This window comes from Pistacia vera, unplaced genomic scaffold (assembly GCF_008641045.1).
Source record: "Pistacia vera cultivar Batoury unplaced genomic scaffold, PisVer_v2 Contig1224, whole genome shotgun sequence".
Taxonomy (NCBI): domain Eukaryota; kingdom Viridiplantae; phylum Streptophyta; class Magnoliopsida; order Sapindales; family Anacardiaceae; genus Pistacia; species Pistacia vera.
The window spans coordinates 175,033-247,121 of NW_022195276.1; the positions used below are offsets into that span (position 1 = coordinate 175,033).

Consider the following 72,089-nt stretch of genomic DNA (forward strand, 5'->3'; position numbering starts at 1 on the left):
ATTTGAAATGTAGGGGGTTAAAAGAGATTATTCAAAAAATAATAATAAAATAATATTATATTAATATTTAAAAATGAGGGCAATTTAGTAATTTTATAACATATCTACCAATTTATTTCAACCAACCAAACACATTTCTCTAAATATTCTCAGTAATCTTCAAGATAATCTATCTTTTCATTAATATAATATTCTCAATAATACAACATTTCCTAGGCCAAACACACCCTAAAGGGGTAAATACAATTAACTCATCTTAAATTTGGTATAATTATTTATAACTTCAAAAACATCTAATTTGTCAATTTCATGTGTGTTAGATTAGGAGTCTTGTTCCTAATAGGATATTAAGTCTTAATAGGATGTGAATCCTTGTTGCTTAGGATTCTTTTCCACCTATGATTAGGTTGATTTATTACGATTCCTACTCACTTTGGGTTCCTAAAGTCTTAGTATTAGAAACTATAAATAGGTGATTTATTGGGTATTTTTTAAGTACTTCATAAAAACATTGTGGATAGTTCATAGGTATAGAGACTGAGAGATTCTTGATATTATATTTAGCTCTTGTTCTAGTGAAGTAAATTAATATTCCCATGTAGTGTCGGCATATTGTCAAACCATATAAATCTTGTTTGTCTTTTTTTTTTTTTTTTTTGGTTCTCTATTTCTTCTTCATGGTTCTTTCCTTGAGTCAAATCACGTAAATCTTGTGTGTCTTCTTTCCAAGTCCTATATGAGACTTTCTAAAAATGTTTTAATAAACTTAGTTCATATACTTAAAATGGATTAAACGAGTGATGGAAATTATACATGCATGTGTTTCACGACTCAGCAAAAGATAATTAATAAGAGTTAGTATTGGAGAGGATTAAAGAGAGAGACGTTTACTTGCCATGTGGTTTAATATAACTCCATCTTTGCTGCATGTATATTCTGTTTAAGTCAAGATTGGCCAACGCCGCTCCATAAATTCTTCAAGACTTTTATCATCTCGTCAAAATTTTACCCGAGTTTTGTGCTATGTATAATCTCCTAGATTACAACGGAAGAAGAAAAAGTATAGATCTTAACAATTAAAAGACAAGCCGACGAAAGTGCTAGGTTTTATCGTTAATTTGGCGATAAATATGAAAGAGAAAATGTCTCTACAAGAGGAACATACTCCCAACATAAAAGGTAAGCACGACCAAGAATATGATGGTGACTGATGGAAGAAAACAAATACTTTCATATGGCGCCAGCGGCCAAACCAGCAATAAATAGTTTTCTCAGTTGATGGAAAATTTTAAATGATATTAACTTACAAGCATATATATTCGATCTTTTCTAAATTAGAAAAAGGTGATAATATAAATGATATTAAATTACAAGCATATAATTCTTCTTGACACTGGAAAGGTAAGTTTTGACGTTATTAAATTGAAAGTAATTAAGGATAAAACTAAAAAGGTAAATATGTTTTTTTTTTTTTTTATCAATTAAAGTGTCACTTACGGTAATAACATATAAAAAACACACAATTTCCTTGATGTTTTCTTAAATAAAATTTTCCCTTCATTATCAAAAATAACAATTTACCTTTTCTTGTCACTGTAATATTGGTTTTTGTTAATTAACTAACATATTTAACATTGAATCTGTTGAATTAAATGGCAAAACCCCAATGGAATACCAACAGTAGGGGGCAAATAGTTATTTCTTATACTTGAGGGAGGGAATAAAATAATGAAACCTCAAGAGGGAAATTGCATTAAACTCTAAATTCTAAAGTCTTATCGAATTCCAATGTCTCCCTACCGCTTTTTAACTATGTAGAATTACTAGATTAAATGTTAATTCTGTTTGGTTCAACGAAATGGACAAGGACTTTCCATTTCTTTGGTTTGGTTAGGTCTGAGTCATCTAGCCTATGACTGGGGATTCCCCGTTCCTTTAAAAAGGAGAAGGGCATTCCTCTCAAAATTTTGGGGCATTTTAGGAATTGAAATGTCCAATTTACCCCTAGTTTATTTTTTTAATTCTCATTTTATCTTTACAGCTATTTATTTAAATTTTAATTATTTTATAATTCAATAATTGTTAAAATTTAATATCAATAACTAAAATATAATTGTTCTAACCCCAACATCTTGTCAACAAAGCCACGACCACTACCCATGGCCATTCCCGCTATGACCGTTGTCGGATGGCGATTGTTCCTCACGTTACCAATTGAAAGGAAAACAAAAACAGAGCATAAAAATAGAGAGTATCGAAGAGGAAGAAGAGAGTGTATTTACTGTATTGATTCTTAAAGAGTAAAGTAGAGATTACAACTTTTATATTAAGCTGCTACACAAACTGATTTAACAGTAATCAGTTTTACAAGAAACGGCAGCATATTAGGCAGTGTAAGATTTATTTTGACTTTTACTTTATAGTCAACATGCTCCCTCAAACGTGATTACATCGTAAATAAAGTTTTATCATCACCTGACCTCGTTCCTTGCTTCTAATTAATGAAAAAAATATTGGGAATTAAAATGGATAAATGGTAAATAACTCGAAACCTGATTACTACGCCTAAAATATTGAATTTATACTATACTTCAGGGAAGTATAGAAATTATTACCAGAGGATATACTATGCTCTTGAACGTCCCTAATAAAACTTTAATCCAGCAAAATATTCTACGGTGATGTTGGGACTTGGGAGACGTATGGGTCACGGTTTAAAACTGAAAATGAGAGTGGCGGAGAGAGAGAGAGAGAGAGAGAGATTCAGTTCAATTAGTTGGATTATTGGATACTTGACAGTGACCATTACCCAACTTCATGCCAATTGCAAGTCATAAGTCGATATAAAAGATTGGCAACAGCACGCCTAACCAGGGCTGGACCAGAACCAAGAAAAATACCCTAACATGGCCACTGTTTTCAAATATACTAGACCAAAATGATAAAACAAAAAAATAAAATAAAATAATAACAATAACAATAACAATAATAAATAAATAAATTTAGTATCGGAAATATACTATTGGTTAAAATTATTTTATTAGAAGAAAAATTTCGCATAAAGTTAAAAAAGTAAACTAATTATAATGATTTATCATGTGATTGAATTATCTAATTTAATATCAAACAAAATAATTATCTAAGTTTCCTAAAACCCACAAACATGAAATACTTGTTTTTTCTGATGCAAAAATAAATTACAATTCTTAAAAATTCAACCCAAACAATAATGTTCCCATATTTTTATTATCTTCTCTGAGCTCTTTAGTCCAATTAAATTAAACAGTACGCAGGTAGAAGATTCAGCAGAAAAGCAATGAATTTAACTAGCAAGTTGCTTTTTCACGTTTCCTTTTCGAATTCGTATTTTCAAATACATTTTGACTACAGCATATTTAGTAATTTAATAACATAAACTTNTGACAAATTTGGGATTTTGAAGTGGAAAGGTGCAAATTATAACTACATAAAATTGAGATAATAACATAACGTGGGACACTTATATATTTCAGAAATGGACAAGTCATGGGACCATCATGGTTGGGCTTACCTGCACCATCACCTTCGCCTTCGCCATCACTCGTTTACGTTCTCTTTGGGTGGATTAGGATTTAGAACACCATGTCATAATGATATTATATTCGAGGTGAAATCAGGAATTTTATTAGGGAGGGCTACAAATTTTTCTAACTAAACTATTTTTAACAAAACACGTTACAAGAACTTTTATTAATAGAAAAGAATAGGAGATTATCGTAGACTACCCCTTCACTTTTTAGATAGATTATTTTTAAAGTTTAAAACTGTATCATAAATACCCTTTACAGTATCAAATGGACCCTCAAAGTTTTAAATTTTTATCATGAAATACCCCTTTACGCTGACCCTGTCACATTGTCATTATGTTTGCAAAAAAATTTCTTATAAAACCAAATTTATCATTTTACCCTAACACTTTCTTATAAGTTACCATTTCATTCATCTACCACAAACAACAACATAACAGAGTTGGGGCAAAAGGATATCTATAATACAGTTGGAACTAAAACATGCATTGAAACCTTCTCTTGTGACGATGATAATCTGCCTGGCAAGAGCTCATAAGCCTTGCTAAAGAGTCGTTGCAAATCCTGCCGAAAACACATTACAAAATACATGTATAATTTTCCACTCCAACAAGAAGCACGAAAATAGATCTAAAACGTATAAAAAGTGCATTAAGTTTTTGCACAATACTATTCCAGCTGCTCGCATTCTAATTTAAAAGTAATTTTAAATGCACCTCAGAAATTTAAGAAACTTCAGTTATCTTCATCTATCCCCTAATTTCCCTGTATCAAGCTAAAAACATTCACCTATGTCCTAACAACCAGCGTGAAGGAACAAATAATTCCATTTTAACTAAATATCCACTCTTTTCTGCACCTTATAGGTATATTCATCCCAGCACAAAGACACGCTTCGCGACAATGATAGGATGCAAAGAGACAAATCTTAAAGGACAATGATAAGATTCAACAATAGCTTTTTAGCGCTAACATGGTTTTAGATTTATTTCCTATTTGATTAGGAGTAGGATTTTATTTTTTAAGCCTATAAACAAATAAAGGCTTCTATTGTTAGTGTTGACATGGTTAATTATAATGGAATATGAATATTGGTTTTTCTCCCCTATGGATTGTCTCTTGTTTTCTTAGTTCTTCTATTTCTTCTTTCCCCTCTTTCTGTTTGTTCTCTCTAGTCTATGCTCTCTTTATTCTCCCTATTTCTCTGTAGTCTAGTTTGTCTATCTTCTTCTTCTGCTGCTGTTTCAACAATAACATATGGAAGAATTTTTTTACAAATATTTACTAAGAACATGTCAGGATTATTGATTATTTATTAATCGGTGATGCCTATCATTGGAGGAATTACTGATTTCTTACTTTAGAATATTGAGATAATTATTCAACACAAGAATTGCTGTCAAGGTAATAGATCCGGTCGACAGTATACTAATAAGTTTTAACGACTATCACAATGCAATGATGGGTGATCCTGAACAACGAGTGATTGCAAGATTCTTGGGTGGATTAAGTAGTGACATACGAGATTAAATTTTCCTACAAACTCACCATACATCGTATGATGTTGCACAATCATTTTATGTATTGAATTGCACTTCAAAAGAAGAAAGATTGTGCTCAACCTCCACCTAACTCTGCTCCACCCCCAAATCTAGAAGGAATTTCTAATTTAATAGAACAACTCAAGAATTACATGAGTAAGTTCCCAATTAGCTTCATAAATTCATTGAGTGCTCCTAACATTAATTAATCCTATAATCATAATATCTAATAGATATGATAGCCAGTAACAAATATGTGAAGATTACAATTTCTAATATATTATTTTTTCTACTCCATTATTATTTATTTAAATAAATAACCAACATTTCTTAATATTTAGTTTTATATTGATACAACAAAGTTATTTATCTTATAAAAATAATAATAAACATATTTTACTGAATACTTACCTTAACAAAAAAATTTCATAACTTATTTAATAATTTATCATGATGAAGAAAAATAATTTTGTACATTGTATGTTATGTTATAATATGTTATGTTATGTTATGTTATTATGTTAAAGTTTGACTTTAGCAAGCTAACAATAAATTAAACATACAATTTAGATGTCAATTGTTCCGCTTTACTTGGAAATATTTCCGAGCAAAAATTGCCAACTAAATAATTTAGTGGCTAATGTAAATTGTTCTGCAACTAATCAAATAGTCCTTCGCACTTTCATAATCATCCTTATTTGGTTCTAGACCGTTGTTAAATTGGCAAAGTGAGAGTTACAAAGTGCATAGAGTAGACATTTAAGATGAAAACATACCAACATAATGCCATAAAAAATTAAGAAAAGAAGAGTACCTTCAGAGAGACAACCCCAGTTTTGATTGTTCAAAGACAGTAACGAAGTGAACAAGGCAGAGGCAGTAACACTATGTAATGGCATCAAAGACAGAGCCCCACCCAGCTCCACTGGAAGCCTGAATGAAAAACCCATACAACAATCCTTATTCAAGCTTAAAGACTACTTTAACACAACTGAACATTAAAACTTAACAAAATGGTAATAAAATAAATAAATAAACCCATAAGTACTGATCAAAAGTACCTGGAGTAGGTGCGCTTGTGAAGAGATGACAAGCGAGAAGCAGTGGTCGGCTTAATGGGAGAAGCTAGTCCGGTAAATTTACTCGCCGTTGAAGCGGACGGTGAGCGGCTGAGAAGGGTTTTAGCTGAAGCAGAAGTCAGTTGTAGGGTTCTTCTGCCACAATTGGCCGCCATGTTTCTTACTTTCTTTCACAGAACCCTCAAAACATATAGTTTCTGTTAATGGGCTGCCTCAACAAGAGGCCCATTAATACATCTCCTTATTTATTGGGCTTCAGTACCGAATTTTGGGTATGGATGAACCCTATTTTTTTGGGATTCCTCTCATATAAACAGTCCAACAGCGTTGGATCTACTTGAAGCATAACCCGAATGCAATTCTTTTTTTTTTTTTTAATATATTTTTACATGTTATAAACCGTAATAAATTTAGATAGATTTCATATTATATTGAATCCCTTTTTATTTTTATTTTTTCATAATGGTTGGGTTAGTTTGTCTATGATAATTCCTTATTTCCAAGTTTGTTTATTAAAACGCATCAGAATCAGCCCCCACAGGGCAGTGGTTATAAACCTTTAACAAATTTGGGATTTTGAAGTGGAAAGGTGCAAATTATAACTACATAAAATTGAGATAATAACATAACGTGGGACACTTATATATTTCAGAAATGGACAAGTCATGGGACCATCATGGTTGGGCTTACCTGCACCATCGCCTTCGCCTTCGCCTTCGCCATCACTCGTTTACGTTCTCTTTGGATGGATTAGGCTTTAGGACACCGCGTCATAATGATATTATATTCGAGGCGAAATCAGGAATTTTATTAGGGAGGGCTACAAATTTTGCTAACTAAACTATTTTTAACAAAACACGTTACAAGAACTTTTATTAATAGAAAAGAATAGGAGATTATGATAGACTACCCTTCACTTTTTAGATAGATTATTTTTAAAGTTTAAAACTGTATCATAAATACCCTTTACAGTATCAAATGGACCCTCAAAGTTTTAAATTTTTATAATGAAATACCCCTTTACGCTGACCCTGTCACATTGTCATTATGTTTGCAAAAAAAATTTCTTATAAAACCAAATTTATCATTTTACCCTAACACTTTCTTATAAGTTACCATTTCATTCATCTACCACAAACGATAACATAACGGAGTTGGGACAAAAGGATATCTATAATATAGTTTCAAACTTTAAAGATAATGTAGTCTATGATAAAAAGTGCAAAAGTAGTCATCGAATGATAAATTTAGAAACCTTAAGTGTAGATTATGATATCCTCCCAAAAAGAATTGTATACCTATATTAAGGACAAAACGAGTATTACCTTTCAATTTCTTCTTATCCAAAGAAACTCTAATTATATATATAAATAAAGTGAAGGAAAGTGCAATGTGAATGAAATGGATAAGAATGTCTAACGAAGGATTAATGTAAAATTGTAAATATATATGAAATAAATTTGTGGAACCATTAAGTTTATCTCACCTAAAGGCTTAAACATCAAATTTGTTCAAGAGTAATATTACACCCATAACTTTTTTTCACAAACTTTTTTTTATAATCCTGACATGATAACTCATAATTTGTCAATTGTAATTTATTAGGTGGGACTCATATGAAGCTTATTGCGAACTGTTACATTAGGGTTGTAAAGGAAATTTATGAGAAAATGTTGTGTATGTGACATTTTTCTTTGGTCAATAGCCTTTTCACATGAAACTTAATTTTTTTTTTTATTATTATTATTATTTTCTTACGTTGCCAACTATAAGAGAACAAGTTGATTAATATTATATGTAAAAGAAAAAAAGAAACTCTATTTATTTGATATGGAATAATAGAAACGAAGAATTGAAAAAAATAAAAAAGTATTAATGAATATATTAAAAATAAAATCATTACTATATGGGAGGTTTAAATTAATGGACTTTTTAATGATTTGAAGATTGTCATATTGATTTTACTCAAATAATTTGTCTACATCAAATATGAATTTCAAGTTGTTAAAGCTAATTTTATATTTAATTTGATCATTTCACATTTAAGATAAAATAATAGCAAAATTCATCCTAGTTTAATTATTTTTTCCAAAACGTTTGACCCGAGTTGTAGCCCGGGTCAGTTAACAAGTGGTTCCGTATGTGACACATCACATATGGTTTTAAAACATAATTTATAAGGGTTTGGTTGCCTTAATTAAGTTGATTGTTTTAAGTGAAATATACATGGTGAAAGACTGAAACCCAGAAGTAAACTTGTTTGAGCCCGATCAAAATGGACAATTTCTATTAAATTGAACCAGGGATTTAATGATATTGGCTGTTTATCCACGTATTCCAAACATCACATTACACTAAACAAACATCTATCTTTATGAAATTGTGTGTTCAAGGGCAGAGTAGATTGTCGAAGATATTAAAAGAAATCTGGGATGGTATAGCTCTTGAAGCTCATAAAAGCCAAGCACCGTTTATTAATTGTAATTTTCTATATACATATCACAATGTCATAGTCCCAGTAACCATTAAATTATAAACTAGAATAGACACCAATTAATGATAGTCCAACTACTCAATAACATGCAAACCTACCACACATTAAAGAGTGAATAGTACCTTCACCATTATCTTCAAAGAAGAATGCCCAATACCAAGAGCAATCCTTATTCATCACTGCTACACTGAAACTAGATGCTTGATGTTTCTGCCGAATTAAAGGCATTTCAGTCTCATTTGAGGTCAGAAATTGTCTTGCTTACAAGCTATATATATATATATATATGATAATCAACTAACCAACCAACAATTCCAACTATAAGTCTATCGCAGCTGCAAGTTCCCCGTTATATAGGACCTGTTTTAATGGCTATCGCAGCTACCAAATTAATTGTGAGGAATGGCATTGACAAGTTATGTCAGTGGTCCATCTAGACGGTTGAGTTTAATTGAATCCCAGCAGCAGAGCCTTATTGTACGCTGAACACTGTTGAATATATTGATACAACCTAGGTTTGGCTCAACTCAACTCAACACAACACAACAAAATCAAATATAAAGACGTTTCAATATGACAAATATTGTAGATGAAATGATAAACCCTTCGAACTATGCGTGTTTCAGAGTCCAATTAATAAGTATAGCAAACAGTAAATAGGTAGTTGAAATAACAAAGATTTGTCCATTCATTGTTGATTCAAATGAAAGAGTCGGGTCATAAATGATATTAGAATCCTTGATTCATGTGCAGTCGTATATTCATTGAAGGTTCTTTAGCCATACAGACGAAATTGCAATCAACGTTCAAGTTGCATACAAAAAGTGAAGTATTTTCTGTTAAAAAAAAAAATCACTTGGCCTCCCAACGGTAGTTGTGTCTCTTTCTCCATATCCCTTCTCTTGTATTTCCTTGTTAATTTAAAAGGATATTGTTATAACCCAAGCCTAATTAATCAATTCGCAACACAAACAAACACAATCAAGATTCAAGATCAAAACACACAAAAAATCAAGGCACGAATTTACCGTGGTTCATCTATCCAATCTTGGATAGACTACATCCACGTTGAGCTCCAAAATACGGATACTCACAGCACTAAAAGATTATCCAATAATTACAAGAAGAAAACCATACAAATATGCCGAAATAAAGCAACACTTAACCTAGGCCTATTCGCTCAAGAAACTCTCTACAATCTGCAAGAAACAGAGGACTTAAACCAGCCTCAAGAAGGAAACGCAACCCTCTCTCTAACCTACCCAGATTATTCCCAGAAAGCCTCAGCAAATACCCAACCTTGGTTGCTCTCTAATCTTTCGCACGAACCCTAACTTTTCAGATTAGAAAATAATGCGGCTGTTCACAACATTGTTGCTTCTTTTATATATGCCCATATCAGCAAATATCAGCCCTTGGATCTGTCTTGATCTGACGGCAGGGATTCCTTCAATTAACTTAAATGAAACGACCCCGTTTTTGGCTTCACATTATTTTTTCAGTCTTCACCTTGAAGCCAACTCTCTTCCTTTCATTTATTTTCCATTCTTCTTTTCCATTTCTGGACTTCTTTTTAGTGCAGTAAGCTATCTCATATTTCTTCTCAACTCTAAGAGAAAATGTTTATCTGATGTGAAGCAAGTTCAAGCACTGCTTGAACTTGGCTGTGGTCACTACTTTGGTTCCTATGTCTGCTAGATTCTCTTCAATAGGCACCTTCTAAAAGATTAATTTCTCCCTTTGCAATCAGGTCTCTGACGAAGTGATGCCTGACATCCACATGTTTTGTTCGTTCGTGATACACCGGGTTCTTGCTCAGGTGGATGGCACTCTGACTGTCGGAGTAAACTGTTGATGTGTCATTCAACATATCTGCTTCTTTCAGAATTCCTTGCAACCATGTTGCTTCCTTGAATGCATCTGAAATTGCCACGTACTCTACTTCAGTAGTGGAAAGTGCAACCAGTGGTTGCAATTGTGCTTTCCAGCTAACACAGTTGCCTCCCAGTGTAAAATAATAAGCAGTTGTGGACTTCCTGGAGTCTCGGTCACCTGCAAAATCTGCATCTACATACCTAACCAAATCAAGTGATGCATATCTTTTACAGAAAATTAAACCAATCTGAACAGTGCCATTAATGTATCTCATCAACCATTTTAAAGCATTCCAATATTCATTTCCAAGATTTGACATGAACCTGCTTAATAGAGATATTGCATATGCTAAATCAGGTCTGGTGGATATCATGGAATACATTACAGAACCTATGACATTAGAATAAGGGACATTCTCCATTTTCAGCCTATCCAAATCTGTTTTTGGGGATTGTGACTTACTAAGTATGAAATGCTTTGCTAAGGGCATTGTCACTGCTTTGGATTCATTCATACCAAATTTTGAAGCCAGTTTCTGTAAGTATGAGGATTGATGGAGTTTAAGGGTATTTGCACTTCTATCTCTATCAATCATCATTCCTAGTATTTTCTTTGCCTTCCCTAAGTCATTCATATCAAACTCAGTATTTAATTTGGCCTTTAAAGCATTAATTTGAGACATGGACTTACTAATTATTAACATGTCATCTACATATAACAGAAGATAGATTGGCATGTTATTCATACAGGCAAAATAGAAACAGTTGTCATACATGCTTCTAGTGAATCCATTTCCTATTATGAATGCATCAAACCTCTTGTACCATTGTCTAAGGGACTGTTTAAGTCCATACATAGATTTATTCAGTAAGCATACATAATCAGGCAGTTTATCCTTAAAACCTAAGAGTTGACTCATGAATATTTTCTCATCCAACTCACCATGCAAGAAAGCAGTTTTAACATCCAATTGGTCTATCTCTAAGTCATATTGAACAACAATTGCTACCATGATTCTAGTTTTAAATTTAACTATTAGAGAAAATATTTCAATAAAATCAATACCTGCCCTCTGAGTGTAGCCCTTAGCCACTAACCTTGCTTGGAATCTTTGTGGATCAGATTCATTTATCCCTTCTTTCAGTTTGTACAGCCATCTGCATTCCATCAACTTCTGATTCTTTGGCTTTGGAACTAGTGTCCAGGTTTTGTTTGAGTGCAATGAATCCATCTCTTCTTCTATAACAGCCACCCATTCTTTTATGTCCCTTAAACTCATTGCCTCATCATAGGTGTTAGGTTCTGATCGATGTACCTCTGAACCAGCTAGGAGTGTTGTATAGATCAGGTCAACATAGATGTACCTTGTAGGAGGTCTGATCTCCCTCCTGACTCTGTCTCTGGCTAACTGATATTGGGCCAGATTACCATGCTGATCCAATTCAGCATTGTCAGGAGGGTGATCTTCATCCTCTTGCTCTTGAGTTTGCTGTGGCTAATCTTCAAGTGGATCAGTCTCATCTGTTTGGATGTAATGATCAGGATTTGTTTCAGGCTCCACCTCAAACTGAGTTGTCCCAGTTTGTCTAGAGGTTTCAAAATCTTCTTATGAGCTACCTGCACTGTTAGTGCCAGATTTACAAGGAAAAACAGCTTCATTGAAAATCACATCCCTACTAACAATTACCCTTACCCCTGGGGCAGCCCTTTCCCACAGCCTATAACCCTTAGTTCTCTCTTGATATCCTAGAAAAACACACTTAAGAGATCTTGGCTCTAACTTTCCATCTCTGGTATGTGCATATGCAGCACATCCAAAGACTCTTAGGTGTTCAAGAGATGGTCTCCTCCCAGACCACCTTTCTTCAAGGCATTTAAAGTCTATTGAGCTAGAAGGGCTTCTATTTATAAGATAGACTACTATACCTAGTGCTTCCCCCCAAAAGGTTTTTGGTAGACTAGCTGTGAATGAAAGGCATCTAACCCTCTCTAGAAGGGTTCTATTCATTCTCTCAGCAACCCCATTCTGCGGAGGGGTTCCCCTAACTGTCCCATGCCTCAAAATTCCCTCTTCTACACAGTAAGAGTCAAACTCCTGGTTACATAATTCTACGCCATTGTTTGTCCTAAAGGTTTTCACCTTCCTATTAACTTAGTTTTCAACCAGGTTTTTCGAGCCTTTAAACTTAGTTAAGGCCTCATCCTTGGACTTAAGAAGGTACACCCATACCTTCCTACTATAATCATCCACAATGGAGAGGAAATAGCAATTCCCTCCATGTGTCCTAACCCTTTCAGAACCCCAAAGGTCTGCATGCACATAATCCAACCCTTTTTCAGCCAGATGAGTTCCCTTTTGGAAACTCATTCTGTGCTATTTTCCCAACACACAAACTTCACAGAAAGTTAATTCAGATATGGATTCCTTACCAAAATAGCCTTGTTGGCTTAACACTGTCATACCTTTTTGGCCTATGTGGCCAAGTCTCAAATGCTATTTCTCTGTAGCAGTCAGATTAGTAGATGATAAGGCAGAATTTACAGTGAATGCACAATGTTGACCACAAAGAATGTACAATTTCATTATTCTTATACACAACTATGGATCCTTTTTCTGCCTTATAACTATATCCAGCTTCATCCAATGTTCCTAAAGAAATCAGGTTTCTTTTAAGGTTAGGTATATACCTTACTCTGGTTAACATTATGACTTTACCATTATTTAACCTAATGGTTATGTTTCCTATACCTTGAACCTTACAAGAGTGATTATTATCCATGAAAACAGTTTCTAACTCTCCTTTCCTAAAGTTCTGGAACCATTGGATGTTTGGGCTCATATGAAAGGTGCATCCCGAATCTAGAATCCATTCCTTACTGCTAGCTTGGTTTGAGACAGTGAGGGCTTCTGAAATTTCAATGCCAGTGCTAGTGCTAGCTAGATTACTCTTTGTATTGTGCTATTTTTGTTTCTTTATCCAATCATAGCAGTTCTTCTTAAGGTGGCCTAGTTTATTACAATGAAAACACTTCCTAGTTTCTCCCTTAGACTTGTTATTCTTCCCTTTTTTTCTTAGTCTTAAGGTTCATGTGTTGTTGGAAATTCTTGTTACTATCCTTTCCTAGTTGTCCAGGATTTATCCTACTCTTGACAAACAAGTTATTTCCATTCATTTTCTGTATTTTTAACTCCAATTTCCTAGATCTCAGGCCAGCTATAATCAGGTCAACACTGGGAACTGTCCTAGTGTATTGTAAAGCATTTTTCACCACTAAGTACTCATCAGGCAATGAATTTAACAGTATCATTGCCAAACTAGAATCTTCTAACTCTTGATCCGTACCTTTCAACACTAATGTCATCTTAAGAAACTCATCAAGGTTTTCTTCTACAGACTTAGTAACATCCATTTTATAAGAGAATAAAGCTCCTTTAAGGAATGCTAAGTTTGGTGCAGACTGTAAGGAATAAAGGGATTCAAGTTTACCCCAGAGTGTGAGCGGTGTTTCCATGCCATCTACCTTTCGCAGGACTGCATCAATCAGATTCATTATGATTAGATTATAGGCTTCCTCATCCACTTCAGCCTTCTTTTTCGATTTCTCTTCAGACCACTTGGTGGTGTCTTTTTCCAGAGCAAGCCTTACCTTATTATGTGAAATGAAGGCCTTCATCTTCTTTTTCCATGTATTAAAATCGATCTTCCCATCGTATTGGGAGATCTCCATATGAGTAGTGCTCATTGTACTATAATGACAGGGCAGGACAGTCTAAGGTGTACGTGGCGTTGTTATACCAAAGGTCGCCAAGTACTGCTAGACAGTTTTTAAGGTGGTTACTGGTTTTCCAGCCGAGATACCCTTAAACTTATCAAACAAGACGAAAGTAACAATACTACTACAAGGGGCAAGACAGACTAAGGTGTATGTGGCGTTGTTATACCAGAGGTCGCCAAGTACTGCTAGGCAGTTACTGGTTTTCCAGCCGAGATACCCTTAAACTTATCAAACAAGACGAAAGTAACAATACTACTACAGCCCCTAGGCAATACCAAGATTTCTCCCCCTGACTCGTGTTTGTGACTCAGATTAACCACTTCAACCGGATTTAGGACGATTTGAAACCTTAAAGCTCTAGAAGCCTTTAATTCGAAAAACCCCCAAATCCTAACAAAACTCTAATTTTGATTTTGCATGAATTTCGTCGATCCCTTGTGTTTGTGACCTAATCTCACGAATTAATCCCAAAACTCAGCAAGATTCGAAGTCCTAATGATCTAGGAACCTTTAAATCAAAAAAACCCCAAAACTGACAAACCCTAATTTCGAATTCGTCAAGAATTAAACGATTTCTAAACCTAGATATACCTTAGAACTTTGGCTCTGATACCACTATTATAACCCAAGCCTAAGTAATCAATTCGCAACACAAACAAACACAATCAAGATTCAAGATCAAAACACACAAAAAATCAGGGCACGAATTTACCGTGGTTCGTCTATCCAATCTTGGATAGACTACATCCATGTTGAGCTTCGAAATACGGATACTCACAGCACTAAAAGATTATCCAACAATTACAAGAAGAAAACTATACAAATCTGCCGAAATAGAGCAACACTCAACCTAGGCCTATTTGCTCAAGAAACTCTCTACAATCTGCAAGAAACAGAGGACTTAAACCAGCCTCAAGAAGGAAACGAAACCCTCTCTCTAACCTACCCAGATTATTCTCAGAAAGCCTCAGCAAATACCCAACCCTAGTTGCTCTCTAATCTTTCGCACGAACCCTAACTTTTCAGATTAGAAAATAATGCGGCTGTTCACAACACTGTTGCTTCTTTTATATATGCCCATATCAGCAAATATCAGCCCTTGGATCTGTCTTGATCTGACGGCCAGGATTCCTTTAATTAACTTAAATGAAACGACTCAACCATCGAAGAGCTCTGGCTCTAATGTACTATTCGTAACAACGCCGACGTCGCAGGGAACTTTGAGATCCCTTCGAAGTTGGTCTTACAGTGAACTAGAGAGCCGTGGGACACTTATATATTTCAGAAATGGACAAGTCATGGGACCATCATGGTTGGGTTACCTGCACCATCGCCTTCCCTTCGCCTTCGCCATCACTCGTTACGTTCTCTTTGATGGATTAGGCTTAGGACACCGCGTCAAATGATATTATATTCGAGGCGAAATCAGGAATTTTATTAGGAGGGCTACAAATGTAACTAAACTATTTTAACAAACACGTTACAAGAACTTTATTAATAGAAAAGAATAGAAGATTATGATAGATAACCTCACTTTTTAGATAGATTATTTTTAAAGTTTAAAACTGTATCATAAATAACCTTTACAGTATCAAATGGACCCTCAAAGTTTAAATTTTATAATGAAATACCCTTACGCTGACCCTGTCACATGTCCTTATGTTTGCAAAAAAAATTCTTATAAAACCAAATTTATCATTTTACCCTAACACTTTCTTATAAGTTACCATTTCATCATCTACCACAAACGATCAATAACGGAGTTGGGACAAAAGGATATCTATAATATGTTTCAAACTTAAAGATAATGTAGTCTATGAAAAAAGTGCAAAAGTAGTCACGAATGATAATTTAGAAACCTTAAGTGTAGATTATGATATCCTCCAAAAAGAATTGTATACCTATTAAGGACAAAACGAGTATTACCTTTCAATTTCTTCTTACCAAAGAAACTCTAATATTATATAAATAAAGTGAAGGAAAGTGCAATGTGAATGAAATGGATAAGAATGTCTAACGAAGGATTAATGTAAAATTGAAATATATATGAAATAAATTGTGGAACCATTAAGTTATCTCACTAAAGGCTTAAACATCAAATTGTTCAAGAGTAATATTACACCCATAACTTTTTTCACAAACTTTTTTTATAATCCGACATGATAATCATAATTTGAATTGTAATTTATTAGGTGGGACTCATATGAAGCTTAGTGCGAACTGTTACATTGGGTTGTAAAGGAAATTTATGAGAAAATGTTGTGTATGTGACATTTTCTTTGGTCATAGCCTTTTTACATGAAACTTAATTTTTTTTATTATATTATATTTCTTACGTTGCCAACTATAAGAGAACAAGTTGATTAATATTATATGTAAAAGAAAAAAAGAAACTATTTATTGATATGGATAATAGAAACGAAGAATTGAAAAAATAAAAAAGTATAATGAAATTATAAAAAATAAAATCATTACTATATGGGAGGTAAATTAATGGACTTTTTAATGATTTGAAGATTGTCATATTGATTTTACTCAAATAATTTGTCTACATCAAATGAATTTCAAGTTGTTAAAGCTAATTTATATTTAATTTGATCATTTCACATTTAAGAAAATAATAGCAAAATTCATCCTAGTTTAATTTTTTCCAAAACGTTTGACCCGAGTTGTAGCCCGGGTCAGTTAACAAGTGGTTCCGTATGTGACACATCACATATGGTTTTAAAACATAATTTATAAGGGTTTGGTTGCCTTAATTAAGTTGATTGTTTTAAGTGAAATATACATGGTGAAAGACTGAACCCAGAAGTAAACTTGTTTGAGCCCGATCAAAATGGACAATTTCTATTAAATTGAACCAGGGATTTAATGATATTGGCTGTTTATCCACGTATTCCAAACATACATTACACTAAACAAACATCTATCTTTATGAAATTGTGTGTTCAAGGGCAGAGTAGATTGTCGAAGATATTAAAAGAAATCTGGGATGGTATAGCTCTTGAAGCTCATAAAGCCAAGCACCGTTTATTAATTGTAATTTCTATATCATATCACAATGTCATAGTCCCAGTAACCATAAATTATAAACTAGAATAGACACCAATTAATGATAGTCCAACTACTCAATAACATGCAAACCTACCACACATTAAGAGTGAATAGTACCTTCACCATTATCTTCAAAGAAGAATGCCCAATACCAAGAGCAATCCTTATTCATCACTGCTACACTGAAACAGATGCTTGATGTTTCTGCCGAATTAAAGGCATTTCAGTCTCATTTGAGGTCAGAAATTGTCTTGTTACAAGCTATAATATATATATAGATAATCAATAACCAACCAACAATCCAACTAGTCTATCGCAGCTGCAAGTCCCCGTTATAAGGACCTGTTTTAATGGCTATCGCAGCTACCAAATTAATTGTGAGGAATGGCATTGACAATAGTCAGTGGTCCATCTGACGGTTGAGTTTAATTGAACCAGCAGCAGAGCCTTATTGTACGCTGAACACTGTTGATATATGATACAACCTAGGTTTGGCTCAACTCAACTCACACAACACAACAAAATCAAATATAAAGACGTTTCAATATGACAAATATGTAGATGAAATGATAAACCCTTCGAACTAGCGTGTTTCAGAGTCCAATTAATAAGTATAGCAAACAGTAAATAGGTAGTTGAAATAACAAAGATTTGTCCATTCATTGTTGATTCAAATGAAAGAGTGGGTCTAATGATATTAGAATCCTTGATTCATGTGCAGTCGTATATTCATTGAAGGTTCTTTAGCCATCACAGAAATTGCAATCAACGTTCAAGGTGCATACAAAAAGTGAAGTATTTTCTGTTAAAAAAAAAACCACGGCCTCCCAACGGTAGTGTCTCTCTCCATATCCCTTCTCTTGTATTTCCTTGTTAATTTAAAAGGAATTGTTATAACCCAAGCCTAATTAATCAATTCGCAACACAAACAAACACAATCAAGATTCAAGATCAAAACACACAAAAAATCAAGGCACGAATTACCGTGGTTCATCTATCCAATCTTGGATAGACTACATCCACGTTGAGCTCCAAAATACGGATACTCACAGCACTAAAAGATTATCCAATAATTACAAGAAGAAAACCATACAAATATGCCGAAATAAGCAACACTAACCTAGGCCATCAGCTCAAGAAACTCTCTACAATCTGCAAGAAACAGAGGACTTAAACAGCCTCAAGAAGGAAACGCAACCCTCTCTAACCTACCCAGATTATTCCCAGAAAGCCTCAGCAAATACCCAACCTTGGTTGCTCTCTAATCTTTCGCACGAACCCTAACTTTCAGATTAGAAAATAATGCGTGTTCACAACATTGTTGCTTCTTTATATATGCCATATCAGCAAATATCAGCCCTTGGATTGTCTTGATCTGACGGCAGGATTCCTTCAATTAACTTAAATGAAACGACCCGTTTTTGGCTTCACATTTTTTTTCAGTCTTCACCTTGAAGCCAACTCTTTCCTTTCATTTATTTTCATCTTTCTTTTCCATTTCTGGACTTCTTTTTAGTGCAGTAAGCTATCTCATTTCTTCTCAACTCTAAGAGAAATGTTATCTGATGTGAAGCAAGTTCAAGCACTGCTTGAACTTGGCTGTGGTCATACTTTGGTCCTATGTCTCTAGATTCTTCAATGGCACCTTCTAAAAGATTAATTTCTCCCTTTGCAATCAGGTCTCTGACGAAGTGATGCCGACATCCACATGTTTGTTCGTTCGTGATACAACGGGTTCTTGCTCAGGTGGATGGCACTCTGACTGTCGGAGTAAAATGTTGATGTGTCATTCAACTATCTGCTTCTTTCAGAAATCCTTGCAACCATGTTGCTTCCTGAATGCATCTGGAAATGCCACGTACTCTACTCAGTAGTGGAAAGTGCAACCAGTGGTTGCAATTGGGCTTTCCAGCTAACACAGTTGCTCCCAGTGTAAAATAATAAGCAGTTGTGGACTTCTGGAGTTCGGTCACTGCAAAATCTGCATACATACCTACAACAAATCAAGTGATGCATATCTTTTACAGAAAATTAAACCAATCTGAACAGTGCCATTAATGTATTCATCAACCATTTTAAAGCATTCCAATATTCATTTCCAGATTTGACATGAACCTGCTTATAGAGATATTGCATATGCAAATCAGGTCTTGGTGGATATCATGGAATACATTACAAACTATGACATTAGAATAAGGGACATTCTCCATTTTCAGCCTATCCAAATCTGTTTTTGGGGATTGTGACTTACTAAGTATGAAATGCTTTGCTAAGGGCATGTCACTGCTTTGGATTCATTCATACCAAATTTTGAAGCCAGTTTGTAAGTATGAGATGATGGAGGTTAAGGGTATTTGCACTTCTATCTCTATCAATCATCATTCCTAGTATTTTCTTTGCCTTCCCTAAGTCATCATATCAAACTCAGTATTTAATTTGGCCTTTAAAGCATTAATTTGAGACATGGACTTACTAATTATTAACATGTCATCTACATTAACAGAAGATAGATTGGCATGTTATTCATACAGGCAAAAAAAACAGTTGTCATACATGCTTCTAGTGAATCCATTTCTATTTGATGCATCAAACCTCTGTACCATTGTCTAGGGATGTTTAAGTCCATACAAGATTTATTCGTAAGCATACATAATCAGGCAGTTTATCCTAAAACCTAAGAGTTGACTCATGAATATTTTCTATCCAACTCACCATGCAAGAAAGCAGTTTTAACATCCAATTGTCTATCTCTAAGTCATATTGAACAACAATTGCTACCATGATTCTAGTTTTAAATTTAACTATTAGAGAAAATATTTCATAAAATCAATACCTGCCCTCTGAGTGTAGCCCTTAGCCACTAACCTGCTTGGAATCTTGTGGACAGATTCATTATCCCTTCTTTCAGTTGTACAGCCATTCGCATTCCATCAACTTCTGATTCTTGGCTTTGGAACTAGTGTCCAGGTTGTTTGAGTGCAATGAATCCATCTCTCTTCTATAACAGCACCCATTCTTTTATGTCCCTTTAACTCATTGCCTCATCATAGGTGTTAGGTTCTGATCGATGTACCTCTGAACCAGCTAGGAGTGTTGTATAGATCAGGTCAACATAGATGTACCTTGAGGAGGTCTGATCTCCCTCCTGACTCTGTCTCTGGCTAACTGATATTGGGCCGATTACCATGCTGATCAATTCAGCATTGTCAGGAGGGTGATTCATCTCTTGCTCTTGAGTTTGGTGGCTAATCTTCAAGTGGATCAGTCTCATCTGTGGATGTAATGATCAGGATTTGTTTCAGGCTCCACCTCAAACTGAGTTGTCCAGTTTGTCTAGAGGTTTCAAAATCTTCTTGAGCTACCTGCACTGTTAGTGCCAGATTTACAAGGAAAAACAGCTTCATTGAAAATCACATCCTACTAACAATTACCCCTACCCCTGGGGCAGCCCTTTCCCACAGCTATAACCCTTAGTTCTCTTGATATCCTAGAAAAACACACTAAGAGATCTGGCTCTAACTTTCCATCTCTGGTATGTGCATAGCAGCACATCCAAAGACTCTTAGGTGTTCAAGAGATGGTCTCCTCCCAGACCACTTTCTTCAAGGCATTTAAAGTCTATTGAGCTAGAAGGGTTCTATTAAGATAGACTACTATACCTAGTGCTTCCCCCAAAAGGTTTTGGTAGACTAGCTGTGAATGAAAGGCACTAACCTCTCTAGAAGGGTTCATTCATCTCTCAGCAAACCATTCTGCGGAGGGGTTCCCCTAACTGTCCCATGCCTCAAAATTCCCTTTCTAACAGTAAGAGTCAAACTCTGGTACATAATTCTAAGCCATTGTTGTCCTAAAGTTTTCACCTTCCTATTAACTTAGTTTTCAACCAGGTTTTCGAGCCTTTAAACTTAGTTAAGGCCTCATCCTTGGACTTAAGAAGGTACACCCATACCTTCTACTATAATCATCCACAATGGAGAGGAAATAGCAATTCCCTCCATGTGTCCTAACCCTTTCAGAACCCCAAAGGTCTGCATGCACATAATCCAACCTTTTTCAGCCAGATGAGTTCCCTTTTGGAAACTCATTCTGTGCTATTTTCCAACACACAAACTTCACGAAAGTTAATTCAGATGGATTCCTTACCAAAATAGCCTTGTTGGCTTAACACTGTCATACCTTTTTGGCCTATGGGGCAAGTTCAAATGCTATTTCTCTGTAGCAGTCAGATTAGTAGAGATAAGGCAGAATTTACAGTGGAATGCGTTGCACAATCATTTTATGTATTGAATTGCACTTCAAAAGAAGAAAGATTGTGCTCAACCTCCACCTAACTCTGCTCCACCTCCAAATCTAGAAGGAATTTCTAATTTAATAGAACCACTCAAGAATTACATGAGTAAGTTCCCAATTAGCTTCATAAATTCATTGAGTGCTCCTAACATTAATTAATCCTATAATCATAATATCTAATAGATATGATAGCCAGTAACAAATATGTGAAGATTACAATTTCTAATATATTATTTTTTATACTCCATTATTATTTATTTAAATAAATAACTAATATTTCTTAATATTTAGTTTTATATTGATACAATAAAGTTATTTATCTTATAAAAATAATAATAAACATATTTTACTGAATACTTACCTTAACAAAAAAAATTTCATAACTTATTTAATAATTTATCATGATGAAGAAAAATAATTTTTTACATTGTATGTTATGTTATAATATGTTATGTTATTATGTTAAAGTTTGACTTTAGCAAGCTAACAATAATTTAAACATACAATGTTCAATAAAAAATAATTTTAATTTTAATTTATTACAAAATGTTTTAGATCAGAGGGCAGTTTTTGTCTAAACAGTTTATAAAAGATTCTATTCCATTAACAATTCCTACCGTAAGTAAACAATATAATCCTATTTTATTCTCTTCTCTTCTCATCTACCATTCCCATTCCAATTTCATAATATTCCATGAAGTAAACATGGCCTCAGTTCTTCTATTCCTACTAGATTTCCCCCTTTCTTTCTGCTCTCCCTAGTCTATCCTCGGTTTTTTCTCCCTATTTCTCTATAATCTATCTTGTCTATCTTGTTCTTCTGCTGGTTCTCCATCACTCCTACAAAAGCAAATATATAATGCTTCTCTCACAGCACATTTAGTTTAAGATCTTCTACTGTTCTAACCTTTACAATATTCTTAGGCACCCAAATCTACAACACTACGCATAGTGAAATTCAATTTTCAACTCCAAATCAATTAAAACTTTGCATACAAGAACACCTGGTCTCCATCAAAAAAGAAAAAAAATAGTATTTCCAAACATGAACTCTACTCAAGAAATAAATACCTCTATATATTTCATTTAGTCCACCAATATGCACAATTAAACAAACTTGTTCAAGCCCTCTTCTATTTTTGCCAGGTTAAACACTTCACTATATCAACCAACCACCACAATGAGATTTTTAGTATCTTCCAAAGACAAATTTAATTCAACTTTGAGTAAGTGATTCAGGGAAGCAAAATAGCTTAATAAGATTGTTGAGTATCTCCAAATAAAGCTACAAGAGCAAAGTAACCCAACTCAACTCCAAAAAGATCATGATACACGCAAACAATCCGGCTTATATAGAATCAAAACAAAGTAAAATAAAATAAAAATCACACCTATTTAAAATAGCCCTTCACACTTTCATAATGATCCTTATTTGGATCTAGACCGTTGTTAAATTGGCAAGGTAAGAGTTACAAACAAAGTGCATAGAGTAGACATTTAAGATGATACCACACCAACATAATGCCATAAAAAATTAAGAAAAGAAGAGTACCTTCAGAGAGACAACCCCAATTTTGATTGTTCAAAGACAGTAACGAAGTGAACAAGGCAGAGGCAGTAACACTATGTAATGGCATCAAAGACAGAGCCCCACCCAGCTCCACTGGAAGCCTGAATGAAAAACCCATACAACAATCCCTATTCAAGCTTAAAGACTACTTTAACACAACTGAACATTAAAACTTAACAAAATGGTAATAAAATAAATTAAAAAAACCCATAAGTACTGATCAAAAGTAACCTGGAGTAGGTGCGCTTGTGAAGAGATGACAAGCGAGAAGCAGTGGTCTTCTTAATGGGAGAAGCTAGTCCGGTAAATTTACTCGCCGTTGAAGCGGACGGTGAGCGGCTGAGAAGGGTTTTAGCTGAAGCAGAAGTCAGTTGTAGGGTTCTTCTCCCACAATTGGCCGCCATGTTTCTTACTTTCTTTCACAGAACCCTCAAAACAAATGGTTTCTGTTAATGGGCTGCCTCAACAAGAAGCCCATTAATACATCTCCTTATTTATTGGGCTTCTGTACCGAATTTTGGGTTCAAATGAACCCTATTTTTTTGGGATTCTTCTCATATAAACAGTCCAACAGAGTTGGTCTGTTGGATCTACTTGAAGCATAACCCGAATGCAATTCTTTTTTTTTTTTATATATATATATATTTTTACGTGTTATAAACCGTAATAAATTTAGATAGATTTCATATTATAAGATAATTGAATCCCTTTTTTTTTTTTTTTTTTTTCCATAATGGTTGGGTTAGTTTGTCTATGATAATTCCTTATTTCCAAGTTTGTTTATTAAAGCGCATCAGAATCAGCCCCACAGGGCAGTGGTTATAAACCTTAACAAATTTGGGATTTTGAAGTAGAAAGGTGCAAATTATAACTACATAAAATTGAGATAATAACATAACGTGGGACACTTACATATTTCAGAAATGGGCAAGTCATGGGACCATCATGGTTGGGCTTACCCACCATCACCTTCACCTTCACCTTCGCCGTCACTCTTTTACGTTCTCTTTGAATGGATTAGGATTTAGGACACCACGTCATAATGATATTATATTCGAGGCGAAATCGGGAATTTTATTAGCGAGGGCTACAAATTTTTCAAACTAAACTATTTTTAACAAAATACGTTACAAGAACTTTTATTAATAGAAAAGAATAGGAGATTATCATAGACTACCCTTAAATTTTTTAAATTTATTATTCAGATAATAACTTTAGCACTTTTTAGATAGATTATTTTTAAAGTTTAAAACTCTATCGTAAATACCCTTTACATTATTAAATGGACCCTCAAAGTTTTAAATTTTTATCGTGAAATACCCCTTTACGCTGACCGTGTCACAATGTCATTATGTTTGCAAAAAAAATTCTTATAAAACCAAATTTATCATTTTACCCTAACACTTTCTTATAAGTTACCATTTCATTCATCTACCACAAATGATAACATAACGGAGTTGGGGCAAAAAGGTATCTATAATACAGTTTCAAACTTTAAAGGTAGTGTAGTTATGATAAAAAGTGCAAAAGTAGTCATCCGAATGATAAATTTAGAAACCTTAAGGGTAGATTATGATATTCTCCCAAAAAGAATTGTACACCTATGTTAAGGACAAAATGAAAATTACCTTTCAATTTCTTCTCATCCAAAAGAAACTCTAATTATATATAAAAATAAAGTAAAGGAAAATGCAATGTGAATGAAATGGATAAGAGAGTCTAATGAAGGATTAATGTAAAATTGTAAATATATATGAAATAAATTTTTGGAACTGTTAAATTCATCTCACCTAAAGGCTTAAATACCAAATTTGTTCAAGAATAATGCTACACCTACAACTTTTTCTCACAACTCAACTCATAATTGGTTAATTTTAATTTGTTAGGTGGGACTTAGATACGATTTATTACGAGCTGACCAATTGTGAACTGTTACATCAGAATTGTAAAAGGAAATTTGTAAGAAGAGGTTAGGTATGTGACATTTTTCTTTGGTCAACAGCCTTTCACATGAAACTCAATTTTTTTTCTTATTATTATTATTTTCTTACATTGCCAACTATAAGAGAACAAGTTGATTAATATTATATATAAAAGAAAAAAAGAAACTCTATTTATTTGATATGGTATAATAGAAACCAAGATTTTTTTTTTTTTAAAAGTATTAATGAATATATTAAAAAATAAAATCATTATTTTTTTACTATATGGGAGGTTTAAATTAATGGACTTTTTAATGATTTGAAGATTGTCATATTGATTTTACTCAAATAATTTGTCTACATCAAATATGAATTTCAAGTTGTTAAAGCTAATTTTATATTTAATTTGATCATTTCAGATTTAAAAAAAAAAATAATAGCAAAATTGATCCTGGTTTAATTATTTTTTCCAAAACGTTTGACCCGAGTTGTAGCCCGGGTCAGTTAACAAGTGGTTCCGTATGTGACACATCACATATGGTTTTAAAACATAATTTATAAGGGTTGGGTTGCCTTAATTAAGTTGATTGTTTTAAGTGAAATATACATGGTGAAAGACTGAAACCCAGAAGTAAACTTGTTTGAGCCCGATCAAAATGGACAATTTCTATTAAATTGAACCAGGGATTTAATGATATTGGCTGTTTATCCACGTATTCCAAACATCACATTACACTAAACAAACATCTATCTTTATGAAATTGTGTGTTCAAGGGCAGAGTAGATTGTCGAAGATATTAAAAGAAATCTGGGATGGTATAGCTCTTGAAGCTCATTAAAGCCAAGCACTGTTTATTAATTGTAATTGTAATTTTCTATATACATATCACAATGTCATAGTCCCAGTAACCATTACATTATAAACTAGAATAGACACCAATTAATGATAGTCCAACTACTCAATAACATGCAAACCTACCACACATTAAAGAGTGAATAGTACCTTCACCATTATCTTCAAAGAAGAATGCCCAATACCAAGAGCAATCCTCATTCATCACTGCTACACTGAAACTAGATGCTTGATGTTTCTGCCGAATTAAAGGCATTGCAGTCTCATTTGAGGTCAGAAATTGTCTTGCTTACAAGCTATATATATATATAGAAGCAACTAACCAACCAACAATTCCAACTATAAGTCTATCGCAGCTATAAGTTCCCCGTTATATAGGACCTGTTTTAATGACTGTCGCAGCTACCAAATTAATTGTGAGGAATGGTATTGACAAGTTATGTCAGTGGTCCATCTAGACGGTTGAGTTTAATTGAATCCCAGCAGCAGAGCCTTATTGTACGCTGAACACTGTTGAATATATTGATACAACCTAGGTTTGGCTCAACTCAACACAACACAACAAAATCAAATATAAAGACGTTTCAATATGACAAATACTGTAGATGAAATGATAAACCCTTCGAACTATGCGTGTTTCAGAGTCCAATTAATAAGTATAGCAAACAGTAAATAGGTAGTTGACATAACAAAGATTTGTTCATTGATTGTTGATTCAAATGAAAGAGTGGGGTCATAAATGATATTAGAATCCTTGATTCATGTGCAGTCGTATATTCATTGAAGGTTCTTTAGCCACACAGACGAAATTGCTATCAACGTTCAAGTTGCATACAAAAAGCGAAGTATTTTCTGTTAAAAAAAAAAATCACTTGGCCTCCCAACGGTAGTTGTGTCTCTTTCTCCATATCCCTTCTCTTGTATTTCCTTGTTAATTTAAAAGGATATTGTTATAACCCAAGCCTAATTAATCAATTCACAACGCAAACAAACACAATCAAGATTCAAGATCAAAACACACAAAAAATCAAGGCACGAATTTACTGTGGTTCGTCTATCCAATCTTGGATAGACTACATCCACGTTGAGCTCCGAAATACGGATACTCACAGCACTAAAAGATTATCTAACAATTACAAGAAGAAAATCATACAAATCTGCCGAAATAGAGCAACACTCAACCTAGGCCTATTCGCTCAAGAAACTCTCTACAATCTGCAAGAAATAGAGGACTTAAACCAGCCTCAAGAAGGAAACGCAACCCTTTCTCTAACCTACCTAGATTATTCCCAAAAAGCCTCAGCAAATACCCAACCCTAGTTGCTCTCTAATCTTTCGCACGAACCCTAACTTTTCAGATTAGAAAATAATGTGGTTGTTCACAACACTGTTGCTTCTTTTATATATGCCCATATTAGCAAATATCAGCCCTTGGATCTGTCTTGATCTGACGGCTAGGATTCCTTCAATTAACTTAAATGAAATGACCCCGTGTTTGGCTTCACATTATTTTTTCAGTCTCCACCTTGAAGCCAACTCTCTTCCTTTCATTTATTTTCCAGTCTTCTTTTCCATTGCTGGACTTCTTTTTAGTGCAATAAGCAATCTCATATTTCTTCTCAGCTCTAAGAGAAAGTGTTTATCTGATGTGAAGCAAGTTCAAGCAGTGCTTGAACTTGCCTGTGTTCATTACTTTGGTTCTCATGTCTGCTGGACTCTCTTCAGTAGGCACCTTCAAAAGATTAATTTCTCCCTTTGCAATCAGGTCTCTGACGAAGTGATGCCTGACATCCACATGTTCTGTTCGTTCGTGATACACCGGGTTCTTGCTCAGGTGGATGGCACTCTGACTGTCGGAGTAAACTATTGTTGTGCCATTCAACAGATCTGCTTCTTTCAGAATTCCTTGCAACCATGTTGCTTCCTTGAATGCATTTGAAACTACCACATACTCTACTTCAGTAGTGGAAAGTGCAACCAATGGTTGCAACTGTGCTTTCCAGCTAACACAGTTGCCTCCCAGTGTAAAATAATAAGCAGTTATGAACTTCCTGGAGTCTTGGTCACCTGCAAAATCTGCATCTACATACCCAACCAGATCAAGTGATGCATATCTTTTACAGAAAATTAAACCAATCTGAACAGTGCCATTAATGTATCTCATCAACCATTTTAAAGCATTCCAATGTTCATTTCCAGGATTTGACATGAACCTGCTTAATAGAGATATTGCATTTGCTAAATCAGGTTTGGTGGATATCATGGAATACATTACAAAACCTACGGCATTAGAATAAGAGACATTCTCCATTTTCAGCCTATCCGAATTTGTTTTTGGGGATTTTGACTTACTAAGTATGAAATGGTTTGCTAAGGGCATTGTCACTGCTTTGGATTCATTCATACCAAATTTTAAAACCAGTTTCTGTAAGTATGAGATTTAAGGGTATTTTCACTTCTATCTCTATCAATCATCATTCCTAGTATTTTCTTTGCCTTCCCTAAGTTCTTCATATCAAATTCAGTATTTGATTTGGCCTTTAAAGCATTAATTTGAGACATGGACTTACTAATTATTAACATGTCATCTACATATAACAGAAGATAGATTGACATGTTATTCATACAGATAAAATAAAAACAGTTGTCATACATGCTTCTAGTGAATCCATTTCCTATTATGAATGCATCAAACCTCTTGTACCATTGTTTAGGGGGCTGTTTAAGTCCATACAGAGATTTATTCAGTAAGCATACATAATCAGGCAGTTTTTTATCCTTAAAACCTAAAGGTTGACTCATGAATATTTTCTCATCCAACTCACCATGCAAGAAAGCAGTTTTAACATCCAATTGTTCTATCTCTAAGTCATATTGAACAACAATTGCTAGCATGATTCTAATAGTTTTAAATTTAACTACTGGAGAAAATATTTCAGTGAAATCAATACCTGCCCTCTGAGTGTAGCCCTTAGCCACTAACCTTGCTTTGAATCTTAGTGGATCAGATTCATTTATCCTTTCTTTCAGTTTGTACAGCCATCTACATTCCACCAACTTCTGATTCTTTGGCTTTGGAACTAGTGTCCAGGTTTTGTTTGAGTGCAATGAATCCATATCTTCTTCCATAGCAACCATCTATTCTTTTCTGTCCTTTGAACTCATTGCCTCATCATAGGTGTTAGGTTCTGATCGATGTACCTTTGAACCAGCCAGGAATGCTGTATAGATCAGGTCAACATAGTTGTACCTTGCAGGAGGTATGATCTCCCTCCTGACACTGTCTCTGGCTAACTGATATTGGGTCAGATTACCATGCTAATCCAATTCAGCATTATCAAGAGGGTGATCTTCATCCTCCTGCTCTTGAGTTTGCTGTGGTTGATCTTCAAGTGGATCAGACTCATATGTTTGGATGTAATGATCAAGATTTGTTGCAGGCTCCACCTCAAACTGAGTTGTCCCAGTTTGTCTAGAAGTTTCAGAATCTTCTTGTGAGCTACCTGCACTGTTAGTGCCAGATTTACAAGGAAAAACAGTTTCATTAAAAATCACATCCCTACTAACAATTACCCTTACCCCTAGGGCAGCCCTTTCCCACAGCCTATAAGCCTTAGTTCCCTCTTGATATCCTAGAAAAACACACTTAAGAGATCTTGGCTCTAACTTTCCATCTCTAGTATGTGCATATGTAGCACATCCAAAGACTTTTAGGTGTTCAAGAGATGGTTTCCTCCCAGACCACCTTTCTTCAGGGCACTTAAAGTCTATTGAGCTAGAAGGGCTTCTATTTATAAGATAGGTTGTTGTACCTAGTGCTTCCCCCCAAAAGGTTTTTGGTAGACTAGCTGTGAATAAGAGGCATCTAACCCTCGCTAGAAGGGTTCTATTCATTCTCTCAGCAACCCCATTCTGCTGAGGGGTTCCCCTAACTGTCATATGCCTCAAAATTCCCTCTTCTACACAGTAAGAGTCAAACTCCTGGTTACAGAATTCTAAGCCATTGTCTGTCCTAAAGGTTTTCACCTTCCTATTAACTTGGTTTTCAACCAGGCTTTTCCAGCCTTTAAACTTAGTTAAGGCCTCATCCTTGGACCTAAGAAGGTACACCCATACCTTTCTACTATAACCATCCATAATGGAGAGGAAATAGCAATTCCCTCCATGTGTCCTAACCCTTTCAGGACCCCAAAGGTCTGCATGCACATAATCCAACCCTTTTTCAGCCAGATGAGTTCCCTTTTGGAAACTCATTGTGTGTTGTTTTCCCAACACACAAAATTCACAGAAAGTTAATTCAGATATGGATTCCTTACCAAAATAGCCTTGCTGGCTTAACACTGTCATACCTTTTTGGCCTATATGGCTAAGTCTCAAATGCCATTTCTCTGCAGCAGTCAGATTATTAATGATAGGGCAGAATTTACAGTGAATGCACAATGTTGACCACACAAAATGTACAGCCCATTTTGTTTGACCCCTTCAAGCAAAATTTCATTATTCTTATACACAACTATGGATCCTTTTTCTGTCTTATAACTACATCTAGCTTCATCCAATGTTCCTAAGGAAATCAGGTTTCTTTTAAGGTCAGGTATATACCTTACTCTAGTTAACATTATGACTTTGCCATTATTTAACCTAATGGTTATGTTTCCTATACCTTGAACCTTAGAAGAGTGATTATTACCCATGAAAACAGTTTCTAACTCTCATTTCCTAAAGTTTTGGAACCATTAGATGTTTGGGCTCATATGAAAGGTGCATCCCGAATCTAGAACCCATTCCGTACTGCTAGCTTGGTTTGAGACAGTGAGGGCTTCTGAAATTTCAATGCCAGTGCTAGTGCTAGCGAGATTACTCTCTGTATTGTGCTATTTTTGTTTCTTTATCCAATCATAGCAGTTTTTCTTAAGGTGGCCTGGTTTATTACAGTGAAAACACCTCCTAGTTTCTCCCTTAGACTTGTTATTCTTCCCTTTTTTCTTAGTCTTAGGGTTCATGTGTTGTTGGAAATTCTTGTTACTATCCTTTCCTAGTTGTCCAAGATCTATCCTACTCTTGACAAACAAGTTATTTCTATTCCTTTTCTGTATTTTCAACTCCAATTCCCTAGATTTCAGGCCAGCTATAATCAGGTCAACACTGGGAACTGTCCCAGTGTATTGTAAAGCATTTTTCACCACTAAGTACTCATCAGGCAATGAATTTAACAGTATCATCGCCAAACTAGAATCTCCTAGCTCTTGATTTGTACCTTTCAACACTAATGTCATCTTAAGAAACTCATCATGGTTTTCTTCTACAGACTTAGTAACATCCATTTTATAAGAGAATAAAGCTCCTTTAAGGAATGCTAAGTTTGGTGCAGACTGTAAGGAATAAAGGGATTTGAGTTTACCCTAGAGTGTGAGCGGTGTTTCCATGCCATCTACCTTTTGCAGGACTGCATCGGACAGATTCATTATGATTAGATTATAGGCTTCCTCATCCACTTCAGCCTTCTTTTTCAGTTTCTCTTCAGACCACTTGGTGGTGTCTTTTTCCAAAGCAAGCCCTACCTTATTATATGAAATGAGGGCCTTCATCTTCTTTTTCCATGTATTAAAATCGATCTTCCCACCATATTAGGAGATCTCCATACGAGTAGTGCTCATTGTACTATAATGATAGGGCAGGATAGTCTAAGGTGTACGTGGTGTTATTATACCAGAGGTCACCAAGTACTGCCAGGCAGTTTTTAAGGTGGTTACTGGTTTTCCAACTGAGATACCCTTAAACTTTTCAAACAAGACGAAAGTAACAATACTACTACAAGGGGCAAGATAGTCTAAGGTGTACATGGCATTGTTATACTAGAGGTCGTCAAGTACTGCCATACAGTTTTTAAGGCGGTTACTGGTTTTCCAGCCGAAATACCCTTAAACTTTATCAAACAAGACGAAAGTAACAATACTACTATAGCCCCTAGGCAATACCAAGATTTCTCCCCCTGACTCATGTTTGTGACTTAGACTAACCAATTCGACCAGATTTAGGACGATTTGAGACCCTAAAGCTCTAGAAGCTTTTAATTCGAAAAACCCCCAAATCCTAACAAAACCCTAATTTTGATTTTGCACGAATTTCGTCGATCCCTTGTGTTTGTGACCTAATCTCACGAATTAATCCTAAAACTCGACAAGATTCGAAGTCCTAATTATCTAGGAACCTTTAAATCGAAAAAACCTCAAAACTGACAAACCCTAATTTCGAATTCGTCAAGAATTAAACGATTTCTAAACCTAGATACACCTTAGAACTTTGGCTTTGATACCACTGTTATAACCCAAGCCTAATTAATCAATTCGCAATACAAACAAACACAATCAAGATTCAAGATCAAAACACACAAAAAATCAAGGCACGAATTTACCGTGGTTCGTCTATCCAATCTTGGATAGACTACATCCACGTTGAGCTCCGAAATACGGATACTCACAGCACTAAAAGATTATCCAACAATTACAAGAAGAAAACCATACAAATCTGCCGAAGTAGAGCAACACTCAACCTAGGCCTATTCGCTTAAGAAACTCTCTACAATCTGCAAGAAACAGAGGACTTAAACCAGCCTCAAGAAGGAAACGCAACCCTCTCTCTAACCTACCCAGATTATTCCCAGAAAGCCTCAGCAAATACCCAACCCTAGTTGCTCTCTAATCTTTCGCACAAACCCTAACTTTTCAAATTAGAAAATAATGCGGCTATTCACAACACTGTTGCTTCTTTTATATATGCACATATCAGCAAATATCAACCCTTGGATCTATCTTGATCTGACGGCCAGGATTCCTTTAATTAACTTAAATGAAACGACCCCGTTTTTGGCTTCACATTATTTTTTCAGATATAAATTTAGCAACAACATGCATTGCATTTCCCTGGTATTTGTAAATTAACGTTGGCAATATAAATTCACTTTTTGTGAACAAAAAAGAAAACAATTTAACCCCGTCAGTCTGGGGTGTGATTGTATATATAGTAGTATACTTTGAGCTTAGAAAGTGTTCTTTTTTCCTGGAAAATTATTGGATTATTAGCATAATCAGTTAATTAGGTTCAGTTAATTAGTTTAGTTAGCTAGTTAATTTGTTAATCTGTTAATTAGTTAGTAATCTGTTAGTTAGTTGTTAATTAGTTGTAGTTAGTTGTTAATCAGTTGTTATGGTTAATTAACTGTGGTTGACTAACTATGGTTACTTGTATATATAAGCTTCTCTGCTTGTAAACAAATTCCTAAAAAGCTAAATAAAAATTCTCTTCTCTCAAATGCGATTTCTTCATGGTATCAGAGCAGTGTTTTTCAACTGCAAAATCAGTAGCTTCAATTAAAGATTCAAGTTAGAATCAACTCTGTTTTTTCTTTTTCTTCTTCATCTCTCTGAAATCAGAATAAGTTCATCCAGCTGTTAGCTAAAATCTGTTGATTAATTCGACTGAATTTCTGCATAAAGTTGAAACAAATTCATCTCATAATGTCAAGTGTTACTGACTCAAGTTCACCTCTCTACATACATCCATCAGATACGCCTGGTTCAGTCCTTGTTTCAGAGCAACTTACGGGAATGGAAAATTATGGGATTTGGAGCCGTGCGATGATTGTTTCTTTAAGAGCAAAAAACAAATTAGGTTTTGTTGATGGATCTTGTGAGAAGGTAAATTTCAATCAATCTTTGCATGCACAGTGGGAGCGTTGTAATTCCTTGGTGTTAGCTTGGATTTTCAACACTGTTTAAAGGAAATCTTCAACAGTATTGTATACTCTAGTAGTGCGCAACAGGTTTGGCAAGATCTTCAAGAACAATACCACAAGTTCAATGGCACAAGAGTCTTTGGTATCCACAGAGAGATAGTTAACATGATGCAAGGAACTCACTCGGTTGCAATATATTACAACAAGCTGAAAACTCTATGGGATGAACTCAACTCATTGGTGAGTTTGCCACCACCTGACAGTGAATCAGCTAAAGCATATTTGGCACATCTTAACCAACAAAAACTTCTACAGTTCCTTATAGGACTTAATGACTCATACATTGGTGCGAAGTCAAATCTTGTTAATGGTTCCCCTACCTTTTGTCAAACAGGCTTATTCAATTGTAAATCAAGATGAAAGCCAAAAGGTCTTGACTGGATTTAATCAAAACACTGAAGTTACTACGACTCTTTACTCACAAGGGAATCAAAGAAATCAGACTCAGAGCTCAAAATATAAAGGAAAAAAACCCTATGTTGAATGTGATTACTACCACATAGCAGGACACAAGAAGGATAATTGTTACAAATTGCATGGATATCCGGCAGATTTTCAGTTTACCAAGAATAAGTCAGGATCAAAAGCTAAAGCCAATCAAGTTCACTCAAGTCAAGAATCAGATTCACAAACTGAATCAACAACCGACAACAACAAAGGAGTTAGCTTAAGCAATGTTTTAACTCCACAGCAGTATACTTAATTATTGATTCAGTTACTAGGCAAGGAGAACTTGGGAACACCATCAGCTAACCTGACAGGTAATATTGTTTCCCTATTTTCAAATTGTGGTGTTATTGATGATTGGATTCTTGACTCGGGAGCCACTGATCATATGACTCATAGTGTCCAAAATTTTACATCTGTTGATAATAAATCATCTACACCTAGTTGTGTTAGTCTCCCAAATGGAACAAAAACATCAATTCAACATATAGGGACTGTCAGCCTACAAGAAAATTTGTCACTGGATAATGTTCTATACATACCAGATTTTAAGTATAATTTATTATCAATTTCTAAAAGTTAGCCTCTGATGGTCAATGTTCTATCACTTTTTATCCGGATTTTTGTGTGATCCAAGATCTTTGGAATGGCAAACTGAAGGGGATTGGTAAGGAACACCAGGGGCTATATCACTTCATGCCAATTTCAAAAATCATCTCTTTTTTTCCTGGTTTTGTTTCAGCCTTAAATACACATTTGAGAATCAAAGTTTCTGATTGTAATAAAGCAACAGATTGCAAATCTCTCAATGTAGCTACTGATTCTTCAATAAACACATTGTCTCAAATTAAGGATGTTGTTCTTTGGCATAGGAGATTAGGACATGTTCCTTTATCAATCTTGCAGGATTTACATCATACTTTTAATAATCATTACAAGTTCCATTGTGACACTTGTCCTTTAGCCAAACATACCAGGTTATCTTTCCCTACCAGTAACACAACCACTTCTCACACATTTGAACTGTTGCATTTGGATGTTTGGGGCCCTTACAAGATTGCTACTCAAGGTAATGCACATTTCTTTCTCACTGTGGTAGATGATTTCACTAGGACCACGTGGATTTTTTTGCTACAATTCAAGTCTGATGTATTCTAGACTTTGAAGAATTTTTTGCAAATGGTTCAGAATCAATATAATCACACTCCTCAGTATGTTAGAACTGACAATGGCACAGAATTTTTCAATAATCAGTGTTGTGAATTGTTGTCTAGCTTAGGGATTATACACCAAAGCACTTGTGTCTACACTCCACAGCAACCTGATTACTTGTGGGGATATGCTGTCAAAGTTGCTGTATATATAATCAATCAGTTACCTACCAAAGTTTTACATGGATTATCTCTTTTTGAGAAGTTTTATGGCCATAAGCCAAATTTGGATCATTTGAGAGTCTTTGGCTGTTTAGCCTATGCTTCCAATCTGCCTATTCAAGACAAGTTAGCTCCCAGATCAGTACCCTGTGTTTTCCTTGGGTATTCATCCACAAAAAAGGGTTATATACTATATGATTTGACTTCTCAGAATGTTTGCATTATCAGAGATGTTTTATTTTATGAACAGATTTTTCCTTTCTCATTACAGCAAGCTCCTAAATCTTCTTTTCCAGCTGACATTTCTACTGCTACTTTTATGGAAGAAGAGCCTACTGCATATTTTACTCCCCATATTCCTGACACAGATTCGACTCTATCTAGATCCTCCTCTGCACCTCCTGCACCTTTCTCTGTTCAGAATCTAGCTCATACACCACCAGTATCTACCACTCTGATTCGAAGATCCAGCAGACCTACTCGACCTCCCATTTGGACCACTGACTTTGTGTGTCCTACCCTGCCCAACTCCAATCAGATTAGCCTTTTAAAGTACCCTATTCATAACTATCTCACATATGCCCATCTGTCATCAGCCTATCAAACCTGTTTGTCCAGTATTTCAGCCCTTTCTGAGCCTACTTCTTTTACTCAAGCTTCCAAGGATCCTCATTGGATTGCAGCTATGCAAAAGGAACTTCAGGCCTTGGAGAGAAATGACACTTGGTCCCTTGTTCCTCTACCTTCCGGGAAGACTCCAATAGGGTGCAAATGGGTTTATAAGCTCAAATATCATGCTGATGGGACTCTAGAGAGATATAAAGCCAGATTGGTAGCCAAAGGTTTCACCCAGCCGGCGGCATTATTAGGGAACCTTTCTCCATGGGGAAGATGGTGACTGTAAGACTAGTTTTGCTATTGCTTCTATGGAAAATTGGCCATTATTTCACTTAGATGTTGACAACGCCTTTCTCCAAGGGGTCCTTTAAGAGGACATTTATATGCAAGTGCCACAAGGCTCTCTAATCATCATGATAAGTCCTTAGTGTGCAAACTCCATAAGTCACTGTATGGCTTAAAACAGGCTTCTAGGGCCTGGAACACTAAGTTGACTAATGCTTTCTGGCTGTGGCTTCCTTCAATCTCCAGCAGATCACTCATTCTTCATAAGCGCAATCATGATCAGATTGGGCTTCTATTGGTATATGTTGATGATCTGGTCATCACTGGCAGTGACAATAGGTTGATTGCAGAAACTAAAGCTCTCCTATTCCAACTTTCACTTTCAGCTTAAAGATCTTGGTTCTCTCAAATATTTTTAGGCTTTGAGGTTGCTCGATCTTCCAAAAGAATCTGTCTTTGCCAACGTAAATATGCTTAGAGATAGTTGATATTATGGCTTAGTTGCTGCCAAACCAGCTTCTGTTCCTCTTGATCCCAATTCAAATTCACTACTGTGGACTTTGATAAATCTTTCCAACAGCTCAGCTTCACATCAGCAGGATCTTCCCTTAGCTGATCCTACAGTTTATCAGAATTGGTTGGCAGATTACTCTACTTATGTCTCACCCGTCCAGATATTACATTTGCTGTCCACTTGCTTAACCCATCCACTTGCTTAGCCACATTCTCTTCTCTCAAATGCGATTTCTTCAAAAATACCTATTTGGTGTTGCTTCAAAAACCTAAGAATATTTTGTGTTTTTCAACTAAACATTTCTATGTTCCAAATATTTTTTGGGTTGATTCGAGACTCTGTAGGCAAACCAAAAGTAAAACTTAATATAAGTTTGTCTCCAGCTTTTTTCTAATTGATTTAAATCTATAAATCATGAATTACATAAACACTCTTTTACAATTCATATGTTGTCTAATACAGTTTTAATATGTAAATAAATAAATTAATATAATAATTCACATACGATAACATCTAATTTGATATATTAATAATACTGAATTTTATAATCCTCATAATATACAAAATGTGATGTCATTTAGGAAGCAGATCAGGAACAAATAATATTATTCTAATTGGAGTGGTTTACAATAACTAAAAAAAATAAAAAAATTGAAGTATTGAATCCTAATATCGTGATTATTGAAAACGACCAAACTACGTGCAATATCCAACAAGATTATGAGAAATCTGTTAAAATATTTATGAATATACTGGGAAGCATTGAGTTGCTTGCATTAAAAATTAAAATAAGAGAGGGCCGTGGGCAAATAGCGCTGCTCATGGCCTATCCGATGGAATTATATAGTGTAACTTTACGTGGTCTATGGCCCACCTTATCTTTTAGCCACGTGATTTATTAACATCAGCGGATTCACCAATTTGTGCGGTTGTGCCACTTGCTTATAAAACATTTCTCTTCAAATTGCGTTCCGATACTACTGTTCAATTTCTTGTCGCACCAAATCTGATTACGATAAAAAAAATACATTGATTGGATTAGATTCTTTTGTAACCCTAATACTCACTTCCAGATCTTATCAAGATTCCTTAACAAATCCATAAAATAATAAGGAAGAAATAAGTAAGCCATGTTTCGACAAATTCCATAGATTCATGTAAATATATGGAGAGGATCATTAATTCTGTTCTATATTGTTGTGATAGTGCTGATTTATCTTATATTTAATGGGTATATATTGTTGATGCGGATTTTAATATCAACGAAAAGGTACATAAGACTTCAAGGAATATTATCAAAGGGTCTGAGATATGAATATGATGTTGAACCTGTGAATGATAATAAAAATATACGTAAAAGAAATGAAATAACATGCAAGAATAATTTTAAAGTGGTTCAGATGTAAAAAATAATTCATACATCGATTGTTATTTTATTAATGTTTACAGAGAATATTGCTCTAGAGAGATAACTGCTTTATATCTATTCAGAAAATCAAAGATCAATCTCTGGTTTGAGGGTGGAGACCCCTACTATAGTATTCCGAAGGTAATTTTAAGAATGAACTATGAAATAATTCACATACAATCTGACATGTGATAATACACTTGTTAACTTATAAATGAAATAGGTTATATGCAAATTAACACGTAACTTGAAAGATAACTTAAGGCGAAGATCCCACTACGGACCTAAATGTGGCTTTTAAGAGGTGGTTTGGCTTTTAAAAGAGTTGTCTTCTAGAGAGTTAACACGCGTTTTGATGATGGCACCTTGGCGACACATGACGTTAATTCAATTTGCATGAATTTATTACCGAAGAAATATATACCAATTGTTGTCTTTTTAAAACAGTTTGTCAGTAGAAGCACTGTGAAGACGACGGTATTGATAGCAACCGCATCGTTTGAACTGTCTCCATAATGTAACCGAAAAGCCTAGCGTTGCTTTGACAGCTATGGAATTGATGTTATGTGTGTTGTTGGTGTGGATAAACGTAAGTTAACGTTATAATTCTCTGCTGGAATTATATGTGTTTAATCAAATCGATACAGGAAGAAGATAGTAAATTTTAATTTTGTGTATAGTATTTTCAACACTGAAAATCAAACCTTTTTTCTAGTATATAAAACGGCTCAAAGTGGACTTGAATTTGATTGTGAAAAATTAGTAACTTTACTGAGTTTTGCTTACATTGAATGGAGAAAGAAAAAATTAGATTAATAAGAAACAATACATGGAATGTAAGTATAAAAATATGAACATGTTGGTGATTAATTATAAAGAAGCTCAAATTATGCAGATGTATTGAAGTGATGGAAACACAAAAGCAACACTATCCAAGTAAATTCGTACATAATCTATATATAGTAACTCATGTACTGTTTTCTAGAGGGCACTAAATTTTATGAAAAAAGAAATTACACAGTGATATACAAAACATAATCGACCTGTTCAATGGTCAGACGCCGCATGATCAAAATAGATTTGACGCGTTTGGCCGCCATGAATTTGTCGTGTGTTAACTTTTAGAGTCGTCCCGTGACCAGTCTTTGAACACGCACAGTTAGAATGATTAAACATCATCTTCGTCGTCAAGGAAATGACACATCCCGTGAAAATGGCAGAATCCGTAATTTCATTTTGTTTTTTCCATTATGATAGGCTTCTTTCTTTCCGTTTTTTAGAACTTTGATTTTGTTTTAATGTCGGTGATAATTCAGACAAAATCTTTTTTACATACATTTATCAAAGCATAGCCTTGTATTACATACATTTTCAGAACTTAAGAACCAAATCAATTCACCCTCTCTCCTCCTTTGGCCTTGTTAGTTGGTGTTCTATTTATATGATTTTATTTCTCATTGCGTGCATACTCACAGACAAAAACAAGTCCGTGGGATTCTGGGTGAGGATGGTGATGAAACCATATAATTAGCGTGCGAATTACCAATTTGAATACTAGAAAAAAGATTCACCAATTTGGTACATCATAAATTCTGCATGCAAAAAACCCAGATATCTCACGTTTCAGCATGAAATTATTTACACAAACTTCCAAAGCTCCAGAAACATTATAAATTGATTGCCAATTAAAGCGAGTATCCAGAAAGTAATTACCCAAAACTGTACTAAATCAATGTGAAAAGCATGGTTAATTTAATGCTTTGATACCATCTACCATTTATGATTTTGGGCTGCACCTTCTCACAAGTCACAACTTTGGAGTTATATTGCTGTGCCGTTTTCTTCATGATTTATTTAGTCTACCATATTCATACGGTTTTTGCCGACTTATTGTCTATGATAAATGAGCTCTTGTGAACTAGTTAGATTTCAAACTAATTCAGAAAATTTACCTCTCTTTAACTTTACCATCCATCAGAAATTCTTAAGAAATTTGCATGGATGCGAATAGGCAATCAAAACCCTTGTGTTCACTCAAACTTTAGATAACATCCATGAAAAAGTTTATCTGAGTGACATACAACTCATACAAATATAAAAAAGGCATCAACCAAAAACCATATGCAATTGACAATTCTACACTTCATCGCTTTTGTTTTTTTGGTTCTTTTTTCTCTTATTTTAATAAATATTGGGAAAGAACCACTGAGAAAGAAAAACAAAGAAAAGGAAAAGAAATCTGCTGCCTTCAAATTGGGTTTCTTCCCATCCAGCCATATTCCCACACACACTTCACTTCTCACTTAATCTTTGTACACCTTTTTTTTTTTTTTTTTTTTTTTTTTGCTCGAACCCCTCACGTTTGGTGCTGAATTGACAATATAAAATTGCATATAGTAAACTCTATTTTCATGAAATTAGTCTAAAACAGAAGAGCCAAATAAGGGGGAGCCATCGGCTAAGTTATCTTAACAAATGGTTGGAACCCGGATGACCCAGACGACTATAATATAAGTTATATAACCCACTTTACACAGTGGTCCAAGTCATATCGTTCTCAAAAATCCAATGACAGACCTCAATTCGCCCGGGACCCGAACCCAAAGCCAAGAATGCGCCATGGGTGGGGCTCCAAGCCGAGGTATCCAAATGACAGATGGCAACGCCATGGTTGATCTTTGCCTTGGTGTTGGGATCTAGGATATCAGCTTCATACACCCGAACTTTAGGAACAGAGTGGCAGTAATAAAGCAAATAAGGGAACAAACTCTGGTGACAAGACACTGATTTAGTAACTTTACCACCGTTGATTCCTTTGATTGATCCGACCATTATCTTCTTCTTCGATCCATTCAAGTTTTCCGTCGAACGAACCACCACGTTGCGGCCCAGATTGAGGTTGCGAAGTCGATCATGTCCTCAACCGAACCCACACAGCGCTTGTCTCCCCAGCGCTCGGCGCCCTCTGCACTCGCTCAAAGTGTCCTTAATTATCGTCTCCATGGGGAATTATCAGCGGCGTGGAACAATTGCTTCAATTGAGAGACTTTAACTGGAAAACGGTAATTTGGAGACAATAGTGCGGGGCAAAACGACCTTTTGGGCATTTTATCTTTAATGTCCGGCATTGGCATCACGTTCCCCTTCTTGAGCATGGACTCTCTAAAGAATTTGCCAGGCTCCACCATCTATTTACCAAACTGCCACAGTGGCTGCCATTTTGGAGAAGTTGAAGAGCTGACATTGTTTTACTTGCAAAAGTAACCCCAGTCTTGGCGTAATCTTTGAAAGTGTTGTTAACTCCATAAGTCTTGAATCCACCGTGTGGCTTTAGCGCCCTGCCATATCCTTTAAACACGTCTGTACCTTCATTGAACGAATTCCCATAATTTGAAAATTTAACTTTTGCAGAATTCGAATTCTTGGCGTAAGATTGAAACGAATCGTCACCGACATTGGATTGGTCTCTGTAACTGGAGAAACTTTCCACAGCTGCATTGCCACCGTCGCCGTAATTGTTAAACTTATTGGTCGGAACATTGCCGTCATCACCGTACGAAGTGAAAGTATCATTAGCCCCATTGCCTCGCTCGCCGTAACCCGAAAAACCGAACCCATTACATTTGATCCTTTTCCGTAACTGGAAAACACATTGGGGATCCGTTTGACTTCTTTCCATAAGCGGTGAAGTCCTGATTGCCTGCTTTGCGTTGTCGGTGTATGTGGTGAACTTGTTGGTCCGGCCGACGCATCGGCGTTGTAAGTGGTGAACCGGATATTAGGGACATTGACGTCCCCGTTGTAGCTCTTGAAATTACTGCTGCTACCGGTTGCGCCGGTGCCGTAGGTGTTGAAGCTCTGGTCTGCAACTGGCTTCCCGGCATAACTCGAAAATCGATCCTCATGACCACTGAGTCCCGGCTGTATCGACGGAACGAGTCGACTGGGAGTTGTCACCGTCGGAGTAGTTCTTAAACGAGTCACTCCACCGGGACGAAGCGTACCGTAATTGGTAAAGTTCTTGTTCAGATAAACAGCAAAGTTGGCGTTGGTGTCGTGCTTCTCGAGACGGGGATAAATCGGGGAAACAGAAGAGTTTAGCGGTGGAACAAAAGGATGGGAGAACAGAAGAGAGAGTGTTCTGGGGGGGCGAGTTTGGCAAAATTAGTGGAGTCGACTGCATTTAATGGAGAAGCCTTAGAGAGAAGAAAGGCAGATTTTGGTAAATTGTGGCGGATCTCTTTGTCCCAGTATCTAAGCAGGTAGCTTTTGGTGTGAATGGATTTTCTTTGGCAGTAATTTCGCCGGAAATCGCGGAAGCAGCCGAGAAATTGACTGCTTGCCAAATAAACCAAAGTAAGAACCATTAAAAAAGAAAGAAAAACTGGGATTGGGGGGAGAAGATTAATAGCTTACATTGAAGAGGAGGAAAAGGAGGCAGAGGGAGAGAAGAGGTGAAGTTGTTTTTGTTTAAGCATTTTATTTTAAAACAGAGAGAGAGAATGTTGGTGCCTTCTCGGGCTTGTAGATACAAAGTATTTATAAATGGGAGAGTTAGAGCTTCCGGTTTGCTTCTCTTTTGAACGTTATTAATGAGCTTTGCTGGCACTCTGAAATAAGAGAAAAAAAAATTAATTTAGGAACAAAGTGAGAATAAGAGAAAAGGAAAAGGAAAAGCCTTTGTCAAAACTAGAACCACCATTTCAAGCAGTCATATTAAATAATGGAATATTCGTAAATAATTTTGATTGTTACGAGTATAATATATGAGTATCTTTTGACATTTTGATATTTATGCTTGTATTTGTAGTATTGCAGGAATCTTGAGTTTAATGTGAAAATTAGGTGGAATCATTAATATATTAAAATTTAAAAACAATTTTTTGAATTCAATTGAAGGTTGGATTACTTTAGAAATTATCAATCTCCGAAAAGAGAAACATGGTACTTTTTTTTTTTTTCAATCAAAGTTTGACGAAGTTTGTTCTATTCTTTAAGTTTTAAAGTTTAAATCTTAGGACTATCTATTATAAAATATTGTAGTTTACTTAACCTTTAATTTATAAGGCCAATAAACTGACCTAACTACTCTTATTTACTTATACTAGCATTTATTGTCATAACTTGTTAGAGAAAATAATGAAGCCGTGAGACGAAAGTAAAAGCAGTTTTTGAAAATAGGAAGAGTCCACTTTTGGTATTGATTGACAGCAAGGTAAGTATTGAGACGCGTGCTTGCTGTTGGCAGTTTCCTATTGGTCATCTTTCCTTTTAAATATAGATTAGAGCGCGTTTAGCTCTATATTTTTTTTTTATTTTTTGTTTTGTTTTATGTGTATGGCTTAATTTGTGATTCTTTTCGTGAACCCTCATTATTAGTATGTTCATGTCGATGAAGCTGACATCCTTTACCATCGTACATTCAAGTTTGTTTGGTCAATGTCTTTTCAATCCTCTCTCTCAACCCAATTCTATTCTTCATCGGCGATCACTGTTTTAATTGATTTCATTTATTACAGTCAACCCTGACTTATTCGAGAATTCCCTACCTTGTGGGATCGATGGGGTTTTTTCGGAATGTTGGGTTTTTCTACCATTCCTACATAGACTAACATAAAACAAATGTGAAATTGAAAGTAAATATTTTCGGGTGACCCGAATACATATTGGTAGTGTGGTTTCGGGGCAAGTGAAAGAGGACAATATTTAGTTTAGTTATAGAAGTAACAAATATTAGTTTGTAATTGAAAGAATCTGGATAAGACAAGTTAAAAAAAAAGGCTGTTGTGTTGTGCTCTCCCATGCCATGCTATCTCCACTTTTGTTGCATTGTCCTTTCAATATTCAAAACCCAAACCCTTCCTTTATTATTTTATGTATTTGTTAGCTCACAGCTTCCGCATGAAAATTGCTTTATTTATTTATATTTTCTCAACCAAAACACCAAAAATATGAATGCACCCATTATGGTCTATCATTATTACCTAATCTATTATTCAGTAGTATATTTTTATTAAAATATCATTATCCCTTTGAAACTCATTTATATGATAAAAACTAAAACTAAAATAAAGTGTTAAAAGAATATTTTGTTCTCTTCAATCTTATGTTAAGCTTAGTTGGGGATTGTTGTAGCCTTAAGTTTAACATGTTTTTATCCAACTTTGAAAATAAATAACTTTAAATTAATTTTCGAGTGTCCCGGGTAAAAAATTTTATTTTGTAATTTTTAAAGTACAAATGGACATACTTGTCATTTTACAATGTTAAATCATCTTATAGATTAATCTATTTAAATCCTTAAATAAGTCTGATTATTTCATAATCAGATTCAAACTTAATCAATTTCGGATAAAGCAAATGCTCAGTCATCAGCTTCAGCAATGAAAATATTTGGAATTAATCCAAAGAAAATAACACAATTCAAAGAAAAGCTTAAAAGTTCTTAAATGAATTGGATATACTGCAAGATATTTATAGTACTTAGATCAAGACATAACAGCCTTCTGGAGAGAAGCTTTATATAATTTGATTTTAACTTTTTCTTTTGCATGTTTTGTGTGTTATAATAATAAAGCGTTCTTAAATTATTGCTCTTACAAGTGTCACTGCCCACTTGACATTGGAGCGCAAATTGGAACCCATAAAACGACATTCCTGTATTTAATATTTATACAAGAGTGTTTTTTTTTTATTTTAAAAAAAAAAAGTTCTAAATTATTAAACAAGTATATACCTTTTTAACTACATAAAAACAATATAACGAGAGTGGAATCTTCGGTCATTATTCATTAATTTTGAGATCTTAAAAAATTAATTAAGACAAGTATAAATTGATCTAAACCATCTAAATTATTAAAAAACAAAAAAAAAGTGGGACATGAGATGTAACTTCTAGAAATTTAGGAAAATGGTAAGTATACTCTCTAGCTAAGGAGTCTAAAAGCAATAGATGACTTAATGTGATATTAAAGACCCCACTAAATATTATAATTTCAAACTTATCTATGCCAAATCACATGTGCACTTGAATACCCTCACAAAAATGGGATCTATCAACTGGGATTTTGACTTTTGAGTATAATTATTTTGATTTTGAAAATGGGACAGAACTTTAACGTATACAAACTCTATGTTTCAAAATTTATATGGCATTCTATATGTGAATAACTGAGTTTTATATATAAATATAAATTGTATAAAATGATTAAAATAATTTTTATGTTAATGTTATCTAAATTTTAAATACATAATCTTGTTGCTTATGGGTGCTAATATTTTAGATTCTTTTTTGTGACTTATGCTTTAACGATTAACATTATTTAAACTGACTCGTTTATTTAATCATGAAAATGATAGGATCCTAAGATTCTTGGGGACTTTAGCTAATGAAAATGGAAGAGGATGGCCATGGCCCCGGCATATGTCTATGAACTATGACATTAATATTTGTACGAAATTTATTTATTTTTGAAGAATATGGATATAAAAGAATAATTTGATTCTTCTCACAATTAATATACTAATTTTCTATATATTATATTTTCCATTTATTTATTAATTTAATTAGATGTTATAATTCGATGTGCTCCACCCTTTTAATATGATGTTATTTGTGAGGAAATATGAACCCAAATAACCGTTTATCCTTTGATTTACGAAATTGGAAAGTCGGCAATTTATGCATGAAAAACAAGTCTCGACTCTTGACGCGTTAAGAATATATTGTTATCTTTTATTGTACGAGAAACTCATATACTACTGTCTACACCAAAATAAATAAATAATAATAAATGAAATGTGGTAAATGAAATAAATGTATTAATGTTGGTTCAACTAATAAGTAGACTTGGCAAACGGGCGAGCCGGATAAACATGTGTCGTGGGTAAAACGGGCATAGGTCTACGGGTCAAAATTTTGTACAGGTCGAAATATACATGACCTATCAATAGTACAAGAACTCTAAATATCATAAATCAAGCATATTCTACCCGGAACTCTCTCTAAAGCAAGCTTAATATTTTCCTTCTCTCTATAATATATCTTTACGCAATTCGTCTTAGCGGTGTTCGTAGTATAAGACTTAACTTCATGATTCAAATACATGTGGATATCTCTAGTTCCTTCATGCTCCACTATTGAATATGGATAACTATGTTTTATGATTCCTATTGTCATTTTCTCACGATAAATCTCTTGAGAAATCCTCAAACATCACAATCTAGTATCACAATCCATCATCAATTGATATACAATACTAATGGTACGTTTAGGACAACCTTTCATATGACGCTTCAAATTCTTAGTCCCATGAGTGAAACTACGATATGCATAAGACTTACTATAAATCAAACACTTTGCCCTCTCATTCCCATTCTCATCTTTATATGTTGTAAATTGACCCCAAACCTCTAAAACTTTACGTTTTTTTGGACAAACAGTACTAGCACTAGAAGAAGGTTGACCTACGGCTACATTACGACCACCTTCTATTGCCTCATTAAACAAATTTGTAGACTCCTCCATACCAAGCTAATCTAAAGGACACAACAGAGTATTATATTTAAATTAATTAATCAATTATAACAATTCATCCAAAATAAAAACAAAACACTCCCATATATTTTACAAGCAAACGAACCCTACCAAATGGTTGGATTTTTCCAACTTAACACTCCTCAACTCAAAAAACTAAAAACAGTAAGTTTTGGGACAAACTAACCTGGGTATAATTCAGATTTCAGAGGATTCTTCTGCAACTCAGTATTGTCTAAACTCTGAAACGAAACTAACTTGCAAAACAGTAAGTTAGAGATTGTTATGAAAGACTTCAAGATAGCGAGAGCCGAGAGCATGTAACTACTTTATCTTTCTCACCTATTACTGCTTTCGGCTTTCCTAACAGAAACAGACTAACACAATGACAATACATTATACAATAATTAACATCTATGTTGAGTTAATCAAAAGCCGGATATACTTTTTAATTTTTATAACAGCCCTAAAAATATGCAAATCCAAGCATATTAACTAAGAAGTAATAAAGTATAACAAAAAACAACATACCTTACTTTCAGTCTTAGATGGCTACGACATTGTTGTGACATCGACAAAGATTGAAAGATTCAGCTATGGTGAAGGCGTGAGGCAACGATGACGTGAGAGAGAGCTACTACTGAGAGTGACTATTGCTACTGAGAGTGAGGCGGTGTCAGAGTGAGAGCTGCTGCTGTCCAAGTGAGATGGCGTTAGAGTAAGAGAGAATGAGAGTGAGAGTTGCCGCTGTTCGAGTGAGGTGGCGTTGGAGTGATAGAGAATGATGGCCTAGGTTTGGGATCTACCGTTCGTCGACGTGAGCATGAGAGAGTTGAGATTGAGTGTTTGAGTTTGATTGTTTCTGTTTGAGAGAATGAGAGTCGTGTTTTTTTTTTTTTTTTTTTTTTCCCCAATTTGGGAGTTAGGGTTTTGTTAATTTGAATTATTGAATATATTTTTTTAAATTAAAGTACGGGTACCCACAGGCATTACCCAATCCACCCACAAATTTCATGAACAGGCCGGGTACGGGTAATTTAAAAACAGGTATTTTAAAGGGATACCTCCGTTGCGGGTACGACCTGTTTTGGCAGGTCTATTAATAAGTAATAATCAATCCACCGTACATCAAGAATTCAACCTGGAAGCACACCATCCAACGCTTATTGATAACAAATCAGTATTAATTGTACTGCTGATTTGACATTTTTAACTCTATTGCTATCTATTTTCACTAGCTGATTTTTTTTCTTTTGTCTTATATTATAATTTTTTTGTAGTTTTTAAAAATCTACTGAAATTAATTGATGAGCGGTGAATTCACAAACTAATAAGCAGGAGAGAGAGATCCATATCCTTATTGGAATGAGTATCAATTATCAAACATTTCACATGGCACGTGCGCTACTCCCTGGACTTTGAAACACAAGTTTACTTATTAAAAACAACAGATCATATGGATTTTTGCAGAAGATAAACATCATCTTCGTCGTCAAGGAAATGACACATCCCGTGAAAATGGCAGAATCCGTAATTTCATTTTGTTTTTTCCATTAATGATAGGCTTGCTTTCTTTCCGTTTTTTAGAACTTTGATTTGTTTTAATGTCGGTGAAATTCAGACAAAATCTTTTTTACATACATTTTATCAAACCATACCTTTGTATTACATACATTTTCAGAACTTAAGAAGCAAATCAATTCACCCTCTCTCCTCCTTTGGCCTTCTTAGTTGGTGTTCTATTTTATGGAGTTATTATTCTCATTGCGTACTACTCACAGACAAAAACAAGTCCGTGGGATTCTGGGTGAGGATGGTGATGAACCATTATAATTAGCGTGCGAATTTACCAATTTGAATACTAGAAAAAGATTCACCAATTTGGTACATCATAAATTCTGCATGAAAAAAAAACCCAATATCTCACAGTTTCAGCATGAAATTAATTTACACAAACTTCCAAAGCTCCAGAAACATAATAAATTGAGCACCATTAAAGCGAGTATCCGAAAGTAATTACCCAAAACTGCAAGAAAGTACTAAATCAATGTGAAAGCATGGTTAGTTTAATGCTTTAATACCATCTACCATTTAATATTTGTGTGCCTACAAGTCACAACTCGGAGTTATAATTGCTGTGCCTTTTTCTTCATGTTATTAGTCTACCATATTCATACGGTTTTTGCCGACTTTATTGTCTATGATAAATGAGCTCTGTGAACTAGTTAGATTTCAAACTAATTCAGAAAATTTACCTCAATTTAAGCTTTACCATCCATCAGAAATCTTTTTAATCATTAGAAATTTGCGGATGCGAATAGGCAATCAAAAGCCCTTGTGTTCACTCAAACTTTAGATAACATCCATGAAAAAGTTATGTAAAATGCCCAACATTTATATAGTGACATACAACTATACAAATATAAAAAAGGCATCAACCAAAAACCATATGCAATTGACAATTCTACACTTCATCGCTTTGTTTTTTTTTTTTTTTCGGTTCTTTTATCTCTTATTTTAATAAATATTGGGAAAAACCACTGAGAAAAAGAAAAACAAAGAAAAAGGAAAAAGAAATCTGCTGCCTTCAAATTGGGTTTCTTCCCATCCACCATATTCCCACACACACTGCACTTCTCACTTAATCTTTGTACACCTTTTTTTTTTTTTTTTTTCTCGAACCCCTCACGTTTGGTGCTGAATTGACAATATAAAAATTGCATATAAGTAAACTCTATTTCATGAAATTAGGTCTAAAAATAGAAGAGCCAAATGAGAGGGAGCCATCGGCTAAGTTATCTTAACAAATGGTTGGAACCCAGATGACTATAATATAAGTTATATAACCCACTTAATCAGCAGTGGTCCAAGTCATATCGTTCTCAAAAATCAATACAGACCTCAATTCGCCCGGACCCGAACCCAAAGCCAAGAATGCGCCATGGGTGGGGCTCCAAGCCGAGGTATCCAAATGACAGATGGCAACGCCATGGTTGATCTTTGCCTTGGTGTTGGGATCTAGGATATCAGCTTCATACACCGAACTTTAGGAACAGAGTGGCAGTAATAAAGCAAATAAGGGAACAAACTCTGTGACAAGACACTGATTTAGTAACTTTACCAACCGTTGATTCCTTTGATTGATCCGACCATTATCTTCTTCTTCGATCCATTCAAGTTTCCGTCGAACGAACCACCCGTTGCCCCAAGATTGAGGTTCCAAAGTCGATCTGTCCTCAACCGAACCCACACAAGCTTGGTCTCCCCACGCTCGGCGCCTCTCTCACTCGCTCAAAGTGTCCTTAATTATAGTCTCCATGGTGGAATTATCAGCGGCGTGGAACAATTGCTTCAATTGAGAACTTTAGAACTGGAAAACGGTAATTTGGAGACAATAGTGCGGGGCAAAAACGACCTTTTGGGCATTTTATCTTTAATGTCCGCATTGGCATCACGTTCCCCTCTTGAGCATGGACTCTCTAAAGAATTTGCCAGGCTCCACCCATCTATTTACCAAACTGCCACTAGTGGCTGCCATTTTAGGAGAAGTTGAAGAGCTGCATTGTTGTACTTGGCAAAAGTAACCCCAGTCTTGGCGTAATCTTTGAAAGTGTGTTAACTCCATAAGTCTTGAATCCAACCGTATGGCCTTTAGCCCCTGCCATATCCTTTAAACACGTCTGTACCTTCATTGAACGAATTCCCATAATTTGAAAATTTAACTTTCGCAGAATTCGAATTCTTGGCGTAAGATTGAAACGAATCGTCACCGACATTGGATTGGTCTCTGTAACTGGAGAAACTTTCCACAGCTCATGCCACCGTCGCCGTAATTGTTAAACTTTTGGTCGGAACATTGCCTTCATCACCATACGAAGTGAAAGTATCATTAGCCCCATTGCCTCGCTCGCCGTAACCCGAAAAACCCGAACCCATACTTTGATCCTTCTCCGTAACTGGAAAACACATTGGGATCCGTTTGACTTCTTTCCATAAGCGGTGAAGTCCTGATTGCCTGCTGTGGGCGTTGTCGGTTTATGTGGTGAACTTGTTGGTCCGCGCGACCGCATCGGCGGTGTAAGTGGTGAACGGATATTAGGGACATTGACGTCCCCGTTGTAGCTCTTGAAATTACTGCTGCTACCGGTTGCGCCGGTGCCGTAGGTGTTGAAGCTCTGGTCTGCAACATTGGCTTCCCGTGCATAACTCGAAAATCGATCCTCATGACCACTTAGTCCCGGCTGTATCGACGGAACGATCGACTGGGAGGTGTCACCGGCGAGTAGTTCTTAAACGAGTCAACTCCACCGGGCGAAGCGTACCGTAATTGGAAAGTTCTTGTTCAGATAAACAGCAAAGTTGGCGTTGGTGTCGTGCTTCTCGAGACTCGGGGTAAATCGGGGAAACAGAAAGTTTAGCGGGAACAAAAAGGGAGAACAGAAGAGAGAGGTTCTGCGCGAGTTTGGCAAAATTAGTGGAGTCGACTGCATTTAATGGAGAAGCCTTAGAGAGAAAAAGGCAGATTTTGGTAAATTGTGCGGATCTCTTTGTCCCAGTATCTAAGCAGGTAAGCTTTTGGTGTGAATGGATTTCTTTGGCAGTAATTTCGCCGGAAATCGCGGAAGCAGCCGAGAAATTGACCTGCATTGCCAAATAACCAAGTAGAAATTAGAATCCATTAAAAAAGAAAAGAAAAACTGGGATTGGGGAAGAAATTATAGCTTACATTGAAGAGGAGGAAAAGGAGGAAGAGGGAGAGAAGAGGTGAAGTTGTTTTTGTTTAAGCATTATTATTTTAAACAGAGAGAAGAGAGAAGAAGAATGTTTGCGCTTCTCGGGCTTGTAGATACAAGTATTTATAAAGAAGAGTTAGAGCTTCCGGTTTTCTTCTATTTGAACGTTATTAATGAGCTTTGCTGGCACTCTGAAATATTTTTAATTTAGGAACAAAGTGAAAGAATAAAGAGAAAAAGGAAAAGGAAAAGCCTTTGTCAAAACGAACCACCTTTTCAAGCAGTCAATTAAATAATGGAAATATACGTAAAATAATTTTGATTGTCGCAGTATAATATACGAGTATCTTTTGACATTTTTGATATTTATGATTGTATATGTATTATTGTGGAATCTTGAGTTTAATGGAAAAATTAGGTGGAATTACTTATAATTAAAATTTAAAACAATTTTTTGAATTCAATTGAAGGTTGATACTTTAGAAATAATACAAATCTACAAAGAGAAACATGGTACTACATAGCATTTATTGTCTAAGTAATAGGTTTAAACTTAAATTATCTACTATAATAATATTATAGCTTACTAACCTTTTAAATTTATAAGGCGATTTAAACTCTTCACTAAAAAATAATAATAAAATATATATACTTTCTACTTATCAGCATTTATTGTCCAAATGCATAACTTGTATAGAGAAAATAATGAAGCCGAGACTGAAAGTAACAGCAGTTTTTGAAAATAGGAAGATCCACTTTTGGTATTGATTGACAGCAAGGTAAGTATTGGAGACGCGTGCTTGCTACGTGGCAGTCTCTTATTGGTCATCTTCCTTTTAAATATAGATTAGACGCGTTTAGCTCATTTTTTTTTTTTTTTTTTTTTGTTTTGTATGTTATGCTTAATTAGTAGATTCTTTTCGTGAACCCTGCATTATTAGTATGTTCATTCATGAAGCTGACATCCTTTACCATCGACATTCAAGTTTTGTTGGTCAATGTCTTTCAATCCTCTCTCTCAACCCAATTCTATTCTTCATCGGCGATCACTGTTTTAATTGATTTCATTTATACAAGTCAACCCTGAACTTATTCGAGAATTCCCTACCTGTGGGATCGACGGGTTTTTCTGATATCCACCCTGTTGGGTTTTTCTACCATTCCTACATAGACTAACATAAAACAAAATGTGAAATTGAAAGTAAATATTTTCGGGTGACCTGAATACATATTGGTAGTGGGTCGGGGCAAGTGAAAGAGGACAATCTTTGTTATAGTTATAGATTAGTTTGTAATTGAAAGATATGGATAAGACAGTTAAAAAAAAGGCTGTTTTTTGTGTGCTCTCCCATGCCATGCTATCTTCACTTTTGTTGCATTGTCCTTTCAATATTCCCGACCCAAACCCTTCCTTTATTATTATTTATGTATTTGTTAGCTCCACAGCTTCCGCATGAAAATTGCTTTTTTTATTTATATTTTCTCAACCAAAACACCAAAAATATGCACCATTATGGTCTATCATTATTACCTAATCTATTCTTAACTAGTATATTTTTATTAAAATATCATTATCCCTTGAAACTCATTTATATGATAAAAACTAAAACTAAAATAAAAGTGAAGAATATTTTGTTCTCATCAATCTTATGTTAAGCCTTAGTTTGGATTGTTGTAGCCTTAAGTTTAACCTTTTTATCCAACTTTAAAAATATTTCGATGTGTCTGGTAAAAAAAATTTAAAAATTTTTTTGTAATTTTTAAAGTACAATGGACATACTTGTCATTTTACAACTGTAAATCACTTATAGATTAATCTATTTAAATCCTTAAATAAGTCTGATATTTCATAATCAGATTCAACTTAATCAATTTCGGATAAAGCAAATGCTCAGTCATCAGCTTCAGCAATGAAAATATTTGGAATTAATCCAAAGAAATAACACAATTCAAAGAAAAGCTTAAAGTTTAAATGAATTGGATATAACTGCAAATATTATAGTACTTAGATCAAGACATAACAGCCTTCGGGAGAGAAGCTTTATATAATTTGATTTTAACTTTTCTTTTGCATGTTTTGTGTGTTATAATAATAAGCGTTCTTAATTATTGCTCTTACAAGTGTCACGCCATTACATTGAGCGCAAATTGGAACCCATAAAACACATCCCTGTTTATATTATACAAGAGTGTTTTTTTTTATTTTAAAAAAAAAAGTTCTAAATTATTAAACAAGTATATACCTTTTTAACTACATAAAACAATATAACGAGAGTGGAATCTTCGGTCATTCTTCATTATTTTGAATCTTAAAAAATTAATTAAACAAGTAAAATTGATCTAAACCATCTAAATATAAAAACAAAAAAATGGGACATGAGATGTAACTTCTAGAAATTTAGGAAAATGTAAGTATACTCTCTAGCTAAGGAGTCTAAAGCAATAGATGACTAATGTGATATTAAAGGCCCCACTAAATATTATAATTCAAACTAATTCATGCCAAAACCAGTGCACTTGAATACCCTCACAAATGGGATCTATCAACTGGGATTTTGACTTTTGAGTATAATTATTTTGATTTGAAAATGGGACAGAACTTAACGTATCAAACTCTATGTTTCAAAATTTATATAGCATTTTATATGTGTATAACTGAGTTTTTATATATATATTTTATAAAATGATTAAAATAATTTTTATGTAATGTTATCTAAATTTTAAATACATAATCTTGTTGCTTATGGTGTTAATATTTTAGATTCTTTTTTGTGACTTATGCTTTAACGATTAACATTATTTAAACTGACTCGTTTATTTAATCATGAAAATAGGATCCTAAGATTCTTGGGGACTTTAGCTAATGCAAATGGAAGAGGATGGCATGGCCCCACATATGTTCTGAACTGTGACATTAATATTTGTACGAAATTTATTTATTTTTGAAGAATATGGATATAAAAGAATAATTTGATTTAAATTAACGTTGGCAATATAAATTCACTTTTATGAACAAAAAAGAAAACAAATTAACCCCGTCAGTCTGGGGTGTGATTGTATATATAGTAGTATACTTTGAGCTTAGAAAGTGTTCTTTTTTCCTGGAAAATACCTATTTGGTGTTGCTTCAAAAACCATTAAGAATATTTTTGTGTATTTCAACTAAACATTTCTATGTTCCAAATATTTTTTGGGTTGATTCGAGACTCTGTAGACAAACCAAAAGTAAAACTTAATATAAGTTTGTCTCCAGCTTTTTAATCTAATTGATTTAAATCTATAAATCATGAATTACATAAACACTCTTTTACAATTCATATGTTGTCTAATACAGTTTTAATATGTAAATAAATAAATTAATATAATAATATCACATACGATAACATCTAATTTGATATATTAATAATACTGACAATTTTATAATCCTCATAATAATACAAAATGTGATGTCATTTAGGAAGCAGATCAGGAACAAATAATATATTATTCTAATTGGAGTGGTTTACAATAACTAAAAAAAATAAAAAAATTTGAAGTATTGAATCCTAATTATCGTGATTATTGAAAACGACCAAACTACTGTGCAATATCCAACAAGATTATGAGAAATCTGTTAAATATTTTATGAATATACTGGGAAGCATTGAGTTGCTTGCATTAAAAATTAAAAATAAGAGAGGGCCGTGGGCAAATAATAGCTGTCTCATGGCCTATCCGATGGAATTATATAGTGTAAACTTTACGTGGTCTATGGACCACCTTATCTTTTAGCCACGTGATTTATTAACATCAGCGGATTCACCAATTTGTGCGGTTGTGCCACTTGCTTATAAAAAACATTTCTCTTCAAATTGCGTCCGATACTACTGTTCAATTTCTTGTCGCACCAAATCTGATTACGAAATAAAAAAATACATTGATTGGATTAGATTCTTTTGTAACCCTAATACTCACTTCCAGATCTTATCAAGATTCCTTAACAAATCCATAAAATAATAAGGAAGAAATAAGTAAGCCATGTTTCGACAAATTCCATAGATTCATGTAAATATATGGAGAGGATCATTAATTCTGTTCTATATTGTTGTGATAGTACTGATTTATCTTTATATTTAATGGATATATCATTGTTGATGCAGATTTTAATATCAACGAAAGGTACATAAGACTTCAAGGAATATTGTGCAAAGGGTCCGAGAAATGAAATATGATGTTGAACTTGTGGATGATAATAAAAATAATACGTAAAAGTAAATGAAAGAACATACAAGAACAATTTTAAAGTGGTTCGGATGCAAAAAGCAATTCATACGTCCATTGTTATTTTATTGATGTGTTTACAAAGAATATTTGCTCTAGAGAGATAACTGCTTTATATCTATTCAGAAAATCAAAAGATCAATATCTGGTTTGAGGTGGGAAACCCCTATTTATAGTGTTCCGAAAGTAATTTTAAGTATAAACTATGAAGTAATCCACATACAACCTGACATGTGATAATACACTCATTAACTTATAAGTGAAATAGTTTATATGTGAATTAACACGTAGTTTGAAGGATAACCTATAGCCTTAAGGGTGAAGATCTTCACATGCGAATTTACATGATTGGCTTTTAAAAGAAGTTGTCTTCTAGAGAGTTAACATGCGTTTTGATGATAAGGCACCTTGGCGACACATGACGTTAATTCAATTTGCATGAATTTATTACCCAAGAATAATATACCAATTGTTGTCTTTTTAAACAGTTTGTCAGTAGAAGCACTGTGGAGGACGACGGGGTATTAATAGCAACCACATCGTTTGAACTGTCTCCATAATGTAACCGAAAAGCCTAGTGTTGCTTTGACAAGCTATGGAATTGATGTTATGTGTGTTGTTGGTGTGGATAAACGTAAGTTAACGTTGTAATTCTCTGTTGGAATTATATGTGTTTAATCAAATCGATACAGGAAGAAGATAGTAAATTTTAATTTTGTGTATAGTATTTTCAACACTGAAAATCAAACCTTTTTTCTAGTCAAAGTGGACTTGAATTTGATTGTGAAAAATTAGTAAGCTGTACTGAGTTTTGCTTACATTGAATGGAGAGAAGAAAAAATTAGATTAATAAAGAAAACAAATAACATGGAAATGTAAGTATAAAAATATGAACATGTTGGTGATTAATTATAAAGAAGCTCAAATTATGCAGAATGTATTGAAGTGATGGAAACACAAAGGCAACACTATCCAAGTAAATTCGTACATAAATCTATATATAGTAAACTCACTGTACTGTTTCTAAGAGGGCACTAAATTTTATGAAAAAAGAAATTACACAGTGATATACAAAACATAATCGACCTGGTTCAATGGTCAGACGCCGCATGATCAAAATAGATTTGACGCGTTTGGCCGCCATGAATTTGTCGTGTGTTAACTTTTAGAGTCGTCCCGTGACCAGTCTTTTGAACACGCACAGTTAGAATGATTAAACATCATCTTCGTCGTCAAGGAAATGACACATCCCGTGAAAATGGCAGAATCCGTAATTTCATTTTGTTTTTTCCATTAATGATAGGCTTGCTTTCTTTCCGTTTTTTAGAACTTTGATTTTGTTTTAATGTCGGTGATAATTCAGACAAAATCTTTTTTACATACATTTTATCAAAGCATAGCCTTTGTATTACATACATTTTCAGAACTTAAGAACCAAATCAATTCACCCTCTCTCCTCCTTTGGCCTTCTTAGTTGGTGTTCTATTTATATGGAGTTTATTTATCTCATTGCGTACATACTCACAGACAAAAACAAGTCCGTGGGATTCTGGGTGAGGATGGTGATGAACCCATTATAATTAGCGTGCGAAATTTACCAATTTGAATACTAGAAAAAAGATTCACCAATTTGGTACATCATAAATTCTGCATGAAAAAAAAACCCAGATATCTCACAGTTTCAGCATGAAATTAATTTACACAAACTTCCAAAGCTCCAGAAACATTAATAAATTGAGCACCAATTAAAGCGAGTATCCAGAAAGTAATTACCCAAAACTGCAAGAAGAGTACTAAATCAATGTGAAAAGCATGGTTAGTTTAATGCTTTAATACCATCTACCATTTAATGATTTTGTGGCCTCACAAGTCACAACTTCGGAGTTATAATTGCTGTGCCTTTTTCTTCATGATTTATTTAGTCTACCATATTCATACGGTTTTTGCCGACTTTATTGTCTATGATAAATGAGCTCTTGTGAACTAGTTAGATTTCAAACTAATTCAGAAAATTTACCTCATATTTAAGCTTTACCATCCATCAGAAATTCGTTTTTAAATCCTATTAAGAAATTTGCATGGATGCGAATAGGCAATCAAAAGCCCTTGTGTTCACTCAAACTTTAGATAACATCCATGAAAAAGTTTATGTAAAATGCCCCAACCATATATATATAAGTGACATACAACTCATACAAATATAAAAAAGGCATCAACCAAAAACCATATGCAATTGACAATTCTACACTTCATCGCTTTGTTTTTTTTGGTTCTTTTATCTCTTATTTTAATAAATATTGGGAAAGAACCACTGAGAAAAGAAAAACAAAGAAAAAGGAAAAAGAAATCTGCTGCCTTCAAATTGGGTTTCTTCCCATCCAGCCATATTCCCACACACACTGCACTTCTCACTTAATCTTTGTACACCTTTTTTTTTTTTTTTTTTCTCGAACCCCTCACGTTTGGTGCTGAATTGACAATATAAAAATTGCATATAAGTAAACTCTATTTTCATGAAATTAGGTCTAAAACAGAAGAGCCAAATAAGGGGGAGCCATCGGCTAAGTTATCTTAACAAATGGTTGGAACCCGGATGACCCAGACGACTATAATATAAGTTATATAACCCACTTTAATCAGCAGTGGTCCAAGTCATATCGTTCTCAAAAATCCAATGACAGACCTCAATTCGCCCGGGACCCGAACCCAAAGCCAAGAATGCGCCATGGGTGGGGCTCCAAGCCGAGGTATCCAAATGACAGATGGCAACGCCATGGTTGATCTTTGCCTTGGTGTTGGGATCTAGGATATCAGCTTCATACACCCGAACTTTAGGAACAGAGTGGCAGTAATAAAGCAAATAAGGGAACAAACTCTGGTGACAAGACACTGATTTAGTAACTTTACCACCGTTGATTCCTTTGATTGATCCGACCATTATCTTCTTCTTCGATCCATTCAAGTTTTCCGTCGAACGAACCACCACGTTGCGGCCCAAGATTGAGGTTGCGAAGTCGATCATGTCCTCAACCGAACCCACACAGCGCTTGGTCTCCCCAGCGCTCGGCGCCCTCTCGCACTCGCTCAAAGTGTCCTTAATTATCGTCTCCATGGTGGAATTATCAGCGGCGTGGAACAATTGCTTCAATTGAGAGACTTTAGAACTGGAAAACGGTAATTTGGAGACAATAGTGCGGGGCAAAAACGACCTTTTGGGCATTTTATCTTTAATGTCCGGCATTGGCATCACGTTCCCCTTCTTGAGCATGGACTCTCTAAAGAATTTGCCAGGCTCCACCCATCTATTTACCAAACTGCCACTAGTGGCTGCCATTTTAGGAGAAGTTGAAGAGCTGACATTGTTGTACTTGGCAAAAGTAACCCCAGTCTTGGCGTAATCTTTGAAAGTGTTGTTAACTCCATAAGTCTTGAATCCAACCGTATGGCCTTTAGCGCCCTGGCCATATCCTTTAAACACGTCTGTACCTTCATTGAACGAATTCCCATAATTTGAAAATTTAACTTTTGCAGAATTCGAATTCTTGGCGTAAGATTGAAACGAATCGTCACCGACATTGGATTGGTCTCTGTAACTGGAGAAACTTTCCACAGCTGCATTGCCACCGTCGCCGTAATTGTTAAACTTATTGGTCGGAACATTGCCTTCATCACCATACGAAGTGAAAGTATCATTAGCCCCATTGCCTCGCTCGCCGTAACCCGAAAAACCCGAACCCATTACATTTGATCCTTTTCCGTAACTGGAAAACACATTGGGGGATCCGTTTGACTTCTTTCCATAAGCGGTGAAGTCCTGATTGCCTGCGTTGGCGTTGTCGGTGTATGTGGTGAACTTGTTGGTCCGGCCGACCGCATCGGCGGTGTAAGTGGTGAACCGGATATTAGGGACATTGACGTCCCCGTTGTAGCTCTTGAAATTACTGCTGCTACCGGTTGCGCCGGTGCCGTAGGTGTTGAAGCTCTGGTCTGCAACATTGGCTTCCCGTGCATAACTCGAAAATCGATCCTCATGACCACTTGAGTCCCGGCTGTATCGACGGAACGAGTCGACTGGGAGGTTGTCACCGTCGGAGTAGTTCTTAAACGAGTCAACTCCACCGGGACGAAGCGTACCGTAATTGGTAAAGTTCTTGTTCAGATAAACAGCAAAGTTGGCGTTGGTGTCGTGCTTCTCGAGACTCGGGGATAAATCGGGGAAACAGAAGAGTTTAGCGGTGGAACAAAAGGATGGGAGAACAGAAGAGAGAGTGTTCTGGGAGGCGAGTTTGGCAAAATTAGTGGAGTCGACTGCATTTAATGGAGAAGCCTTAGAGAGAAGAAAGGCAGATTTTGGTAAATTGGTGCGGATCTCTTTGTCCCAGTATCTAAGCAGGTAAGCTTTTGGTGTGAATGGATTTTCTTTGGCAGTAATTTCGCCGGAAATCGCGGAAGCAGCCGAGAAATTGACCTGCATTGCCAAATAAACCAAAGTAAGAATCCATTAAAAAAGAAAAGAAAAACTGGGATTGGGGAAGGAAGATTAAATAGCTTACATTGAAGAGGAGGAAAAGGAGGCAGAGGGGAGAGAAGAGGTGAAGTTGTTTTTGTTTAAGCATTATTATTTTAAACAGAGAGAGAGAGAGAGAGAGAGAGAATGTTGGTGCGCTTCTCGGGCTTGTAGATACAAAGTATTTATAAAGGGAAGAGTTAGAGCTTCCGGTTTTCTTCTATTTTGAACGTTATTAATGAGCTTTGCTGGCACTCTGAAATATTTTTAATTTAGGAACAAAGTGAAAGAATAAAGAGAAAAAGGAAAAGGAAAAGCCTTTGTCAAAACTAGAACCACCATTTTCAAGCAGTCAAATATTAAATAATGGAAATATACGTAAAATAATTTTGATTGTCGCGAGTATAATATACGAGTATCTTTTGACATTTTTGATATTTATGCTTGTATTTGTAGTATTGCAGGAATCTTGAGTTTAATGTGAAAATTAGGTGGAATTACATTAAATATATTAAAATTTAAAAACAATTTTTTGAATTCAATTGAAGGTTGGATTACTTTAGAAATTATACAAATCTCCGAAAAGAGAAACATGGTAACTTTTTTTTTTTTTCAATTCAAAAGTTTGACGAAGTTTGTTCTATTCTTTAAGTTTTAAAGTTTAAATCTTAGGACTATCTATTATAATAATATTGTAGTTTACTTAACCTTTTAAATTTATAAGGCCAATAAACTGACCTAACTACTCTTATTTACTTATACTAGCATTTATTGTCATAACTTGTATAGAGAAAATAATGAAGCCGTGAGACTGAAAGTAAAAGCAGTTTTTGAAAATAAGGAAGAGTCCACTTTTTGGTATTGATTGACAGCAAGGTAAGTATTGGAGACGCGTGCTTGCTGTGTGGCAGTTTCCTATTGGTCATCTTTCCTTTTAAATATAGATTATAGACGCGTTTAGCTCTAATTTTTTTTTTTATTTTTTGTTTTGTTTTATGTTATGGCTTAATTAGTAGATTCTTTTCGTGAACCCTGCATTATTAGTATGTTCATGTCGATGAAGCTGACATCCTTTACCATCGTACATTCAAGTTTGTTTGGTCAATGTCTTTTCAATCCTCTCTCTCAACCCAATTCTATTCTTCATCGGCGATCACTGTTTTTAATTGATTTCATTTATTACAAGTCAACCCTGAACTTATTCGAGAATTCCCTACCCTGTGGGATCGACGGGGTTTTTTCTGATATCCAACCCTGTTGGGTTTTTCTACCATTCCTACATAGACTAACATAAAAACAAAATGTGAAATTGAAAGTAAATATTTTCGGGTGACCTGAATACATATTGGTAGTGGGTTCGGGGCAAGTGAAAGAGGACAATCTTTAGTTATAGTTATAGATTAGTTTGTAATTGAAAGAATATGGATAAGACAAGTTAAAAAAAGGCTGTTTTGTGTTGTGCTCTCCCATGCCATGCTATCTTCACTTTTGTTGCATTGTCCTTTCAATATTCCCAAAACCCAAACCCTTCCTTTATTGATTATTTATGTATTTGTTAGCTCACAGCTTCCGCATGAAAATTGCTTTTTTTATTTATATTTTCTCAACCAAAACACCAAAAATATGAATGACACCATTATGGTCTATCATTATTACCTAATCTATTATTCAGTAGTATATTTTTATTAAAATATCATTATCCCTTTGAAACTCATTTATATGATAAAAACTAAAACTAAAATAAAAGTGTTAAAAGAATATTTTGTTCTCTTCAATCTTATGTTAAGGCTTAGTTTGGGATTGTTGTAGCCTTAAGTTTAACATGTTTTTATCCAACTTTGAAAATAAATAACTTTAAAATTAATTTTCGATGTGTCTGGTAAAAAATTTTTTTTGTAATTTTTAAAGTACATATGGACATATTTGTCATTTTACAACGTTAAATCATCTTATAGATTAATCTATTTCAATCCTTAAATAAGTCTCATAATCAGATTCAAACTTAATCAATTTCGGATAAAGCAAATGCTCAGTGATCAGCTTCAGCAATGAAAATATTTGGAATTAATCCAAAGAAAAACTTAAAAGTTTTTAAATGAATTGGATCTACAGCAAGATATTTATAGTACTCAGATCAAGACATAACAGCCTTCTGGAGAGAAGCTTTATATAATTTGATTTTAACTTTTTCTTTTGCATGTTTTGTGTGTTATAATAATAAAGCGTTCTTAAATTATTGCTCTTACAAGTGTCACCGGCCACTTCACATTGAAGCGCAAACTGGAACCCATAAAACGACATTCCTGTATTTATACAAGAGTGTTTTTTATTAAAAAAAAAAAAAATGTTATAAATTATTAAACAAGTATATACCTTTTTAACTACATAAAAACAATATAATGAGAGAATGCCATCTTTAGCCAATAATTTTAAAATCTTAAAAAATAATTGAGATACACACGTACCATCTACGATCATTAAAAAAAACAAAAAAACAAAAAAAAAAAAGTGGGACATGAGATGTAACTTCTAGAAATTTAGGAAAATGATAAGTATGCTCTCTAGCTAAAGAGTCTAAAAGCAATAGATGACTTAATGTGATATTAAAGGCCCCACTAAATATTATAATTTCAAACTAATCTATGCCAAATCACATGTGCACTTGAATACCCTCACAAAAATGGGATCTATCAACTGGGATTTTGACTTTTGAGTATAATTATTTTGATTTTGAAAATGGGACAGAACTTTAACGTATACAAACTCTATGTTTCAAAATTTATATAGCATTTTATATGTGTATAACTGAGTTTTATATATAAATATAAATTTTATAAAATGATTAAAATAATTTTTATGTCAATGTTATCTAAATTTTAAATACATAATCTTGTTGCTTATGGGTGTTAATATTTTAGATTCTTTTTTGTGACTTATGCTTTAACGATTAACATTATTTAAACTGAATCGTTTATTTAATCATGAAAATGATAGGATCCTAAGATTCTTGGGGACTTTAGCTAATGCAAATGGAAGAGGATGGTCATGGCCCCAACATATGTTTCTGAACTGTGACATTAATATTTGTACGAAATTTATTTATTTTTGAAGAATATGGATATAAAAGAATAATTTGGTTATTCTCACAATTAATATACAAATTTTCTATATATTATATTTTCCATTTATTTTTTAATTTAATTAGATGTTATAATTCGATGTGCTCCACCTTTTTAATATGATGTTATTTATGAGGAAATATGAACCCAAATAACCGTTTATCCTTTGATTTATGAAATTGGAAAGTCGGCAATTTATGCATGAAAAACAAGTCTCGACTCTTGACGCGTTAAGAATATATTGCTATCTTTTATTGTACGAGAAACTCATATACGACACCAAAATAAATAAAATGTGGTAAATAAAATAAATGTATTAATGTTGGTTCAACTAATAAGTAGACTTGGCAAACAGGCGGGTTGGGCAGACACTTGTCGACGGGTAAAATAGGTACGAGTTCATGGGTCGAAATATAAATGATCCATCAGTAGTACAAGAATTCCAAATATCAGAAGTTAAGCATATTCTACCTAGAACCCTCTCTAAAACAAGCTTAATCTTTTCATTCTCCTTATAATATATCTTTACACAATTCGCCTTAGCGGTGTTCCTAGTATAAGGCTTAATTTCATGATTCAAATACATGTGATGCTCCACTGTTGAATATAGGTAATTATGTTTTATGATTCCTATTACCATCTTCTCACGATAAATCTCTTGAGAAATCCTTAAACGTCGCAATTTAGCATCACAATCCATCATCAATTGATCTACACTACTAATGATACGTTTAGGACAACCTTCCGTATGACGCTTCAAATTCTTAGTCTCATGAGTAGAACTACCATATGCATAAAACTTACTACAAATCAAACACTTTGCCCTCTCATTCCCATTCTCATCTATATATGTTGTAAATTGACCCAAAACCTCTGAAACTTTACGTTTTTTTTAGACAAACAGGATTAGCACTAGAAGAAGGTTGACCTACGGCTGCATTACGACTAGGGGTGCATACGAGCCGAGCCGAGTAGTGGCTAGCTCGAGCTCGGCTCAAATGTATTAGGAGAAGGCTCGAGCTCGAGCTTGAGCTCGGCTCGTTTAAAAAATAAACGGCTCGAGCTCGGCTCGGCTATTTATAAGGATTTAACAAAACGACGTCGTTTTGAACCCCTTTTCTTCTTCTTCTTCTTCTTCCACTGCCCCTCCCACTAACTTCTCAGTCGAATCTGCTAAGACCAAAATCCAACTCCTCATCTCCACCCAGTCATAATCTTCAGTCGATCTACGTCATGAGGAAACTACTCACCACCATCAGAGTCCACCCCATCGTCATCGAACTCGTCAGATCTCAGCTTTACCTCCGACCTCCTCTCCTGTGGCACCTGCGTTAGTGGCCTTGACTCACGAGCTGAAACCTTACCGATCGATCTCACAAGCTCTCCTACTCGAATGACGTCTCGAGTGATTCGAACAGCTCACGAACAGTTCGAATCGAGCCCAAAAAGCTCGACATTTTTCACAAGCTTGAAGTTGAGCTCGAACTCGTGAAATACTCGTTCTCTGACGAGTCAAGCCTAAGCTCGTCACGAGTCGAATCCCGGTTCGACTGGACCCCTAATTACGACCACCTTCTATCGCCTCATTAAACAAATTTGTAGACTCCTCCATGCCAAGCCAATCTAAAGGACACAACAGAGTATTGATATTTAAATTAATTAATCCATTATAACAATTCATCCAAAATAAAAACAAAACACTCACATATATTTTACAAGTAAACCAGCCCTACCAAATGACTGGATTTTTTCAACTCAACACTCCTCAACTCAAAAAACTAAAAACAGTAAGTTTTGGGACAAATTAACCTGGGTATAATTTAGATTTCAGAGGGTTATTCTGCAACTCAGTATTGTCTGAACTCTGAAATGAAACTAACCTGCAAAACAGTAAGTTAGAGATTGTTATGAAAGACTTCAAGATAGCGAGAGCCGAGAGCATGTAACTACTTTATCTTTCTCACCTATTACTGCTTTCGGCTTTCCTAACAGAAACAGACTAACACAGTGACAATACATTATACAATAATTAACATCTATATTGAGTTAATCAAAAGCCGATTATAGAAAATATAGATATACTTTTTAATTTTTATAACAACCCCAAAAATATGCAAATGCAAATATATTAACTAAAAAGTAATAAAGTATAACAAAAAACAACATACCTTACTTTCAGTCTTAGATGGGTACGACATCGGTGTGATATTGACAAAGATTGAAAGATTCAGCTGTGGCGAAGGCATGAGGCGACGATGGCGTGAGAGAGAGCTGCTACTGAGAGTGACTGTTACTACTAAGAGTGAGGCGGTGTCGGAGTGAGAGAGAATGAGAGTGAGAGTTGTTGCTGTTCGAGTGAGATGGCGTCAGAATGAGAGAGAATGAGAGTGAGAGTTGCCACTGTTAGAGTGACGTGGCGTCGGAGTGAGAGAGAATGAGAGTGAAAGGAGAGTTGCCACTGTTTCGTTATTGGCCTAGGTTTGGGAGTTGCCATTTATGGACGTGAGTGTGAGAGAGTTGAGATTGAGTATTTGAGTTTGACTATTTCTGTTTGAGAGAATGAGAGTCGTGTTTTTTTTTTTTTTTTTTTTTTTCCAATTTGGGAGTTGGGGTTTTGTTAATTTGAATTATTGAATATATATTTTTAAATTAAAGTATGGGTACCCGCAGGCATTACCCAATCCACCCGTAATTTTCAGGCCGGGTACGGGTAATTTCAAAACAGGTATTTTAAAGGGATACCTCCGTTAGGTGCCGGTACGACCTCTTTTGCCAGGTCTATTAATAAGTAATAATCAATCCACCGTACATCAAGAATTCAACCAGGAGCACACCATCCAACGCTTATTGATAACAAATCAGTATTAATCGTACTGCTGATTTGACATTTTTAACTGAATTGCTATCTATTTTCAGTAGCTGATTTTTTTTCTTTTGTCTTATATTATAATTTTTTTGTAGTTTTTAAAAATCTACTAAAATTAATTGATGAGCGGTGAATTTACAAACTAATAAGCAGGAGAGAGAGATCCATATCCTTATTGGAATGAGTATCAATTATCAAACATTTCACATGGCACGTGCGCTACTCCCTGGACTTTGAAACACAAGTTTACTTATTAAAAACAACAGATCATATGGATTTTTGCCACAACTTTCAGTATGCTGTTTAACTCTACATTACATGAATTCTGTCCTGTTGCACACAAAAAAGATTGTAACTACAATGGAGTCCTCTCCCACATAATGCAGCGTAAGAGAATACAATATTTTGGAAACATTTTTATATATCTTTACCAAAGAAATTAAAACAGGAGTAGAAACCAAGAGAGAAACGTCTCAAACAGTGACTAATCTTTGAGGGTGAATAAATAAACAAATCAAAAGAATTGTTCAATGGAGCTGCAACGAACACAATACCCAACGCTTTCCCGCGTATCATCCAGCTTTAGAATATTAAGATTTTTCCAGTTAATGGACCTAGCTAATTTAAGATATTGATTCCAGGGCCGCTCTTAATAATCACATCGCTTGTTGCCTACCCATTTCCACTTCTCTTTCTATCATTTTCTTCCCACACCACCAACTCCAATAATTAATTCCAATAAAAGGAGAGAGATATATATATACACACTGTTCTTGTTTCTCAATTTTTGATTTATAATTTGAATGGAGAATCATATCTTTACATAAATTGCCATAGCTAATTCATGCTTTTTTAAGCCATTGGACCTCCTTTCATGTGAAGAATGCAATAAGTAAACTGCATACCCCATTTTTTGATAAGTTTCAGACCCGACACACCAAAAGATGCATCTTGTTTTGATAAGATCAAAACCGCAAATCGGATTTTTATACTCAGTACAAACTCATGTTCAATTCTGATCACATCCAGAATCTTTCTGCAATTTGCAGCAAAAAGAAGCAACTTGTTTGACTCCCCAACAATTCCAACACACTTCATTACATTATTATAAAGTTAGTTACTTAAACTAATTGATAATTGATGATAAACATGAGTTAAATGCAAAGTTGTAGCAGAATACTCATGTATATTTTCAACATGAGATTCTCGATGTTATAGGATTTTTTTTATGATGTCGATTTCAACTAGTTTCCTAATCTCATGTGCTTCCACATGGACTGCAATTTCTTGCAAAAAAAAGAAAGGTGGTGATTAAGTTTTAAAGAAAGATAATAACGGTCAAATTTTAGAAAGATTCTACCAACTCCAAGAGATTTTCCCACACAAAAATATATAATCATATTTTTATTATACTTTGTTTTTCTGCAGAGTATCTCAGTGAGCTATTGTCGTTTGTCAAAGAAAAAGGCATATGTGTGAGAGAGGCGAAGAAGGAGCCCACCATTTTGTGTACTTTGATTGCTTATTTCCAAGGTACGTTATGTAAATTAACAAGATTATCTAGATTCAGATTTGGCAAATCAAAATTCAAACCAAACCCTCAAAATTACAAATTCAAACTTAATTCATGAAGAAAGAGTGACATCAGAGCATTGCATAAAGATACATGTTACTGGTTACAAAGCAAATTCTAGAGTTTTGTGACTACCCATCATCACTGTTGGTTTTACTTTCATATTAAAGCAAAATGAAAACTCAGTGAAAATTAACCTCGATGTAGATGATACCATGATGACGTTTAGTGGATGTGGCAGAGACTATGGTACGTTATTTTAATTATAATTTCTATTAGTGCATTATGGATTTCTACTTTCTAGGAAAAGGGTATTCAACTAATTTAAAATAAATTGCAGTGATCTCACAGTAGAGGTGATACATGATCTGGCTGTGTGTAAAGAAAAAAAAAAAAAAGGCTTTTATTGATGTGTGTGCAGCTGGAACTAGATGAACCTGCAATTGCAAAATGGATTTGATAGATGCGAAAAAACTTCAGCTTTTTGTAGTTGGTTTTCCTTTATTAAGGAATAAATTATAGTCTCCAAAGGGTGAATGAATGATGATGACTATTTGATTATTGGGAGGGAGCTGAAATATTCCATTACAAAATTTCAGCGTAATATCTTTATCCGTTCAAAAGGCCGACAATAGAAATGATTCAAAGTGCTAGCAATTTCACAAAGAAGTGAGCCATATCATGATCGTGAGCAACTGGGACGTCCACTAAGCACAAACAAAATCAACAAAAGAGCACTGAGAATAGGAAACAAGTACAATGAATGAACAGGGGCAATTTGAACAAAAGACTCCACGCACGCACCACGTCATTAAGATTAAAATTCTAAAAGTAATCTCAGCATTTTAAGTTAACAACTTAATGAACTCTCATTTTGTTAATGGAGGCTACACAACTTCTGAGCATGAGTGGTCAATTCGAAGACAATGAGAGAAGGGAAATGCAAAATTTTATGTGCAACAAAGGGACAACGACAATAGAAAACTTACAAGACAAAATAAATCTGCAAATATGAAGCGTATAAAGATCACGATTGATTTGAACTCATGGGTTATATTCATTACGCAAACATCGCAAGATCAATCATACAGTGACATTATTGTAAGGTTGATACTGATTGCATCCACTCACTCTAAACATACTATTGCTTGATTTAACTTCTCTTTTTGTATGCTGTTATTCTTTTCTTCAATCGTCTTGATGGCTTTTAAATGTTCGATTATCGATCATGTGAGTGGTCCATTCATTCAGGATAGTTTTGATAGTGGAAGGAACCAGAATGCTCTTGATGCGCAAACAAAGATTGTGGTTCCGAGTAGGACCTACAATTCTCAAACCAAGTTGTAAAACATTTATCTGTTCCACTTATTTTTAATCTTTAGAAGGTGGATAAGACATGGTTTCTTGTCTACTTGGGAACTTCGTTTTTTGTCGTTGAGAACACCTATAAGACTTCCCTCCAAGAATGCCTACAAGGTGTTTCTGTATATTCACTAATGGACAAGCTTATTGCTGTGATCCAACCCCACACCTTTTCTCTTCTCTCACTCACATGCTATCTACCTTTCTGCCAGTACGACCGATGTCAATTACAGTTAAAACCAGAAGATTTCAACACGGTACTTGCTTTATATGAGTTGAGTTCCAACTAATACATACCTCAACAAGTTACAAATTAACCATTCTGACATTCGAAGCACAAAAATAGCTTCAACTCGAAAGTGAAAAGAATATTTTGATAACTTAGGATGAGTCAACCTGAACAATCTAAACATATAGGTATCCATGATTTTGTTTCCTAGAAATGACAAAGGTATATGTCACAGTTTCTAAAAGTTAGTTTTTTAATAACCTTTGAACGTGCATGTACAGGGGGTAATGCCTATAAGGCAATGTCCAGCAATCACTCTTAAATTTGTCTTTGAACTTGTCAGACCATTCAAATTAACTTGCTCACTTGTTGATTTTCAGTACAGCTTCTTCTCTAAGGCTTCTATGCCTTTCTTCTAAAACCTATGCTAGCATCTACAATAACATGGTCAAAGAGTTCAGAAAGTGGTAAACTCTACTACTCTATACTCGATTATAACCCAAACCTCCAAATCAGCCAAAGATAATATATTCCTTATCGCATTCACTTTGGTGAAATGAACCTAAATCAAATGCAAGTAAAACAAACAGAACTTCCACACAAAACTAACAGGCATATATTACCATCTTATGTCAACTTCCAAAACGGCCCATTCACCTTTCAGCAAAAAAGTTGACCATCTCATCTGCAGTAGAGTCTCTAAGTAGAGCATAGGGCAATAAAGGAGCTTATTTCCACGTATATGCAAATGGATGAATTGCCTCTTACCACATTTGCAAAAACAGATATTTGTAGCTTATACATCTAAATTAATTGGGAATATAAGATGATTCTGTCATGAATTATTATAAGACAAATCAGTTGGATTCCCATTTCACCTGATCTTTCAATTTCCAGTCCTATGTGCATAATTGTAAATGGAGAGATAAGGAGACCCATAAAATAGAAAACTTAAGCAGGCCCAGACCACACTTAGTTATACAAAGTATAGAAACATACATTTCATGATAAGAAATCTTTTCAAGTATGATGTAATAGCGAAACTGAGTCTATCTTCCAAAAATAAATAGGGCGTAAACAAACCAAAGCCAGTTCCAAAAGGCAGCTGCTTAACTCATCAACTTACAGCCATCACCATCTGTTTGGAGATCCAACCAAAAGGTTCCACTGGATCTGCTGCAAAGGTAGAAAGCAACTTGGGTAATACTAGCTTCCAGATTTCTTCTTCCTAAAAGTAAAGCATTTTGGACATGAGATGCCACATAGACAACAGTACTATGATATGCTGGTTTTATTTATTCTTCGGTCACGAGGTAGTAAGTGAACACTGTCCAGTAAGTCACTCTTCTACAACATTCACAAGTTCATATTCAATCAGTGAGAGGTTGTTATCTTCCTTCACACTGAAACTGGCAGGTTCAGTAACTTCAACCCGACCCCACTTGTCCACAGCAAGCCTCATCGACCCTTTAAACATGTCAATTTTTGCGTTGCGCAGAACTACAGTACTACCCTCTTTCATCAAGTCCACTAATCAACAATGAACACCATCAATAAGATTCAACAGAAATTAAGGAGTCTGCAACAAATACCATAAGTCTGGCAGCAACTTTGACAGCACGATAAAAGGAAGATGCATAAAATATTAACTGCAACTAGTATCAAGTTTGCAAATCATAAATAGGCACAGTTAACACTTCAAAAAATGGATCAGACAACTCCAGATGTTTCAACCATTTGCATGGTCCAATATGCATTTAACTTTGAATCACTGTTGGACAGAGGTCCTAGTATGACTCAAGGAAAGTTCAAAACACAAGTCATTAACTCTATTGTTCATATCAACAATTCTGATAATACCATTTAAGATTCATGAGCCTCCTTGTTTATACAACTGTTAGATTGTATAGTTATCCTGTTCAATGGTTAGCATACTATTATTCCTTCTCCCATTCCTAATTTTGGAAACACTAACATAAGCTGTACTTTCCAATCAACTAGATGCACTTCTAAAAAGATTATAAAATTCTCACATGACCAATGGATATCACTAAAGTTTTTTTTGTCATAGCATAATATCCTATTTGCACTAATAACTAGTAAATCAACTTCAAAGTTCCAAGGAAATCCTATATTCAACGCATAAACAATGATAAGCAGCAACATGAGCTCACAAGTTGAAATACAATTGATGACCAGCATAAAATAGCAATTGCAAAATAATACACAGAACTACTAACTAAAATAAATATAGCAACTGTTGATTGTGATGCAGACAACTTGTCACCATCATATTAATAATAGTCAAATGGTTGAGATTAAATGTGACATGAGTTATTCTCATTCCAAATTAGTTTGCATGTCAAATGTGATCTCAAATGCTGAAGTTCAATTGGTTTAAAAATTTCAAAATTTGTGCATATGAACTTAACTAGAATTATCC

The 72,089-nt window shown here is 34.8% G+C and overlaps 5 protein-coding genes and 2 pseudogenes across 7 annotated transcripts in view; 1 reads left to right on the forward strand and 6 right to left on the reverse strand.

Annotated features, from left to right (window-relative positions):
• Positions 1-4,034: 4,034 nt before the first annotated feature.
• On the reverse strand, positions 4,035-23,680 carry LOC116115925. Of its 2 annotated transcripts, none has more exons than XM_031402064.1 (3): positions 23,478-23,680; positions 23,229-23,347; positions 4,035-4,130 (listed from the first exon to the last, which is right to left on the reverse strand). In XM_031402064.1, the coding sequence occupies exons 1-3, from the start codon at positions 23,648-23,650 to the stop codon at positions 4,111-4,113; spliced, it is 312 nt and encodes a 103-aa protein (XP_031257924.1). In that variant the 5' UTR covers positions 23,651-23,680; the 3' UTR covers positions 4,035-4,110. The 2 variants fall into 2 exon arrangements, with proteins under 2 accessions (XP_031257924.1, XP_031257932.1); XM_031402072.1 differs by lacking the exons at positions 23,229-23,347; positions 23,478-23,680 and adding exons at positions 5,922-6,040; positions 6,169-6,341.
• Positions 23,681-27,660: 3,980 nt separating this feature from the next.
• Positions 27,661-28,332, reverse strand: LOC116115799 (secreted RxLR effector protein 161-like). The gene has a single exon (XM_031401937.1). The coding sequence runs from the start codon at positions 28,330-28,332 to the stop codon at positions 27,661-27,663; it is 672 nt and encodes a 223-aa protein (XP_031257797.1).
• Positions 28,333-33,538: 5,206 nt separating this feature from the next.
• Positions 33,539-34,519, forward strand: LOC116115816. Its single transcript, XM_031401954.1, has 3 exons — positions 33,539-33,718; positions 33,802-33,996; positions 34,151-34,519. The coding sequence occupies exons 1-3, from the start codon at positions 33,539-33,541 to the stop codon at positions 34,517-34,519; spliced, it is 744 nt and encodes a 247-aa protein (XP_031257814.1).
• Positions 34,520-40,990: 6,471 nt separating this feature from the next.
• LOC116115834 lies at positions 40,991-46,988 on the reverse strand (annotated as a pseudogene).
• Positions 46,989-49,848: 2,860 nt separating this feature from the next.
• LOC116115845 lies at positions 49,849-52,087 on the reverse strand (annotated as a pseudogene).
• Positions 52,088-58,418: 6,331 nt separating this feature from the next.
• LOC116115782 (polygalacturonase 1 beta-like protein 3) lies at positions 58,419-60,626 on the reverse strand. The gene is made up of 2 exons (XM_031401918.1): positions 60,544-60,626; positions 58,419-60,458 (listed from the first exon to the last, which is right to left on the reverse strand). Exons 1-2 carry the CDS (start codon positions 60,604-60,606, stop codon positions 58,623-58,625), a joined length of 1,899 nt encoding a protein of 632 aa, XP_031257778.1. The 5' UTR covers positions 60,607-60,626; the 3' UTR covers positions 58,419-58,622.
• Positions 60,627-70,562: 9,936 nt separating this feature from the next.
• LOC116115951 (uncharacterized protein At4g28440) overlaps positions 70,563-72,089 on the reverse strand; it is a 3,004-nt gene continuing 1,477 nt past the window's right edge. For both annotated transcript variants that reach the window (XM_031402081.1, XM_031402085.1), the window contains one exon: positions 70,563-71,176. In XM_031402081.1, coding sequence (XP_031257941.1) covers positions 70,986-71,176 — 191 coding nt within the window. In that variant the 3' untranslated portion in view covers positions 70,563-70,985. The remainder of the gene's footprint in view (positions 71,177-72,089) is intronic.

Coding starts and splice junctions, on each gene's coding strand:
- LOC116115799 (XM_031401937.1), bottom strand. CDS start 28,332: ATGGAGAATGTCTCTTATTCTAATGCCGTAGGTTTTGTAATGTATTCC.
- LOC116115816 (XM_031401954.1), top strand. CDS start 33,539: ATGTCAAGTGTTACTGACTCAAGTTCACCTCTCTACATACATCCATCA. Junction 33,719..33,801: donor TTGATGGATCTTGTGAGAAG/GTAAATTTCAAT, acceptor CACTGTTTAAAG/GAAATCTTCAACAGTATTGT. Junction 33,997..34,150: donor GGGATGAACTCAACTCATTG/GTGAGTTTGCCA, acceptor TTTGTCAAACAG/GCTTATTCAATTGTAAATCA.
- LOC116115782 (XM_031401918.1), bottom strand. CDS start 60,606: ATGCTTAAACAAAAACAACTTCACCTCTTCTCTCCCCTCTGCCTCCTT. Junction 60,459..60,543: donor TCCTTTTCCTCCTCTTCAAT/GTAAGCTATTTA, acceptor TTGGCAATGCAG/GTCAATTTCTCGGCTGCTTC.
- LOC116115925 (XM_031402064.1), bottom strand. CDS start 23,650: ATGGCGGCCAATTGTGGGAGAAGAACCCTACAACTGACTTCTGCTTCA. Junction 23,348..23,477: donor CACAAGCGCACCTACTCCAG/GTTACTTTTGAT, acceptor TTTTTCATTCAG/GCTTCCAGTGGAGCTGGGTG. Junction 4,131..23,228: donor TTGGGGTTGTCTCTCTGAAG/GTACTCTTCTTT, acceptor TGTTTTCGGCAG/GATTTGCAACGACTCTTTAG.